Source organism: Ruditapes philippinarum, unplaced genomic scaffold (assembly GCF_026571515.1).
Source record: "Ruditapes philippinarum isolate M1 unplaced genomic scaffold, ASM2657151v2 ctg5173_1_1_1_1, whole genome shotgun sequence".
Taxonomy (NCBI): Eukaryota; Metazoa; Mollusca; class Bivalvia; order Venerida; family Veneridae; genus Ruditapes; species Ruditapes philippinarum.
The window spans coordinates 49,146-121,234 of NW_026859258.1; the positions used below are offsets into that span (position 1 = coordinate 49,146).

Below are 72,089 nucleotides of genomic sequence, written 5' to 3' on the forward strand. Positions count from 1 at the left end.
GTTACCGTCCACGCCCCCTAGCACCGGCTTAAGCAGAATTCAACATTTAAACATGAAATAGTAAAATTTTGAATTTAGAAACATCCATCCCACATCGTAATAATATGACAAGGTTGTATAAACATAATTTCCTTACTAAGCATGGAAACTTAACACATTACTGTGATATAGACAAACTTATTTTATTATGTTTTGTGGTTGATATTTTCAAATACAGACTTCATCCTCAAATTCATTATAAATGGCAATACACAGGAGTGTATGACAATTAAAGAACTTTTTGAGGGACCGGTAGGGGACTACTGTATTGCCCGCAATACTATCAAATGCTTGTTAAATTTGTCTTTTGACGTCTTATCTGTGATACGCAGGCTTCATAACCTCTGATCCCCTTTCAAAATTCCATTTTATTTAGTTTCGCCCATTGTTTTCTCGTTTAGGGCACACGCATTTTTTTAATTGGGGACCATACGCCGCTTTTCATGGAATGGCACTACTGTGTCACATTGAAGGTTCCATGATAACCGCCGTATGAACACAACTGCGGATGTTTCTAAATTCCAAATTTTACTATTTCATGTTTAAATGTTGAATTCTGCTTAAGCCGGTGCTAGGGGGCGTGGACGGTAACTTGCACTTTCCAGTACCGTCCATGAATAGGCTCAATCAAACCGAGCCTGCAACATTTTCAATTTTGTCGTGTTGGGCTTTCTTTAGGGATTCTGTATTTATCTATTTTAAAATGTTATGTAAAACTTTGTAAATGACAATAAAAATGAGTCAATTTAGATCCTAGATTGAACGCCGCCTTTCCTTGTTGATCTTGTTTATCATATTCTAGAATACACGTTTATCTCTTTCAAATAATCAATGATGTTTTTTGATGGAATTGTATTAAAGAGTTCTTTGAGTGAATTTACACAATAAAATCTATTACGGGCCTGTGAAAAATCATGACATTCAAGAAGAAAATGCTTGACAGTAAAATTTTCATTACAAGCTACACAGAAAGGGGCATTGTCATTCGTGAGGAGATAAGAGTGGGGACTGGACATAAGGACGACGAAAGGAGGAAAGGGACAACCATTTTGTTTCATCAACATCAAGTCTTTTGTCAAAAATATATCAAACATCAATAAATACATCATTTGATTTATGAATACCTTAAATATTCCAAAATGTCAACGTTTTCTTTTAAGTCAAGTCCAAACGTTAAGTGTAATATATTGCTCTAGACATAACAAAGCGTACAAGGTAAAATTTCAGAGCATGCAGACTTGTATTTATTTCATGTGTAAAATACGAAATCCTAAAAAGGTATCTTTTTGTTTGTTTTATATTTCAGTTAATCGAAGTTTCGTATTTGTGCGTATACTTTGTAAATGTATAACCTTTATATTTATTGCTTATTGGATGGATTCCTATTGATTACATATGATTTACCATTGGCATGTTAATTGATGATCATGTCTGCTTGTAAGAAACCGATGCAGATTTATGTCGCCCTTAGATCATCTAGTCGTATATAAGTTTTAGACATATGCAGATACAAGCAATTTGTGTTTTGTCTTAATGCAATGAATGCAACATAGCGATTTTTTGCGTACTGTATATTAAGCAATTAAACAAAGATTTACTTTGATAGCCAACAGCATGTTGCAGCTACTGTGTATTAGGAGAAGCAAGTCATTTACAGGGCAAAACGCGTTTATTCAACGGCCATAACTCAGCCAAAATTATTTAACCGAAAAACACGTGCAATATATGCAAGTACTTGAGCTACCGATTAATCCTGTAAAATTCATTGAAATTGTTTTGATGGTATAAGAGTAGTCCGGACAAACTTAAAAAAATATTATTAAAGGGTCATTACTCTGACAAATATGCCGATAATATGCACAACTAGACTTGGTACTGACCATTCCTGAAATTAAATCAGTAGTTTTTTAGTAGATGTCCGGACAAGTTTTGTGACGAATGGACAGACAGACGGAGTGACCCCTAGTAGTGGCGATACAATAAAATGTTCTGGAATAAATTTATTTCAAGTAGGGTTTTATCCGTTCAGTAATGACCTTGCATGCGCCCTTCGCTTTAAAGACGTTTTACTACCATGTTAATTTCATGTAAGCATTTGGAAGAATTATTGTTAAAAAATTCAAAAACTTTTTTTTGCGTAATACACTGTAAAAAGGGATATTAAAATAAGGTATCAACAGTTTTGTATATTAAATGTTTCTGTAAATGTTCAGTACAGAAATTGTTTTGAGTATGTACAAATGCGTTTTCTTTATCCTGTTACTGTAACACTAAATACTTGTCTATTTTTGTTTAAGAGTGTAAACTCGTAATGTTAAGTTGAAGAGCCATACGCAAGTGCTGGCGATACACATAACTTACAAAATATCAAAATACCACAACTTTATGTTTCCATCAAGGTCTATTCAGCTAATTGGTAAAATACCTTACTTTCAACATTAACTTAAAAGCGTGTGTTGCATGCATCAGTTTATTTACATCAATCTTGTGTGTATTTATCCTTGAAACAAACTATCACATGTATTCAATGTGACACGTTTGAGTTTGTGTTCTTGTATCTTGTTATCTTAACTACCAATCAACTTGATGTTTTGCAATTTTTTTTGAAACCACCATGGGAAATTTCTGATAATGGAACGGTCTGTTATTTGCCCTATTAAGTAGCTAGTATTATCTCTTTCTTGAAAAGCACAGAAGAAGATTAAGTAATATTTCATCGATTAAATATACACATAAAATGAAAGAGTACATACAATGAAAATGTCAAATGTACAATGTTTTGAGAACAGAGCTAATAAAAAAATATTCTTGGAAATGTCCATATATACCTAAATTTATTGAATTGTTTATTTATTGTTATCATCACAAAATGAAAATGTTAAAAGAAAATTATCAATATTTATCTGTAAAATTTATTGATTTGTTTATTTATTGTTATTATCGCAAAATGAAAATGTTAAAAGAAAATATTATCAATATTTATCTGTAAACAGTTTGAATTAAGAACAAATGTTGAATAATTGTAAATTATATTTGGTAGGTAAATGTAATAATCATTATGTGAAACTTGTGCTTCATTTACAAATGTTTTAATATAGTTATTCTGTTCATATTTAACCAAACTTCAGTCTCAATTACATGTTGATTATTTGTTTTGTATGTATAATGACCTTGATATAATTAATGTGTATGTATGTGTCTGTCTCAGTTTGTGTCTATTTATATGTCTGTATGTATGTAAACTGTGTACTCATGGGTATATTTCTCACATGAATTTGGTAATAAAAAAAACAAACAACAACAACATTATAAAATAACTTATGTCACTTGTGGAGGACATTCAAAATTATTTAGGAGAACTCTAGACATGAAAAAGGGTACACCAATTCCCGTGTGATGTTTGTGGTTATATTTATGCCAATAAGACCAGAGTTTAGTGTCATATCAGCTGTCAACGAAAAACTTTGTATATATCGTTGGCCGATATACTATCATCTCTACAATATCACATGGCACGAATGCATACACGCAAAAAAGGAACTTTGTGTAGTAATGTAACATTTTAATCTACAAAAAAGACATGACTGTTCCGATAAGAAACATAAGCCGGTAGAACCTGGTGATGCTCCCCGAATAGGTTTTTGACACAGGAAGGTGTGCCTCTTGTATTGTCAGAGTTATTTCACAGACAAAGTTCAAAGTGTAAAAAACAACCAAAATGTTGCGCGCTACATGTCATCTCAATATGGTGATCATTTTTGTGAAATAAAAGTAAATTCCGACTTCAAATAACGAAGTTATGCGCCGGAAACGATTTTACTGCAAGGTCATGCTGTGACATTGACCTTCAAGGTAGCGACCCAAATGTTGCGCGCGACACGTCGTCTCAATATGGTGATCATTTCTGTGAAATAGTTGTAAAATCCGACCTCAAATAACGAAGTTATGGGCCTGAGCCGCCTGACACGAATTCAGGACGTACGTACGTACGGATGGACAACCCGGCGGCTATATGCTCCCCCGAAATTGTTCGGGGAGCATAATAAATACTGTGTAAATCTGTTGCAATATGAGAAATGTTAAAAGGAGTTAGCTTGAAACAGTATTTCAAAAGATGTAACAACACTGTTAAATAGACCTACTTCAAAAGTGCAACTATGTTCTCCATATAATTACATATTAGAGAGGGTCCTTTATGATGATGGAAATAACTTGCCTGTTACAATAGTTTACTGCAATTCTATCCAATGACTGAGCATATAAAGGTTGTCATGCTCCATTTATCAATGGATGACAGCAGTGGCAAGGCAAGTATGGGGTAAAATGTACATCATCAGAACACCAATATTATTTTGTTGAGTAGAGAGTTGTCGGGTATATGTGAACCATCGGCTATTTTGGACCACATCTCATGATAACGCATATAAAGCTTATTCGATTAAGTTCTTTACTTTAAAATGTCAATCAAGTCGTCCTTTTCCTGCAAGCGTCTACTCAGCGTCTGCACGTTCAAGTAAGTGTTGTTATTTTTACACGTTGTGAAATTTTCAAGGATCACGCCACTATTTTATGATAACCTTAAGAAATTTTAGTAACTATTTAATTTAATAAAATCTAATGTGATATTTTTTTGTACAAGCAAACTTACATTTTAGGGTAAAAAAAAATCTCCCGATCAATGTGTGAGCGTCTGTTAGATGTTTTGACAACTTGATTCATTATATAATGTGGTTCCAATTCTCCCGACAACATTTTATAGATGTCGGGTGTTTTGGGACACTGATATATTAAAAAGTATAGTGTGTAACTTGGTAGAAAAAACGTATTATTAACTCAGTTAAGTTATGTATAGTTAAGGTAAAACATTTAAAATAATAGTAGATATACTATGATTTGCTTTCATCGTTTTCTATTTCAGAATGAGTCGCCAGTTACAGACTAAGCAGTATCGGAATTATACTAACGAAACTTTAAGTTATGCTGTTAGTTTGATCAGGAGCAAAGGAATTTCACTTCGTCATGCAACAAAAGTATATGGCATACCTAAAACTACACTGTCTAATAAAGTAAATGGAAAATCTGATATCGGCTCTCGCAGTGGCCCTGGAACAGTGTTGACAAAAGCAGAGGAGGATATGATAGCAGACTGGGCGATTAAAATGGCCAAAATGGGTTTTGGTAGAACGAGAGCAGAGATTTTAGACACTGTACAATGCATAATTAAACAAGATGGGAGAGTTTGCCCATTTGTGAACTGTAGACCCGGGAAAGACTGGTATTATGCTTTCTTAAAAAGACACCCTGAACTGTCTGCTAGATCACCACAACAACTAGCAAAGGAGCGCACAATAATTACACCTAAGAGAGCTGATCAGTGGTTCTCTGATTTTTTAAAATTTATGTCTGAAGAGGTGAACGACCCCCTTTTATGGAAAGATCCCACAAGATGGTTTAATGCAGACGAATCGGGCTTCCCTTTATGTCCTCAAAGCGGCAATGTATTAGCTCCAAGAGGTGTTCCTAACATATATAATTTCACGTCATCCGACAAAACACAAATTACTGTGTTGGCCTGTATGAATGCTGCTGGTTTATATCTACGGCCTCTTATTGTATATGCAGGACAGAGACTTACATATAACCCACCTGAGGAGTTTCCTGAGGCCATTCTAGGGCGTACAGACACAGGTTGGATGGATTCTGACTTGTTCTATACTTGGCTTAAAGATGTGTTTGCCCCGGCACTCGAAGAAAACAGTATAAGACGACCAGTTGTATTGTTTGTTGATGGTCATTCAACTCATGCTACACTTAAGGCATCAAAATTTTGCAGAGAAAATGATATCATTTTGTATTGTTTGCTAGAACACGGCAGTCATTTAATGCAGTTCTGTGATATTGCACTGCTTAGTGCGCTAAAGGGAACATGGAAGCAGGCTGTTCGAGATTATCAAATCAGTAATGTCGGTGAGTTTGTTACAAGGGTAAAATTTGCAAAAGTCTTTAAGTCAGCTTGGGAATCTGCTTGTCCTGTGGACATTTCTGTTAAAGGTTTTCGCGACAGCGGGCTGTTTCCTTCTGATCCGACCAAAGTCCTCGATACGTAAAAGATGGAACCGAGTAGAGTTTTCAGGACGGAGCAGAGTGAGACTGTCAAAGATATTAACATGTCCACTCTAGTATTGTCAAGTGCTGGCTTATCTACCGACACTGTCACCATTTCATCCTCAACGTCCACATCTCAGTCTGACTTAACACCTGCAGACATCTCTGAATCAAATGCAAAATCTTCAATCCCGGCTTCCTCCTCAGCAATGAATTTGCTGAACACTGACGCACCCAACATTCAGACTCTGACTGTTAATTCTACAATCCAAGAATCTACTATAGTCACTACTCCATCATCTGAGCCTGTAACAAATTCGCCGAAAGAAACCCCAGTACTTACTCCGGCAACAAAAGCTACCTACAAGTAATATGTCTTTTATATCGACAGTTCCCCCAACAAACTATCAGATGTTTCTCGTGGTGACACACATCCAAACGTTTGCCTTAATGTCCGTAGGTCTGAAACCACTATATCTCCAGCCGTTCATGAAATATTGAAACTTCCTGTCGCTAAAGCATCATCACGTAAACCAGAAAGGAAAAGATTGGTACTTCCAAAAGCAATATCAGGCAAAACATTTCATGATTTGTTACAAAAGAGACAAAAAGAAAAGGAAGAAGAAATTGAAAGGAAAGAAATGAGAAAGAAAGAAAGAGAACAAACTAGAAAACGTAAAGAAGAAGAAAAACAAAGGAAAGAAAAGGAAAGAACAGAAAAAAAGATTCGACGAGAACAAATGCTTAAAGAAATGGCAGAAAAAAAGAGGATTAAACAGATTGAGAGACAAGAGCGTGAAAAACAGAAGCGCAAAAGAGAATCTGACTCCTCAGATTCAGATGTATCAGTATATTGCGATGACGATGATTTGGCAGACATGGATACAAGCATTAAACAGGCATGCTACGCTTGCGACATTCCTTATGATAATAAAACCGATGAGTGGATTATGCGCCACTCCTGTGGTCGTTGGCTACATAGGCTGTGTGTAAAAACCATTGATCTGTTTTCCATGACTGAAGGTGAAATAGCTGATTTGGAATTTGAATGCGACTATTGTTAGATGTGTTTGTTGGAAGATTTGTTGGTCGACAGCCCATTGTTAACAGTTTTTTAAGTTATGCAAATTTGAATGAACTATTATAAAAATCGAAATGAACAAAAATAAATTGATTTACGGTTAAACCATTTGACATTATATACACTATATGAAATTACAGTTAAACCATTTGACCTTATATACTCTCTATGAAACAGAGAATTACCTTTATTAGACTCTAAGTCTTTAAATAAATTTAATAGTTTTGCATGCAATGCAATAAAAATGAATTTTGCAAAATTAAATTTAGTATTCTACTGTGGCGGCTGTAAAAAGTCTCCCCGTACATTTAATCAATGATGTTATATTTTCGATCCTTGAAGATCGTTCAGCACGACATTACTGTTGTGCTTGTAGTATTTTTAGTTTCAACTTTTCGGCATTTTCTAGTTGGGTGGTTCCAATATTCCTATTTGAATAATGTTGAATCACCCTTAGGATATGTTGCCGGCTTTTTAAATTTGTCTTTTGACGTCTTATCTGTGATACGCAGGCTCATTGAACGCCGCCTTTCCTTGTTGATCTTGTTTATCATATTTCATAACCTCTGATCCCCTTTCAAAATTCCATTTTATTTAGTTCCGCCCATTGTTTTCTCGTTTAGGGCACACGCTTTTTATTACTTGGGGACCATACGCCGCTTTTCATGGAATGGCACGGAAGTGTCACATTGAAGGTTCCATGATAACCGCCGTATGAACACATCTGCGGATGTTTTTAAATTCAAAATTTTACTATTTCATGTTTAAATGTTGAATTCTGCTTAAGCCGGTGCTAGGGGGCGTGGACGGTAACTTGCACTTTCCAGTACCGTCCATGAACAGGCTCAATCAAACCGAGCCTGCAACATTTTCAATTTTGCCGTGTTGGGCTTTCTTTAGGGATTCTGTTTTTATCTATTGTACTTTTCAGTACCGTCCATGAACAGGCTCAATCAAATTAAGCCTGCAACATTTTCAATTTTGTCCTGTTGAGCTTTATTCTCTATTTTGTTATTCATACTATGGTCTAAGACATGAATTTTACAATTTTAAATATACAACCATGCACTCAAAAAATAACATAATGTGATAATATTCATATATCCTTCAATCTTAAATGTAAGGTAATCAATGATTAATGACAGACCAACAATATGTTAAAGTAGAACAATGCAGTCTGAGGACGGCTATATCGCCTGTCGAAGTACATGTCTTTAACCTTTGACCGACCTTACAAATACAATGAACGCAACCCCTATATGACCCAGCAACAAGAACCAGTGGCAAGGAGCCCAGGCGGACCCCAAACAAAAACAGGACAGGGCCTGAATGCAATGACCAGGATAATGGATATACTTCGTTCGCTCAAACTCGCTCGAATACCCCCTTCACTCGAACTCATCGCCAAGTTCTGACAAAGTTCCTATATGATATATGTTGTTCTACCACGTATTGCTCGAACCCTCGGACATGGGCGGAACTAAATAAAATAAGAATTTTGATAGGGGATCAGAGGCTATAAAAATCTGGAAACAAAGTGATCCCTCGGAAGCATTAATCACAACAAAATTACAAGAGAATTGCTCGGTTTGATTGAGTCTGTACACGAGGGATAATGAAAAAAAGAAAATAAGAATCCCTAAAGAAAGTCCAACACAGCATAATTGAAAATGTTGCAGGCTCGGTTTGATTGAGCCTGTTCATGGACGGTACTGGAAAGTGCAAGTTACCGTCCACGCCCCGTAGCACCGGCTTAAGCAGAATTCAACATTTAAACATGAAATGGTAAAATTTTGAATTTAGAAACATCCGCAGATGTGTTCATACGGCGGTTATCATGGAACCTTCAACGTGACACTTCCGTGCCATTCCATGAAAAGCGGCGTATCGTGCAACATCCCCCACGCCCCCTAACACCGGCTTGAGCGGTAATCAATTCTCAACACTTAATAGTGCTGGCATCAATGATCCCGAAGGACCAGAAAAATATAACAACACTGAAGTGAACAACGGGGCAATTTTTTACAGCTTCCATACAGCACTAGACACCTGCTGTTGTGATGTATACAAATCTGGAATCAAAGTGATTACTCCTAAGCATTACTCACAGCAAAATTGTTCCAAGGCGATGCCCCTCTGTGTTCCTTAGATATCCTTCCTAGTTTTTATTTCTCTAATTAACTCCCTACCCTTCCCCGGGTCGCCTGTCCCCCCTTTTGACTTTAACAATCATGTCACTAATATTTCCAGTTTAAAAGTCCAAATCGATGAAAAAGAACTAAAACTTTCTATTGGATTCCTAAATTACTTAAAAAAACCTTACAATGCCAGATTCATTGCTAATTTTACATCTAGCACAAAAAAGTAAACTTTTTATTTTATTGACGTCTTGTTTGACTGCCATTAAAACACATGTAATTAGATACAGTGATAAAGTGTACGAAAATACAAGCAAACATCTATTTTGGTCCATTAAGAATTCCGGTGAAATTCTGGATAGATTGAAAATTAAGAACTATCGAGCTTCAACTGTCAGTACATACGAATTGTCCACCCTTTAAACTACACTACACTGCCACATAATTAATTAATGATAAACTAATTTCCCTTATTTAGAAAACGTTTGCACGTGAAAAAGTTATATTTCTTGCATGTAACTCTCAAAAAGCCTTCTTTACAAACTGTAGGCCTATTGTAAAACAGTATACTAGACGAAGTTTGTAGAGCACTATCTTTTCTTTCAGAAAATATTTATGTCAGGTTTGTATTTTCCACCTCGGGTAAAATCATTTCAGCAGAAGGAGTCTGCACGGACAAAAAGGCTTCAGATGCTTTGATTTTCCTAAAGAAAAATGCGACTAAATCCTCATCATTATCTGTATAATGCAAGTCGATATGAATAAATGTGTTTAACAGTAAATGAATAAATGTGTTTAACAGTTTGTATTTCTTTTTTATAACGTGAACAAAATATATGATATATCGAATATCGATCATTTTGTTTCGATATTCATATTCCGGCCCTCCACATCTCCAAGCACCGGTTTAAACAGCAGAGATAAGCAGTGTTTCCAATTCTGATGACTCAACTTAAAATCAACTCCTCTGCCACAAGGGGTTACACTTAATGTCAATTTGCACGAAGAGATTTTGCTTAAAATAGATAAAAACAGAATCCCTAAAGAAAGCCCAACACGGCAAAATTGAAAATGTTGCAGGCTCGGTTTGATTGAGCCTGTTCATGGACGGTACTGGAAAGTGCAAGTTACCGTCCACGCCCCCTAGCACCGGCTTAAGCAGAATTCAACATTTAAATGTGAAATAGTAAAATTTTGAATTTAGAAACATCCGTAGATGTGTTCATACGGCGGTTATCATGGAACCTTCAATGTGACACAGTAGTGCCATTCAAAGAAAAGCGGCGTATGGGTCCCCAAGTAATAAAAAGCGTGTGCCCCGCTAAACGAGAAAACAATGGGCGGGGAACTAAAATAAAATGAATTTTGAAAGGGGATCAGAGTTATGAAGCCTGCGTATCACAGATAAAAGACGTTCAAAAAAAAAATTTAAAAAAAAGCAGGCAACATATCCTAAGGGTGATTCAACAATATTCAAGTAGGAATATTGGAACCACCCAACTAGAAATGCCGAAAAGTTGAAACTAATAATACCACAAGCACAACAATAATGTCGTGCTGAACGATCCTCAAGGATCGAAAATATAACATCATTGATTAAATGTACGGGGAGACCTTTTACAGCCGCCACCGATCGAACCAGCTATGCATTGATTGCAGATAATTTATACTGAGCTTAACAGGCGGCAAAATATACATGTATAACCGACAGCATGAGTAATAATGATAAATCTGAATCTATTACAATAGAATTTGGGAAAAATATTGGCAAGCGGACAAGCAATTTTATCCAAGCAGACACATTGTTGTAAAACTTGCACATAAAAAAATTCCGCAGAGAGTTGTATCATCGACGCTAATGTTGAAGATTGTTTAGCAAACGGATACTGTTTCAAAATATATATAGGGATTCTCATGCTCATATATACGACTGCCATTTATTTAAAACTGTTTTTTTTAAATGTTTTGTTATGAAAAAAGAAGAAATTTAAGGTACTTGAATAATCTGAATGCAAAAGAGTGGCATTACATTGAATGCCGCCCTTGTTGATTTATAATATTTTACAGCAAAACTGAATACAAAACTGGAAAAAGGGTGAGAATAAAATCAGTTTGTGAAAAAGTCCAACCAATCTCATTTGCCAGTTCTGAACTTTTGCAAATAATACTATTGTGTCATCTCTTAGACCGGAACTCTTGTAACAAAATCTCCCTTCTTTTCAACTAAAACGGAAAACAGACATTATAAAATAGAACACATTTGCAGCATTCAGGCTGTGTAACTTCTCTTCGCATTTTTTTTGCCTCCGATTTTGGCTTTTCTCGAGTGTAGCAAAAAAAAAGCAAATAAAATAGGTTAAAACGGGTTTGATTGAGCCTGTTCATAGACGATGGCTGCAACTCTGATGAATAAACCCTATAAGCAACCCCAGCGAGATCATGGGGTTAAAGGTCAAGCTAAAAGATCCTAGTCCTGTCAACAACTGAAGAAGGGATAAGCATATTTTTCTTACAATTGGTACGAACATTTATTAAGGCCATTCGATAACCCAATTTATTATGAGGTCATTATGTCAAATTTTATATGGTCACAGTGGCACGTAAAAGCCTCGTTCTATCAAGAACACTATATTTTAAAGTAGTTCAAGTTAATTTAATTAGCCAAATCAACTTACTATGATATGTTTATTTCTTTCAAGAATTCGGTCAGGGTATTGGATGGAACTGATGCGTAAAGTTTTGCTAGTGAATAAACTTATATAAAGAAGCCTCTGCTAAAACTTAAACGTACATTTTAAAATGGAAAAAGAAATCGAATTCAAAGTGAATTTTGGAACATATGGAAGACAAAAATACACATCTGTAAATATCTTGTTGTTAAAATTATTTCGTCTGGTTAAGTTATTTCATCAGTCAATATTCAGAAAGGTTGACAATATGTGTGACCAATCGAGTACCAGCCGATGGCATGCTCCCATCACCAGTTTCGACTGTTGGTTATGCCTCCAAACAAAACATCTATATACACAAGCGTCATAAACAGTAACCTGGCCGACGGCCTGATTAATCTGTCAATGCCACTGTTTGATGCATTAAGATGCAATAATATCACACTTGTGATTAATGAGAACGTCAAAATTGAGGACAAAAAGTGTATATATGTCATTGCTTGTAAAACTGTATCAAAGCATAGTTTGAAGTTCTTTGTTGTCTGATTGTAAACAGCAATGTAATCGAAATTGTCTATCAACAAAATGATGTATGAGAGCAAAGTAATGTCTGAGGCTTTTGATATTTGCACTATACTTTTGGTTGAAAGTAATGCTACAATTGTATATCATGATAAACGAGATAATATCGTGACTTTAACAATAAAGAAAATAATATAAAAGGTCAAGATATATCATCCTGTACATTAGTGTATCAAAAAGTATCAAAGTTAGACCTCTTCTTTTTATTTTTTAGACAAAGGCATGTAGTTTAGAACTTTAGAGCAACCAAAAGAACGTTTAAGTTCAAAATCTGAAAACTTTTAGCCGTTCTACAAACAAATTGATTATAAATATAAAACAAATAAGCGACAATTAGGGAATTACACACATTGACACGGTAGAGCGCTAAGACTATTAAGAACGCAAAAAGCATCAAAATTAAAAGTACATGTGAGTAAGCATGACAACTTATCTTAGGCATGTATTGAAACATTTTTCATTCGACGATATGGTCGGTAATCAAAACTGAGCTGCTGTAGTGTCATTGAATGAATAGGTACATGTACATCATTCAAATATATAGAAATCATCGAAAGATTTATTTAAAACAGAGCTGATTGATTTCATCATAGGTTTGTTATAATAAATATAAATAATTATATACTTAATGTATACATTTCGAATCAATTTGAAGACTACTGATTATTTCGTTAAAATTTAATTTGCAAAGCGGAAATTCTGAGAAACATTTTTAATGTTACAGGATTGATTGAGCCTTTTTCATTGACGGTACTAGAAAGTGCAATCTACCGTCCAAGTCCCCTAGCATGGGAACTTTCAAACAAATACAATGAGATAAAAATAAAGGTTTAAATAATTTCTTCATAATAGGTATGCTACATTCAAGACACATTATGTCTCAGAAATTCATACTTTTTTTAAATTCTTTAATTGTCAAACCTGTGTTTAATAATTAAAGAATTTAAAAAGTATGAATGAGTTTAATAATTGATTTAGAGCATATCAGATGTTTAGTTTCACAACTGCAGAAAGTTGCACTTTATGTGCAATCATGTGTTGTAAAGATAGCAATATGTAAACAAATAAGTAATTATTCTTCCATACTAAATAGACAAGATAAATATCTGACAAAAGTGATCCCCTTGTAGCATTACAAACACCAAAATTACATGAAAATTGCAGACTCGGTTTGATTGAATCTGTACATGAAGGATAATGAAAAAATGCAACATCTCTCACGAACCCTATCACCGGCTTGAGCGGTACTCTATTCTCAACTCTTAAAAGTGCTGGACTAGATGATCCCGAAGGACCAGAAAAATATGACAACACTGAAGTGAAGTACGGGGCAACTTTTTACGGCTGCCACACAATACTTATAGTATCAAGACGATTAAATTAGTCTGTTTCAGAGGCATGATGCAAATAATAGCGTGAACGGAATGTAAAAGTAAGCTTCCATGGATATTATATGTGCCTGATATAGACAAATAATTTATCTAATTTCCGGGATAGGAGGACATAACATAGTCAGCTTAGATATTTGATATTATATAATATATTTGTATCCTATTGATGAAGAGATCAGTAATATACTAGAATAACTATACAAAGTCAATACCATAGAACGATCACTGATATACAAAATAAATATTTAACTTAGGGAAAAGAATATACAAAAATCTTTAGAATAATTCTAGAACGTGAATATTGATTACTATAGATTGAGAAAATACAGTGCTAAAGTATAAAATACCAAATACTTTCGGCGTATACTAGTGATACGTTATTCATAGATGTTTTCAATTTACATAATTTAATTATACAAATGTGGTATCAAAACTTGAAGCAAAACACAGTCGTTAGAAAGGTGATGAAACTATATCGATTATGGATATAACTTTAAATAATGGTCATTGTTATGTTTTTACAAAAGCATGTTATAGCCCGCGGTCATACGATGTTAAATCTTATATCTGAATGTTCGTAAAAGTGATAGAAAAATAGAATTGAAAGAAAATATTGTTCATGTACTTGTTGATGAATTATAAACATTGTTGAACTAAGATGTCGTAAATAAGCTAGGGCAGAATAGGCCTTTTATCGTCGGAATTGGTAAATTATGTTTACCACCAGACATCCCAACACAATTGATTGGAAGAATATCCAGAACTTTCGGTTAAGTATGCTATTGTTATAGGTTCAAAATGTATACATATACAAACACTCAAACACAAAATGCTTTACGTGTATCTTTTGTACTTTTGGGATTAAACTGAACATCATTTTGGCGCGGTATGGCAAGTAATGTTAAATCAGCGTAACCGTTAACCCAAAACAAATTAACAACCGGAAGAAAAATGTGGAAATTATGATAATAATATTTATAATTATGTACAAAAATAACACAGTAAATGACAGTGACTCTTTATATTATCTTTACCTGTCGATGAAACAAATAAAATCACCTTCCTCTTGCTAAGTTTTCTATTATACAATTATACAAAAAACATATCAGAGAACACAGCCATTTTGTAAACTCTAATATTCTGCTAAAAGCGCTTAAAGTTTAAATTAGCATTTAAAATTTTACTTTTCCCTAAAGATTTTTGGTGGAATACCAGAATTAATTTTACTTAACGTCAAACATTTATTTCTTGACACATCTTGTCAATGTAGATCTTAATATTGAGGAGGGACATTAATAATAAGCACTCTACATTTTGAGGGTAGAATCATATTTTGTTATTCTTGAACGCATTTATGACTGGAAAATGGCATAACTGATGCATAGTCTTCTGTGTCCATGTCACGAATATGTAATATTGTAATGAAACTCATTTTTAAAAAGCTTTCTTGAATATATAATTGCAAATAGTTTTGTGATCCCCGATACGAACATATAACGGTGTATGTTGGTTTTGTCGTGACGCGGCTGATATAACATCGCTTACACATGCGTGTGAAATGCTCACTACAAATGTTAAAGTAACGATATTCCATGCTCTAAATATATATCCAATATGACAAATTAGATGTATTCGTGGCCTGACCATATTTATTTGTACCACTGTTTTAAATGGCAGTTCTGTTACGTGACATGGAAACATTCAATGTGTGAGTTATTATTCTATTTTGCGCCCGAAGGTATCTGTGTCTATGAATGAGCATCTGAATCATAGGAATTATGAGAACGACCTTTGGTATCAGAAAAACAAGATCTTGTAAACAACAAATCATTTTTCTACTGAAACATGCATTAAATATTAAATACTTACAAAGTCTTTATTATATTTTAAAACTTAGTCGTAAGATTTAGAATACACATCTAACTGTCATTCTTTGTACATTAAAAAGCTATTTTAAATACAAATATGATACATATTGTGTTTAATTTGTAATTGATGATGTAGTAATGAGCTTTATTGTTGTAAAAGTGCTGTTGAATGACTAAAGTATTTTCAAACATTTATATGAAAATAAATATTTTTACAAAGTGTAGAATTATACAAGATTTAAATCTGACAATGATATCATTTGTTGATATGCTATCATAATTCATTATTTTGATTCGATAAGTTTTGCTGGAAAGTAACTTACATAATCAAAAGAATAAACTTTGGTAAGCAAATACTGAACTGTTTTTGTTTTCTAAATAAAAAAGAAGGAAGTAAACTATTTATAAACTGTTTTGCAATTACAAATAAATTGTGTTTCTGATAAACACCACATTTAGTAAATTTTTTCCGTTCATTTATTTTTAAATAGCATTAAATAAATCTTTGAACCGTTAAAACCGAATGCGAATGAAATGTACTTTATCTTTTGTCAATTTAGGAATCACTGTCTTTAAATTAAAATTGATTCATAATAAAATAAATATAAAATATGTTTTAAACTTAATATATATTCAACAAATTGCTATTCCCTTGAGAGGAATGCAAGCAAACATATTGTCTGGAAGGATCTTAAGTAGATTGACCTTTTTCTCTTAAGTTAACGTAAATTGTTTTCGTCTGAAACCTTGACGTATAAATGAGATGAAATGATAAATTATGCAATAATTGGTAGCACAAATCGGTTATAAATAAACATGGAGAAGAGGAGTTGTTAGTTTTCAATCTCAGTTATGCAACTTAACGTTTTTTTAAGTGCAAGTATATATACCTTTCCTTATGGCTTATCGATAGTTCAAGAAAGTATTGCAATGTATAATAAAATTATGTTGTGTCTGGGATATTTTCTTCTATCACTGTATTGGCGTTACTCCTTATAATATACTTGTCATTTAATTTTCATGAATTTAACAGACATTTAGCTTGTTTTATCCATTTAGGTTCTATTTTTAATGAAAAGCTTACATATAATAAATGATTTTTTGTTTTAAATAATAGCTGTCCTCATAAACAGTCCTAACAAATCTATAAAATATGCGATTTCATCACCAAATATATGTATTCTATCTTAAATGCATTTTATTACTGGGAATATCCAATTCTTTTCAATAGCTTTACGTTTTAAGTAGCTATTAACTATATCTACTAAACATTATGTTTCAGAGTTTGATTCTTAGCTCACTGAGGCTTATAAATTGTTCTTTTTCTGTTGTAAAACTGCAAATTGAATGTGTTATTTTTTATGATAAATGTTTGTTACAGTAATGCCTCAATTGACAATGTCTTACATAGCCCATAAACACGTTTCTTCTTTATCTGCAATTTTCCTGTAATGTTGCTGTGCTTTATACCGAGGGATCACTTTTTCAAGATATTTTTTACCTATTCTTTTATTTACGAGCACAACAACCCAGCAAAGTCAACGAAAAATAAAGATACTGGTTATTTAAATAATAAAAAAACAACACCAAATTCATTGGAATTTAACCATCACAACAAAATACATTTTGTATTATATGATCTCATAAGATGTAAAAGTGTAATCAGTTCTCATATAAATTGACAACAAGATTTGCATATTTATGAAACTATTTCTATATGGTTTAGAATTGGTAGGAGCAGTGTGACGGAAGGTTTAATATTTAACAGCCGTTCAGAGACAAATTAAACTAAAACTTCATTTGAATAAGACAACCTTAAAACCAATCTATATGAGATGTGTTCGGCAGTTACTGATATGGATACAAAATAAGATAATAAAACATTTAAGTTAAACCCGATTAAGTAACACAATTCAAACGAACTATAGAAAACGAGATTGCAATAGTCGAAAATTCATTATTACACTTCTGTGGAATATAAATGCAGCTTGCATTAAGATAAAATTCGTAAGTTATTCTGAGGCGATGTTGGTGTGATAAATGTAAATGAAGTATATTATCATAAAAACTGCAATTTCATTGACTCTTTAAACATGTACGACCTTACCTTTAAAAAACTGTTTAAAATTACCCGATCTCTAAATATAAAACATTCTAATAAACACTTTGTAACCGACACAGAATCAACATGATACAATGATTTATACATTTGATACAACGTTCTCTACAATACTACTTCAATTAAAGACGAATTATCCTTTTTTTCTACCATCGGCAGTAAAATTTTACTCATTACCCGATATAAGACACTAAAGCAGGTTTTACATTATCAATATGCAAAATGAGCGGACAATTGACCAAAACATTTTTAATGGAATAGAAACGGGACTCAAAGGCGCATTTTGAAGCTAATACAGGATACAATTGATAGACTAGATAGAGACTGAAGTAGTACCAGTACTTGGACAAAATAAAAGTAGACTAGACAGCTACTAAGTTAATAATGACACTAATATGAGACATAATAACGATTGAAAATCGTTGTAGACGAACATTAGAAATGTTATGGAGACTGTGACATTGACAGTGAATACCCAGAAAGATATAAATGCTAAGACAAAAGATAAATTAAATCTTATTCAAAAGAACTGCTTTTTAAATTTGTATTTTAACGTGATATTTATGATATGTAGGGATCATAACCTCCGATCCCCTCCCTTTCAACATTCCTTTTTGTGTATTTCCGTAGTTTGTTGTTTTTTTCGTTTAGAGCAAACACAAATTTCTGAAACCAAATAAAGATGTTAAATAAAATCTTACTGTGACCTTTTTGGTGTAAATCAATAGAATATCGACTTATCTTCTAGAAACATCTATATGTGACAATTTAATATAACTAGAACTCCGCGGGTCGGATGTGTCGCCTTCTGAACAGTATAGTTTAGGAGAAATGGCCAGGACAAAAATGAAATATGAAAACTAACAAAGGGCAATAACTCAAAATATAATAAGTGCAGAGAAGCAGTTTCTGTGCACTGCACTTCTTATCAATAAGATCTATTATCATATGAAGTTTCATGTCCATAGCTTTCATACTTGAGGAGAAATAACCAGGACAAAATTAAAGTATGAAAATTAACAAAGGGCAATAACTCAAAAATAAAGAACTGCAGAGTACCAGTTCTTGTGCACTGCACTTTTTCTTAATGAGATCTATCATCCTATGAAGTTTCAAGTCCATAGCTTTTATACTTTCGGAGAAATGGCCTGGACAATAATTAAGTATGAAAATTAACAAAGGGCAATAACTCAAAAAATAAGAAATGCAGAGTACCAGTTTGTGTGCACTGCACTTCTTCTTAATGAGATCTATCACCCTATGAAGTTTCAAGTCCATAGCTTTTATACTTTAGGAGAAATGGCCATGACAAAAATAAAGTATGAAAATTAACAAAGGGCAATAACTCAAAAAATAAAAAATGCAGAGTACCGGTTCTTGTGCACTGCACTTCTTCTTAATGAGATCTATCACCCTATGAAGTTTTAAGTCCATGGCTTTTATACATTGGGAGAAATGGCCCGGACAAAAATAAAGTATGAAAATTAACAAAGGGCAATAACTCAAAAATTAAGAACTGCAGAGTACTGGTCCTTGTGCACTGCACTTCGGGTTATTGAAAGAAGCATGCATACCAAGTTTGAAGTCAATCAGACTTATAGTGACTGAGTTATGCTCCGGACAAGCTTTAAGGGACGCCGACAACGACGCCGACAACGACACGGACGCCGCCGACAAAAGTAACCCCTATATGTCGCCTTAAAAGGCGACACAAAAATCATCATTTTATAAAATCGAAAGTAAATTTGGTGTCCTGTCCAAGCAGTACGAGAAGAGTTCCCGGCTCTGTGTAGGGCGCTTATTTAACCGGTATAAAAACGGTATAATCGCCATCGACAACTCGTCTATTATATCGTCATTTCCCGCGTATTAGCTGTTTGCAATCTCTCGCTGGAAATTTTCTTGTAATTTTTAAAAATGTTCCTCCTGTAATTTTTGACTATAAGTATTCAAATTTAACTTTACGATCATGTTAAGTGGAAGCCAAGCAAGTTTGTATGCTGCTACTTCAAGTGGCCATAGTATCATTTTTACTGATCAAGGTGGCACTGGAAAATCTTACGGTATCAGTAAATTTTATAAGATATGACAAAAAAGGGAATGTCGTACTATTACATGCAGTACGGGAATAGCTGCAACACAATATCGCTCTGCACAAACACTATATACGAGGGTGAATCAAAAAGTTCGTGGAATATTTTATAATTTCTTTATTTGACGTCCGATATTCACGAAACGTCAGATGCTTATATATAAATACATTTTGAATTGGTTTTGATAACTTCAGTTAAATATTTAAAAAAATAAGCATTTTATATAATTTTACATGACGCGAGTTTCTATACCCCGGAGCACGGGAAATGAAATCAGCAAACTTGTCAAATAAATTGTAAAATGTCCATTACTAGTGGTTCAAAATCCGCAAAATTTTGACGTTCGTTCAAGCGACATCATTTCTTATCAACAATGTAGTTTTTGACGTCATTTCCGGTACTAACGTTTCACGGTAGCGAAAACAGAAACGTTTCTGTTAGCATCAACGTCATAATGGGGATACCGCCATAATCCGAAACAAGAGCAGCAATTAAGTTTTGTGTCTTACGCGGATATTCAGCAGCCGAAACCATTGAGGAACTGAAAAAAGCAGGAACAACACCTCCTATGCAGAAATCTGCTGTTTACAAATGGCACAAACTGTTTAAGAGTGGCTGCGAGAGCATAGAAGATGACACCCGGAGAGGAAGACCGTCCTAAATCACGTCGACGTTGGTGACGTCAGTGAGGCCTTTTATTGAAGATCAAAAAGAACCGCATAAATTTCATTTGTTGCTGTTTCAAGAAACTGTAGCATTTTAACGTAAATCTTTTATTCAGTTGATTATTTATTCATTATAAAATTGCAGGTGCTGAGACTGATCTACATCAGGCTGTTAAGAAGAAGAGACCCGAAGTTGAGCGACTATCTGTTGCACTAGGATAATGCCCCATGTCACGTGCCAAAAGTCACGAGTTTGGAGATGTTAGTGCTCACACGGTTGCTCTTCCCCCGTATAGTCCCGACTTGGCGCCGATGGATTTCGCCATCTTTCCCGATGTAATATTTCTCTTTAAAATAGAAATTTATGGGTTGACTCTTTATGCTTCACGCTTGTTATTCTTTTCTAATGTGCGCCTCATGATATGAAAATTAACTATAATTTAATTTCTCACGATACTGGAGTTAATTATTCGTTATGATTGTTTTGAATTATTTAAAATATGTGCGAAAATGGTATCTTATGCACTTCATGTCCAGTCATTCCGAAAGACCGTCGGCCCTGTCCGGTACAAAATCAGTAGTTCCGATGAATATTTCCATTGTCGAATTCAGGATGATTAAGGAAAAAGGTTTATTTTATTTATTTATTTAAAAGATAAAAAAATCATTAAATGGTGAAAAAAAATTTAAAGTCCCCTTTCTGAGAAATCTGCTTTTCGAACCTGATTAATAATCTGAAAAATTTTCATTTTGAAATCAAATAAGCGCATTTTAGTTTTTTTGAAATCTACTTTTCATTTACTGACACCATTTAATCATAAGGTAATATATGTTCTTTCAATGTATCAAAATTGATTCAAGTTAATACTTTTAAAATAATTTAAATGATAAATTGGAATAATTTGATGCAATAATATATTTGCAGACTTTGGTGTTAGTGAGTTCAAAGTTGTGTCTTAACATTTCAACAGCACAATAAGTAAAGCTGTTTGACTTTGATGTACATGAAGCCATAAATGAATGGAGGATGTTGAAGCGTATTCTCATAAAAAGGTACAATGGAATAATATATGTAGTCATTTCTACATTTAAACCTGTGAAGTATTTTTTAAAGTCACAGTTCAAGTCTTGGTTTGCAGTAATATTTGTTTGAAATGGTATGAGCTAAATAAAATGATAATATATTTCATGAATTATTTTATCTCAAATTCTTCCTTTCATAATTAGTTTATCAAAGCCAATATAAAAACATTCAACAATTAATACTGTGCTAGAAGGTTAGTACCTTTAAGAAGAGAACAAAGAAAGTTAAATTCTTGTCTAGCATCACCTTGACCAATCCCTCTGCTTTTGAATTTGTGTGACTAAGAGAAGATAGGTGTGATTATATCAGGTATGGAAACAAGCTAAAAGAGATGAGATGCAATGAAATTTATGATGATGAGTTTAAGAAATGTTTGCTTCTTATAGACTTGTTACAATCAATACCTTCCACAAGTGTATCTTGTGAGACAACTTTCTCCCAAATGAAGTTAGTTAAAACTACCCGTAGAACCAAACTTCAAAACTCTACACTAAATGATCTCTTCACTGTAAAGCTACAGTTACGATATTAATTCCTTCCAGCCAGACAAGTCCATAGATATTTGGCTGGTAAGTTGCATAGTTCTTAATCAGTTAAGTAAACATTTTTGGCAATTAATTTTTACATGAACATATTGATTATTTAACATCATGCCTAATAATTCTTCTAGTTATGTTTTCAGTCAGATTTAAAATCATTTAATCCCTTTTCTTATATTTGCTTGTATATTTTTTTCTAATTTTCTTTTATAAAACAGTCTTCTGCTCTAAAACCCCGCAAGGTGAATTATAAAAGAAAGAAAGCTGATGAGAAAGTAATGGTAGAGACTCCTGGCATCATCATCCAAGAGGAGGAAGAAACATTTGATGAAATTACCGATTCAGACTATGAGGATTTAAATGACATGTTGATATCTGAGGAGAAATACTTTGTTGACTATATGTCTGAGGAGGATGTATTTGATAAATTGATCTTGTTCACTAGGGACTAAATAACATACATGTATATGTATACATAAACATTTGAAACATTGCATATGTTTTATTTTTATTTAAGTTTTCATTTTCTTCTAAAAATGCTACAAATCTTTGGTCCAGTAAAAATATGTTTGGTCTAGTAAAAAATTAAGTTTGAAGGACCTACTGTCCAGTAACACTTTCTGGTCTTACGCGTAGATTGCATGTCAGTAAAATTTAACAACATATCTAAAGGTAAATACATAAATTTATAATGTTATTTATATCTCAGGTGAAGACGCAGTTGCGCGGATACAGATTCGGCGATTTACCAGAACTTCGGATAGCCGTTAACCGTATTATCAGCAACGACGACGAGGCATGGTACAGGTACACATATACAGCCGTTGGGTAGACCGACATCGGTAATGGAGTGTACTTTGAGAAGTTGTGAGGATATTTTCACAGAGACGTGATTTTAGATACTTGACGTCATTAAAATGGCGTTACGATCTGTGAGTAAATGACGTTGGCGCGTTCCGGGGTTTCCGTATCGTGATTTGTATACTTGTTGCCATGTCAACAGTTTTTATTGTATATTGCTAATATTTGGCAAGTTTGTTAATTGTATATATTAATTTATTGTCATATCATAAGATCATGAAGCTGAAACAATGCGTTTTATTTTATGACAAAATTCCACGAATTTTCTGATTCGCCCTCGTAAGTGATGCGGGTTGGGTGATGGGGGCATTCATACAAAGAACTTGCTAATTTAGTTTGTACAGAGGAGAGGTAGCATGAAACAAGACATCGTATTATACGCTGTGATATCTCCATTGTTGAGGTATGCTCCATGAATAGCAAAAAGGTGTTTGAAACAGCCGATTTATTGTGTAGGTCGGTAAGAAAAAGTGAGAGGTATTTCGGAGGTATTCAAGTAAGATTTTCCGGTGATTTTTTTCAGCTTCCTCCCGCACCAGATGAACTGCACTTACAGGTGAAGCAGGTAAATATTGTTTTGAGTCGGATTACTTACCACAACATATTTAGAATATGAATTTAGAAACCATTTTTCGACAAAAAGAAAACGACTTGATTTCTTGTAAACGGAAACATTAGTTTAGATACCTTACATAAAAAGTCTAGAAAGAAATATTCAGGTGCACGTTAGAAAAAACACAACCACTTTAGTTAAGACAAATTGCCAGGAACTGTAAAATTACTTGAATCTGAAGATGAGGGTGATTCCTATTACCTACAGCAATTTCAAGCACCTTAAAGATAGGGTTTGAAAGTTAGATGCCCCTTGTAAAAGGATCGATTGGTGAGGTAAAAGATTTCTCAGAAGTCAAAATTGTTGTGCATTTTCCTAAACGAAACAGAACTGTAACATTGAGTCAATACGCTTTTACACTAATAGACAGTCTCAAGAAAAAATAACTAAAACAAGAGGGCCCTCATCAGAAACAACTGCTTTTCAGTGTTGGAATGTTAATATATTCTGAATATGTTTAAACAATAATTTGAAGAAATCCCATGACCTGGCGCATTTAAGCTTCAGTTTAAACGGGGCTAATCAAATAAATATGAGCAAACTTGATAAAAGACTACCTAAGAATGCTACAAAGTTTGGTGATCATCTATCAATTATTTCAGTAGGAAATGATGTTCGAAGGTTTTTTCTATTTTTAGATTTAGTGGCCCCTAAAAGGGGCTAATCAAATTAATATAAGCAAACTTGATAAAAGAGTACCCAAGAATGCTACAGACAAAGTTTGGTGATCATCCATCAATTGGTTCTGAAGTAGAAGATGTTAAAAGGTTTTTCTATTTTTAGCTTTAGCGGCCCCTAAAAGGGGCCAATCAAATTAATATGAGCAAACTTGATAAAAGACTACCCAAGAATGCTACAGACAAAGTTTGGTGATCATCCATCAATTAGTTCTGTAGAAGAAGATGTTTAAATGTTTTTCTATTTTTAGCCCTAGAGACCCCTTAAAGGGGCCAATCAAATTAATATGAGCAAACTTGATAAAAGACTAACCAATAATGCTACAGACAGAGCTTGGTGATCATCAATTTGTTCTGAAGTAGAAGATGTTTCAAGGTTTTTCTATTTTTAGCTTTAGAGGCCCCTAAAAGGGGCCAATCAAATTAATATGAGCAAACTTGATAAAAGATTAACTAAAAATGCTACAAACAAAGTTTGGTGATCATCCATCCATTAGTTCTGTAGAAATAGACATTTAAAGGTTTTTCTTTTTTTAGCTTAAGCGGTCCCTAAAAGGGGTCAATCAAATTCATATGAGCAAAATACCCAAGAATGCTACATACAAAGTTTGGTGATCATCCATTAATTAGTTCTCTAGAAATAGACATTTAACGGTATTTCTATTTTTAGCTTTAGTGGCCCCTACAAGGGGTTAATCAAATTAATATTAGCAAACTTGATAAAAGACTACCAAAGAATGCTACAGACAAAGTTTGGTGATCATCCATCAATTAGTTGTGTAGAAATATACATTTAAAGGTATTTTTATTTTTAGCTTTTGCAGCCCCTCAAAGGGGCCAATCAAAATAATATGAGCAAACTTGATAAAAGACTACACAAGAATGCTACAGACAAAGTTTGGTGATCATCCATCCATTAGTTCTGTAGAAGAAGATGTTTAAATGTTTTTCTATTTTTAGCCCTAGAGACCCCTTAAAGGGGCCAATCAAATTAATATGAGCAAACTTGATAAAAGACTACCCAAGAATGCTACAGACAAAGTTTGGTGATCATCCATCAATTAGTTCTGTAGAAGAAGATGTTTAAATGTTTTTCTATTTTTAGCCCTAGAGACCCCTTAAAGGGGCCAATCAAATTAATATGAGCAAACTTGCTAAAAGACTACCCATGAATGCTACAAAGTTTTGTGATCATCCATTAATTAGTTCTGTAGATGTTTAAATGTATTTCTATTTTTAATTTTAGCGGCCACTTAAAGGGGCGAATCAAATTAATATGAGCAAACTTGATAAAAGACTACCCAATAAAGCTACAGACAAAGCTTGGTGATCATCAGTTTGTTCTGAAGTAGAAGATGTTTAAAGGTTTTTCTATTTTTAGCTTTAGAGGCCCCTAAAAGGGGCCAATCAAATTAATATGAGCAAACTTGATAAAAGATTAACTAAAAATGCTACAAACAAAGTTTGGTGATCATCCATCCCATTAGTTCTGTAGAAATAGACATTTAAAGGTTTTTCTTTTTTTTTAGCTTAAGCGGTCCCTAAAAGGGGTCAATCAAATTCATATGAGCAAAATACCCAAGAATGCTACATACAAAAATTTGGTGATCATCCATTAATTAGTTCTCTAGAAATAGACATTTAAACGGTATTTTTATTTTTAGCTTTAGTGGCCCCTACAAGGGGTTAATCAAATTATTATTAGCAAACTTGATAAAAGACTACCAAAGAATGCTACAGACAAAGTTTGGTGATCATCCATCAATTAGTTGTGTAGAAATAGACATTTAAAGGTATTTTTATTTTTAGCTTTTTGCAGCCCCTCAAAAGGGGCCAATCAAAATAATATGAGCAAACTTGATAAAAGACTACACAAGAATGCTTACAGAAAAGTTTGGTGATCATCCATCCATTAGTTCTGTAGAAGAAGATGTTTAAATGTTTTTCTATTTTTAGCCCTAGAGACCCCTTAAAGGGGCCAATCAAATTAATATGAGCAAACTTGATAAAAGACTACCTAAGAATGCTACAGACAAAGTTTGGTGATCATCCATCAATTAGTTCTGTAGAAGAGATGTTTAAAGGTTTTTCTATTTTTAGCTCTGCTGACCTCTAAAAGGGGCCAATTGGAATGACATAAGCAATTTCCATTGTGACTCACAAGGATGCTACAGACCTAATTTGAAGTAAATCTGCTTAGTAGTTTCAGAGGAGAAGACGATTGTTGACGCATGACGACGGAGCACCCCCCTTTGATACTAATAGCTCACCCTAAGCCTTCGACTCTGGTGAGCTAAAAAATATTTTTGTTTGTTATTACAATTCAATTCATAAATCACAAGGCATATCCCTTGAATCAGTGGTTGTAGATAGCGAAAATGCAAACATTCAAAGACACCTTGGTGTTGCATTAGAACGTGCAATTACTGCAGAAAATTTGCAAGTTAAAAATTTCAGTTACATTTGCACATTTAGTTAAAAAACACCCTAAACAAGTTTATAATTTCTATAAATTATCATAAAAAGACCTTTGACCTGATTGCAGTAGTTGCAAAAATGAATTGAGTTCACTGATCTTTTTATTCTAATTGATTGAAATCTGACAAGCAATTGTTTTGATGCGGAAACAATTATTGATAATGATAACGCGTACGCTGCCGATTATAAAGATCATCTTAGTTTTTGTATTGATGATAATGACATCCACCATGATAGCACTTTCTGAAGAAAAAAATCCTACTGCCTCACCTATTCCTAACATTTTCCCTGTTGAATTTTTGGAATGAAGTAAATGAAGAATACAATTCAACTCCCCTTGTTAAAACTTACATGAATTTATCTCTGGTTTTTATATTTAAAAAAAATATGTGCAGACACTTTTCCAGAAAATGATTTGTCGCAAAATAAACATGCTCTGTGCTTTGGCGCAAAGGTTAATACTTATTTAATGAGCGAAACGTATTTTGTTTTGAATCATGTTAAAAGGTCATTCGAGAAATTAAGTCATACGCCGAACCTAGGTTTCAGTTTACTTTCGGCAACAGCATTAAAAATTAAAAAAAGAAAATGTTTCTACTTCAGAAATTCAGAAACGAACTATACCAACTGAAAGATTTAAAGAAGGAAAGGATGTAACACGTGAAATCGGTGGTTATTGTATTGCCAAAATTAAATGAGTACAAAAAATGGTCCAACATTCTTTATTTAAACCATCAGGAGAAAATTTCTAAAAAATAGCCGCGAAAAATGAAAGCGATTTGTCCGCATGAACTACAACTTAATAAAACGAACTCTTGAAATTTTAGTACATCATTTTTGGATCTTCATATTACTATCAACGACAATTCTATTCACACGTAAATCTATGATAAAAGAGATGACTTTGACTTTTGTATAGTTAATTATCCACATTTAGATGGAGACGTACCCCATGCAACATCTTATGTTTCTCAGTTAATTAGATTCGCAAGAGCTCGTAGCAACGTAAAGGATTTCAACGAGCGGAATATTTTTATTACCAGCAAGCTTCTAAAACAGGGATACCGCTATCATAAATTACGGAAATATTTTACTAAAATTTAACAATCGTAACTTCGATTTAATTTCTAAATTCAATACTGATTTAAAAACTTATCTGCGACAAGGGATTAGCCAGCCTGGTTTTTATGGCGATGTGATTTACAAACTTCGTAAGATTTTGGGTCATGGTAATTTTTCTGCTGTTTTTACTAAAATCATTAAACGTTTTTATTAAAAGAGGTTATGACGGCCCTACTATTTTTAAGACATACTGCATGTTTAAGTGTTCAACCCTTTTACAGTTGGACACTACGCTTTCCTCCTTTGATTGCATCTGACGGACCAAGTGGGAGACTATGATGGATAGTTCGTAAAGCCCTTTGGGACTGAATTGTCTTAATGTTCGTCTTCTGCCTTGCTTCATCGGGCCCTTGTAGGTGATTTTCTTGTTGCTCTGTCTTCCTTTAGGACATTGAGTACTTTTGTTATGGTCATTGGGTTTACTTTTATATGTTTTTACATGATCATTTTAGTTTTTTTTCTTATTTAACCTTTTGTAACCATGACAACTGTTAGAATTTCACTTGGCGGGGATTCATTTTATTTACAGTCTCGTTTATAGGAACATGGTGGGGCTAAGAGCGAGGTTTGGTGCACCATTAACCGGTTTAAACTCCCCATCAGTCATTCTAATGCTGCTGACCGTTCCAAGGCGGCGCCCCACTGTGTTCCTCAGATGTATGTCTATGTTGTTTCATACTGTTTTGGTGACACTTTTGCTTGTGTCCCTTGTTGTTTTCTCGTATACGGTAAGTATCTTCCCCATTTGATTACCCCCCCCCCTTCCCCCGGTCTCCTGTCCCCTTCCCCTTTGTGGGCCTATTATTATTTTCTTTGAATTCCTAATCAGTTACAAATTATTTATCATTTAATGATTAACCTGTCCGTGCTCTGTCTTTGCCCTGTCCTTGCCCTGTCCTGTTTTTGTTTGGGGTCCGCCTGGGCTCCTTGCCGTTGGTACTTGTTGCTGGGTCATATGGGGGTTGCGTTCATTGAACGCCGCCTTTCCTTGTTGATCTTGGTTATCATATTTTGTTGCATAAGTGGATAGATTTGTTTAAAACTACCACGGAAAATATGTTTTTGAACTTCTTACGGAAGTTGTGTCAAAATGTCTCGGCGTTTTTTTTAAAAAGGTTTTTTACTCTTCACGAAATAGAGAAAATAAAAACAGAAAAATCAAAAGCACACAGAAAAGGATATGGAAAAGAAAGAAAAAAGTGTAACAAAGTGTCATTCAGTGGACGGTAGTTTGGACTTGACAGTACCGTTCATGAACAGGCTCAATCAAACCGAGCCTGCAACATTTTCAATCTTGCCGTGTTGGGCTTTCTTTAGGGATTCTTATTTTCACTATTTTACTAGTGATAAGTCACAAAGGAAAAACACTTACAAACATTATGCTCGGCTGATGTCAAAGCAATATATGATCACCTAATCCTTATTATCCAGAATTGTGAAACAATGCTTACACCATCCGTATTTCATTGATATACAATCAGGAGAAAGTAATGAATCTGAAACAACTGAAATTATTGACCAATTTAACAAAGCGAAAAGGCAAAAGGTCATCACCATCGAAGAAATGAAAGGAAAAGAAGAAGAAAATAGAGGAAAAAGGAGACGAGAACGTTTGTCCATTTTGTTCTGGTAAGTAAGATAGCCCGACTGGATTAATTGCGACTCCTGCAATTAATAAGTTTATGGTCGATGTGTTGGAATAACTTCCTCCGAACAATGGAAAACATACAAAGATGTTGATTTTTCATCCTTCCTGTAAATAAGAGATGGAATTCAAAGAAATAATTAATTCGTCGCACACGCACAGTTCTTTTATAATGTGTATGTTTGTCATACAGTTTTGCGCGTGTGGATTACAATGACAACTGTATTATTTTGCGAAGTTTGAACAACTATTTTCGTACTGATCACATCATCGTCAAAATATGATAAACAAGATCAACAAGGAAAGGTTGCGTTCACAACCCCCATACGACCCAGCAACAAGACACTTTTATACCCAAAAATACCCCAAATTCTTATTTATGATACTATATATTAACCAACCTAATGTGTTTTGTTTATACCGCATTTTAAGTGGCATTTGTGATGCTTCCGAGGGATCACTTTGTTACTTCATAACAGACCCATTCTTATATAGAATTGCCAAATAGGGTATAAATATCACAATTTTCCAAGTACAACAAGTGATGTTTTAGTTTTCATCACCAATTTATATTGCTTGTATCTGACCTTAATCCGTAATATATTTTATGTTACGTTACTGTTATTTTTACATTTATGTATTTGAATGTACAATGGTACATGCCAAATAATGATGTATTTAGAGGGGCCTATACCTTTCTTTAGACACTAACTATTGCTCAGCATTGTCGCGTTTATATGTAAAATTCATGTTAAACATTTGTTATGATATTAGGTTTCATGAATCAATCACTTTTACAAATATATAATACCATTTGCATTGGAAATAGTAAAAACAAAATGAAAAACGTTTCAGAAAAAAGTTTAAGTATCTGCTTCTTAACAATTAAATGATAGAACAAATATGCGGGATATGCGCTCAAATAAAGGGTTAAACTCATTGCTTACGCTCATGTCAAACACATAATTATGTATTGTCCTGTAAGTATATATCGAGAAATGATTTAATTTTAAAAATACATATTTGTCCCGTAAATTAGGAAATAATGTCTCGTAAATTACATTCTTGTATTATAATGTTTTAAGTTCACACTAAACATAGAGAATCTGTTTCTTCTTTAAAACCAGTTCCTACATGAAAACACTCATTAAAATATTTCTTGTCTATGATTAGGAGACCGCCTCCGTGGTCGAGGGTTTAGAGTCATGACTTCAAATTTTCCCCCTTGGGGGGGTTCGACCCCCGGGGAGATGTTTTGGTATTTACCCGGGGAAAAAGGTATCTAGACTGGTTAAACTCTCCAAACAGGGGTTGGGAAAACTCCCCCCATATGACTAAAACTTTGGAAAAAAAGGCGAAAATGAAACAAAAAAAAACAAAAAAAATTTTTTATGTTTAAAACTAGTAAATTTTTTTATTTCAGACTAAAATTTAAATAACACACTTTTTAATTTTATTTTAAAATCCCAATAAACTTTTACCCATATAAATAGCATTATGAGAACCATGACCGTTTGAATTTGCAATATATAAAAACTCAACCGTTACTTTTTTAAATTTCTCTTTTTCAAAATTTTTAAGTAAAAAGTTTTTTAATTCGTTCCGAAATTAAAAAATTTACGCATGAGCAAATTTCATCAATTCGTTTTTTTCCTCCATGAACTGAAGAATATCATCAGGCACAACAAAGATTCTTCCACCTTTTCCAGTAGCCTTTGGAGCCTTTATCTTACGCAGAACATTATTATTTTCAACCCAAATTCGATCCATCTTTGTAGGCCACTTAAACCTTTGTATAGCTGTACCACTCTTTGTCATGAAATTTATGTACATTGAATCATCATTTTTATCAACTTCTAGAACTTGGCCAATATAACAGTTACCATCATATTCTGCAACAACAAAGTCAGACACTTCAACATTATCTTTACCTTCACCATCACTATCTTTAGCATTAGACTCGCTGTCACCACTACTTCCTTTTGCCTTATCATCAACTGATGCTTGTTTGGAAGTATCAGATAAATTACTCGTATCATTCCTTTGTTTTACTTCCCTTAATGTTACAATGTCCCATTTACAACTGGACTCTGAATTAAATCCTTGTTCACTAAAGCATTTTTGACATGCATAGGTTGTGTTTCTCATCAACAATAGGTTAGGCCTACCTTCTGATGTAATTGCATGCACTGACATTGTACCTTTGATAGGTTTCATCTCATTCTTTCTTTTCTCAGTTTCTTTACTTTTGTCATTATATTCTTCTTGTGTAATAAGCTGATAACTTATCTCGCTCTGGTTAGCATTCGCCCATGCATAAAAATCGTGGGCATCTTGTATTACAGCTTTGGACTGTTTAACAGCCATATCAGCATTTCGTTTTGCGGTGCCCCCAACACCGTCACACGCGCTTTTTCCATGTCCACTCTCGAAATAGTGCCAGCTTGCCTTACAGCCATGTATACGTTCGAAATTACACACCAAATCAAAAATTGACCGATTCCTATACTGTGAAGACGGTGAATCTGTCCAAAAATGAACATACTTTAGTTCAGGTACAAGTTCTTTGACAGTTTGTATGGTTTTTGTTATAATGGTAGATACCATTGAGGCGTTGTGGCTGAGCACTTCCGATACAAATACCATGCTTTTGTGACAAAGGGTGCCATCACCGCCATTGAAATATATAATTGTAGGATGTAGGGTTACCATAGAAGAATTCCAATATGCAGACTGTATCTCTTCAACTGTTTGACAAGTGTAATTTTCGCTAAAGTCCATCTGAATCAATACATGATTATTTGGTAGGTTTTCTTTCATTAACTTAACTGACTTGTACTGTTTCTTTACCCTATCTACGTGTGACACAAAGTCTATAAACTCTTTCTTCATTGTATTTACAAATTCTGCACTTGTCATCTCCACATCTACAATTCGCATTCTTTCTTTACCACATGACAGTTTAACTCTCTTCCATTGTTGAAACTTCACCTTGCATTGTGAAATCTTAGCCAGAGTATTATCAAGTTGTTGAGGTTCATCTCGGTATATATCTACAAAGGCATCTGGACTCGTGCACGAGCATATGTTCATGTTCTTTAATGACCTAAGCTTAAAACTCATATTTTGATGTCTAGCACATAAGCAAACACTTCTGGAGGCACAATTGACTAAAGTCAGCTCCTTAGGTCTAAGTCTGTAGAACGATGCCTTTGAAATCTTGTAGTCTGTTTCTGAAATGAATTTAAGATGGAGGTTATGCATGTAATCATTGAGAATTCTCTTTTGTTTCTTCTCACCGCCAACTTTAACGCTGTCACCTTTGCCAGGCATTTCACGTGAATTATCATCTCTGATAAGAAAATCATGAACATCGCCTTTTATTTTCTCTGCTTTTGACCTCATGTTCTTTCTACTCTCTCTTTTATTTCTCAATACCTTACGCCTACCTAAATCAGTCATTTCCTGTAAATACTTTCTCTATCTATATTTCTTAATCACCTTTCCGCTAATAATTGTTTGCAAGTGGTCAATGTCCCTAGGGTTTTCAGCCATAGTTGTTTTAATTTCTTGAGTCATACACTCTGCATAAATAAGTTGTTTTCTAACTTCTGGAACCTCTCGCGGTTGGAGTCCAGCCTTCTTCAATAAAGAATCTGTTTTGCTTCTAGGACAACAGGTTGCTTCTTTTGAGCAGATTCAAAACGCTCAATTTGTTTCTGTGCAGTTTTAAGCTTTCTTCTTAGCGTTTCATTTTGGTCTTCTAAAGTTTCAATGCGCTGATATGACCTTTTCAATGCGTGTGACTGTCTCTTCTTCGGAGCTTTCTTACCATTTGATCCAGACTCTCGTGTGTGAAATGGCATTTTCCCTGTAAGTATATCTTCGTTTACAGTACTACTTACTCCATTAGCATCTTCATTGCACGTGGCTCTTATTTTTTCACCTTAAAAATTACTTTCAGCAGCTGTTGTCTCATTATGTTGAGCGTCATTATGTTTTTTGTGAATGTTATAAAACTTTTTCCCGTTCTTTCTATTATTTGCCCGCCTGTACTCTTTTTCTTCATCAGTAAGTAGCTCTGTTGGTTTATAATAGCCTTTGACCTTTCCCGCTCTTTTTTTTAACCACTTTTCACCTAGTTGCTCTTTTTTCTGGCACGGTACTCTTTCATGCGTTCTGATTTTGATTTAGCCATCCTGGAATAGGAAGATAATTATATCTATCAGGGTACTTTAAACTGAGTTTAAACTTAATATTCCTATTTTTTTTATGGAAATAATACAAATTCCCTTTGAATTAAATGTGTATTGTGATCGTTACAATTACTTTCACACTGTTTCTTCAAAATACTTATAGGAACTATAGAAACATATTTCTAATTTACGGGACAAAAAAAATCTAATTTACGGGACAGAAACATAAAATGATATATCAGAACATGTTCATTCTTTTGTGTAATTATACTAGAAATTAATCAAAGTTGGGAGATATTACATTGTGCATAAATCGAATCTAAACACATCTAACGAACAGTTAGCTTAATAGTGACGTGTGAAATGTACATACACAATGAAAATGTGAAGATGTAAAAATCCGTTCCCTTTTAAACGCACTTATTACGAAAAGGACAATATTCAGAATTGATATTGTTTTACTAAATCACGTAAATACACACAACATTATTATTGTATAAGTCTTACACTTGCTATTTTTGTACTTTTTTAATAATTATCCCGTCAGGCCGGGGATTCATTATTTCTATTTTATGGGACTTTTTTTTCTAATTTACGGGACGAAATGTTTTTAAGCAGAATAAATGCCGGTGTTTATTACTGACACTTAATCTTGACATATATTTATCAATAATGATTTAGCTAATGATTTTGTACTTATATATAATAACACAATCGCTAAATGAAAATGAACATATGTTTCAAATATCTACCTAGTTTAAGTTTTTCCGCAAGTCAACTTCTTTTCAAAAATAAGGAGGCGAACATGTGACGTTCACTTCCGATTGTCTATTAAAGGACGAATAGGGCATAAAATAGCGAAACGTGTATAAAATACACGATTAAAAACGGGTTTATGGCGTGTTTTGTCCCGTAAATTAGGACTCGTAAATTACAAATTCTACGAATAAGTGCTTATCAAATCACCAACATAACTATATTTTTAAAATGAATATAATAAACTTACCTTCTAAGGCTTATGCAGCATTGCAGTTACAACTTGTGAAGACAATATCTCGTCTGTCATATTAAATGAAAAGACAATCAGCTTGAACTCAAATGTCCCGTAGATTATAAAGCTTATTTTCCGTTTTGATCAACTCAAAAGCAACCCTTTTCATATATTTACAGAAAGAGACATTGAATTATACTTACTTTATTTATTTTAGATGACATATAAGACATTTAAAAAATGTTAATTGTAGTAAATACAAATATATTTCCAAAGTCTGATATGGTTTTTGAGTTTGGACTCGTAAATTATATCCAATTTAGCGACAGAAATAATGTGGAGATGAAAAACACAAATCTAGAAAAAACAAATATTTCTATTAAGTACTGTAGTTGAATAAGGTAATTGAATATTGTAAATTAATACATTATTTGATTCAAAATACTCGTCAATCTATATTTAAACAAACTAAAAGTATAAAATAAATGTTTGGCGACATAGGAAAATGCGGATCCTAGGGTATTCAGAATATGAAAATGATAAAAAAATCAACAAAGGGAAAAGGGGGCGTTCAAGAAAGCAACCCCCCTATGACCAAGAACAAACCCCAAAGGCGGAGCCCAGGCGGACCCCAAACATAAAAAGGACAGGGCAAAGACACGTTAATCATTAAATGATAAATAATTCCAGAAGTCGCATTTTTCTTGAAAGTTTTCATAATCACTATAAAAAATGATTTTTTCTATTTGAAATTGACCTTTCTATCGGAAAGGAAATGTTTTTTTACAGACAAACGTATTTCAACTTGTGTTATGGACCTTTAAAGGCTGGCGACACATATTGGCAATTCTATATGAGAATGAGTCAACAGCAGGGGTCAAGTGCTGTGTGGCAGCTGTAAAAAGTTGCCCCGCACTTCAGTGTTGTTATATTTTTCTGGTCCTTCGGGATCATTGATGCCAGCACTATTGAGTGTTGAGAATTGAGTACCGCTCAAGCCGGTGCTAGGGGACGTGAGGGATGTTGCACGTATTCATTATCCCTCATGTACAGACTCAATCAAACAGAGTCTGCAATTCTCTTGTAATTTTGTTGTGATTAATGCTTCCGAGGATCACCTTGTTTCCAGATTTTTGTTATATTTTTCTGGTCCTTTGGGATCATTAATAATTTAATGCCAGCACTAGTAAGTGTTGAGAATTGAGTACCCCTGTAGCCGGTGCTAGGGGACGTGAGTGATGTTGCACGTATTCATTATCCCACATGTACAGACTCAATCAAACAGAGTCTGCAATTCTCTTGTAATTTTGTTGTGATTAATGCTTCCGAGGGATCACCTTGTTTCCAGATTTTTGTTATATTTTTTTTCTGGTCCTTTGGGATCATTGATGCCAGCACTAGTAAGTGTTGTGAATTGAGTACCCCTGTAGCCGGTGCTAGGGGGCGTGAGGGATATTGCACATATTCCTTATCCCACATGTACAGACTCAATCAAACCGAGTCTGCAATTTTCTTGTAATTTTGTTGTGATTAATGCTTCCGAGGGATCACTTTGTTTCCAGATTTTAATGAACACGTCTGCTAGCACCGGCTTAAAAAATATAGTGAAATAAGAATCCCTAAAGAAAGCCCAACGCGGCAAATATGAAAATGTTGCAGGCTCGGTCTGAGCCTGTTCATGGACGGTACTGTCAAGTGCAAACTACCGTCCACGCCCCCTAGCACCGGCTTAAACAGAATTCAACATTTAACATAAACTGGTACAATTTTGAAACATCCGCAGATGTGTTTATATGGCAGTTATCATGGAACCTTCAATGTGACACGTAAGTGCCATTCCATGAAAAGCGGCATTTTAAATTTGTCTTTGACGTCTTATCTGTGATATGCACTGGTTCTTGTTGCTTGGTCATATGAGGGTTGCGTTCATTGAACGCCGCCTTTCCTTGTTGATCTTGTTTATCTTATTTCATGACCTCAGATCCCCTTTCAAAACCTTTCAAAACTATTTAGTTCCGCCCATTTTTTCTCGTTTAGGTCCTTCCAGGCATAATAGGATGTGTAGAACCAAATAAAAAAACTGAATAATATTAAGTGTTTGCATAATAATACCTGCCATGTGTTTTCGTATCAAATAGTTCTAAATATCCGATCCGTGGGCGCTTTCGCATTGGGCTGTTACGAGGCTTGCTAACTTCCAGCCTTGTGGAGGTGCCCGAGGGATGGATATTTAAATCCGATACGTTATCTCGACTGATATCCCACTTTTGGTGATTTGAACATTATTTTACATAAAGTTAGTGTCCAACTTTATTTGTCATCAAATGGAAACGCTGTATTTTTTCAAAATTATGTAGGTTGATTTTCATAGAAGAACAAATGTCGAAACTATATCAAATTCAGTTCATATTCGTCTTTTTTTATAGTGCTTCTTAGAACCGCTTTGGTCAAAATAGTCATTTGCATAAATTTGCACATGCGCTTTCGTGGGCCGCTTTTGAATATTAATCGAGTAAAAATGACGTCAAAAGGCCAACCTACATTAATTTTGTATTATACATGTACTTCAGATTTAAATCCACGTCTTGGCGAAAAAGATACTGCAAGTGTAACAGTAGAAACCATTACAAATTGTCAATTAATAGATTATTATCTTACTAATGTAGGAAAAAAAAGTCTTAATTAATCTGTCGCTATCGTTCCCGTAGACCAGCACGGATGAACACTTACATATACTTCAAAAAATAATATTTTCATAGTGGCGTAGTAAATTTGACAAGGTTCTTTAATAAAGATAATGACGCCCATCTGAACGCATTCAGGAGCTGTCTGGCATTAAATGTTTCAGACGGGTTTTTTTCGGCATGGAAAAAACATTGAAATCCAAATCCGATTTGAAATTTTATATTTCATAGTCGGTAATATGTTTACCACTAGAAATTAATGAGCAAATTTCATTGTCAGTCTTTTATTGCTACAATACTGTTTATCCCCCGCCGATGGAATCGGGAGGGGGATATTGTTTTGGCGTTGTCCGTCCGTCCATCCGAATTTCGTTTCCGCGCTAGTTCTCTGCAACTACTAGCTGGAATTCAACGAAACTTTATGGGAATCATCAATATCAAAAGGAGATGCGCATATCGTCAGCTTGTTCCAGTCAGACTCTTCAACTGAGAGAAATGGCCCTTGATATGCATTATGCGTATAGAGCAAAAATCGTTTCCGTGCTACTTCTCTGCAACTACTGGCTGGAATTCAACGAAACTTTATGGGAACCTTCAATACCAAGAGGAGATGCGCATATCATCGGCTTGTTTCGGTCAGACACTTTAACTCAGAGTTATGGCCCTTGATAAGTTATGCAGTATACATATAAAACAATAATCGTTTACGCGCTTCTTTTCTGCAACTACTGGCTGGAATTCAACAAAAAATGGGAACCTTCAATACCAAGAGCAGATGCGCATATCGTCGATTTGTTCCGGTCAGACACTTTTACTTAGAGTTATAGACCTTGATTACTTATGCATTATACATATAGAACAATCATTGTTTCTGCTCTACTTCTCTGCAACTACTGGCTGGAATTCAACGAACCTTAATTGGAACCTTCAATACCAAGAAGAGATGCGCATATCCTGGGTTTGTTCTGGTCAGACACTTTAAATCAGAGTTATGGCCCTTGATAAGTTATGCAGTATGCATATTGGGCAATAATCGTTTCCGCACTACTTCCCTGCAACTTCTGGCTGGAATTCAACAAAGCTTTATGGGAATCATCAATAATAAGAGGAGATGCGCATATCGTCGGCTTGTTTAACTCAGAGTTATGACCCTTAATGAGTTATGTTTTGTGCTAATGGAGCAAAAATAATTTCCGCGCTACTTCTTTGCAACTATTTGCTGGAATTTAACGAAACTTTATGGGAACCTTCAATACCAAGAGGAGATGAGCATATCTTCTTGCTGTTCCGATCAGACACTTTAACTCAGAGTTATGGCCCTTGATTAGTTATGCAGTATGCATATAGAGCAATAATTGTTTCCCTGCTACTTCTCTGAAACTACTGGCTGGAATTCATTTAAACTTTATGGGAAACATTAAAACCAGGAGGAGATGTGCATAATTTGTTGCCTTGATTATGCAGACCAGACCCTTCATTACAGAGTTATGACCCTTGATTAGTTATGTAGTATGCATATAAAGCAATATTGCTATTTCTTTGCAACTGCTGTATTGATTTCAACTAAACTGTATGGGAACCATCGATACAAAAAGGCAATTTACATCTCACTGGCATGTCCAGATATAACTATTTAACAAAGAGTTATTGTTATTGCCCTGAATATTTTTCATGTACACAGAAAATAATACTGTTTACACCATGATAGATATATATAAATAAAGCCTTATGTCTTCAGTTGTTGTGTTAGTAATAACCAATACTCGGCGGGGATATAAATTCAACGAATCTGCTTGTTTTTTAACCCATTACTTCATATACACGCCTTTTAACGCCTTTTTCACCCCCCCTTTTTGTTGTCTCAAATGATGAAAAAATGCCTAATTTAGGCCCCAAACACTTGTTTTTGTTTGAGAAATGTTGTTAAAAAAATTGACCTCTTTTTCGGCGCGGCCCCCCAACCAAAAGATACATCAGGGGGTTGCCAGAAGGGGGATGTGCCCCCTTCTGTTTTGGGGGGTTTGAAGGGGGGCGGAGTCCCCCTCATCGCCAAGAAAATTTTGGACTTGTGAGAGGCTGTAAATGACCCCAGATTGATCATAAGGTAACGTGTAACCAACGCTGAAAAGCATTTGACTCTATCTCAATCCATTGATAAGTTGCAGCACTTTGAAATCAATTTTGATGGAAAAAATCAACGCAAAATAGTGATTTTTGGCAATTTTGAGATGTCCCCTCGTTGCCATGGTAACAGAAAATTTAAGTCTGAGCATGTTGTTGCAAGGACAATGGTCCAGTCAACATTTGTGCCAAGTTTGATTAGTGTTGAAGCAGTTTTTATAGTATTATAGCAATTTGAACTTGTAACGGGAGACTTTTCAATGAAAACAGCCATTTTTCACAAAATGCTCATGAAGCAATGGGTTAAGAAATTGATTGTTTTTGTTGGGGCTTTTTGGGAAAAAACCCCGACAGAATATGATAGGCAATTCATGAATTTCATGTAATTAATTTGATCAAATAATGATGTTCCTTTCATTTAAAGTAAAATTACAAAAACTGTATTGCCAGGTCGAGCAAAATCTTACGTCAAAGTGGTGCAAGGTCATACTAAAAGATAGCTTTTCAATATCAACCGCCCGTCAAATAAATAGGAAATTTCCTTATCTAGTAAATTTATTGAACCTTTTCGCATAACTTTATCTTTAAACTCATTCAATAAATTCAATATAGAATCTAAACTCATTCATCATTCTCTGTTATGTATTTTTCTTTCAATGAGCGACCAGCAGCCAATTGTATAAACAATTTAACCGCGCGGTTACCACACGGTTACGGTAACCAGCCCGGTAACCTCGCGGTAAGCGATTGTATAAAAAACATCAAAAGCAGTTACCACGCTATAACCGCGGTTAAATTTAACCCAGGTAAAGTAGCTCGGTAACTGCACGGTAACCAAAACCAACATGGCGGACATTTTACGCGTTTCACACCGACGACCCCGACAATTTCGACGAGTTGATCGACAATTGACTGACTTTACGGACGAGGAATTGCGGAAACGGTATAGGTTTTCTGCTGACAATATTGACAGACTAGTCTTATTGGACCACTTTTGGAGCGACAGACCCGTCGGAATCAAGCCCTTACACCCCGACAACAGATTTTGATTACCTTGAGTAGGAGGTTCTAGTCACGTGACCTTATCGTGGCGTCGTCGCCATTTTTTGAGAAATTATACCCAAGTTTAAACAGTAATATTTACCAGAATTTTTGTTTATACATGAAATAAAACACATCTTTGCGAAGATAAATCAATATTTTATTGATTTATGTCATTATTTATACAAAATTACGGAAAAAATGTAACTTAAACTTTGTAAACTTCAACCCATGTCGCGGTAGTTAACACGCGTTGATATACGACCGGGCAAGATTTTAGTCGATTTAAAACGGTATGGTGTTTGTTTTTACAGTTTGCTAGAGCGCGTAATTGATTCAGATTGTTGATTATCCAATGAAATTTGAGCTTACAAAATTTTCATTACTATGGTGCATGAACGCTGGAAATCGGCCGGAAAATTTGACATGTAAATAAAGAAAAAAAAATGTTTTTTGGGTAAAATAGATGAATACAGAATCCCTAAAGAAAGTCCAACACGGCAAAATTGAAAATGTTGCAGGCTCGGTTTGATTGAGCCTGTTCATGGACGGTACTGGAAAGTGCAAGTTACCGTCCATGCCCCCTAGCACCGGCTTAAGCAGAATTCAACATTTAAACATGAAATAGTAAAATTTGGAATTTAGAAACATCCGCAGATGTGTTCATACGGCGGTTATCATGGAACCTTTAATGTGACACTTACGTGCCATTCCATGAAAAGCGGCGTATGGTCCCCAAGTAATAAAAAGCATGTGCCCTAAACGAGAAAACAATGGGCGGAACTAATTAAAATGGAATTTTGAAAGGAGATCAGAGGTTATGAAGCCTGCATATCACAGATAAGACGTCAAAAGACAAATTTAAAAAGCAGGCAACATATCCTAAGGGTGATTCAACATTATTCAAGTAGGAATATTGGAACCACCCAACTAAGTTTCGGTTTATTTAAAGATAACTTTCATAAATATTCATGTTTATCATACATTTTACTATTGAAAATGACCACTTACTAATAAAAGTAAGCCAATTTAACTCTAGCAAACGTGTATTTCCAGACCCACCCGCGAGGCTATTTTGGCAGCATACGCCGGTAGTAAAGTACCCCACGACCTTTAACGTTATGGTGTAATGACTAATGTTGTTACCTATCTTCATTATCATGGCAGAGGCATTATTAGGTAAGAACTTTCAATTTATTTTTGATTAAATTATATCAATGTTTTATTTACATTGTTTGAACAATAATATTCAGAATCTGTAAGATTTAAAAAGCTAAATAGTTGAAGTTGAAGACATATAAATTTTACATGTTGATTATAATGATGTATAAATTGTAAATAATAAATAATGATGATAGATTCTAGTATTTTTATTTTATTAAAGAATCATAGAATGTTTAAAAGTAAATTAATCATATAATTGTGATAAAATACTGCAAATGTTGAAATTTTGTGGCATGATGCTTTGTGGTCCTTTCTCTTCTCTTTTTCAGGAACTTACTTGCTGCTGTGCGGCAAGTTCCCTTTTACCATGCTGCTGTGCGGCAAACAGTCAAAACTGCTGGTCAGTAAATATGTTTTATTTCTTAACAATTCTACATATGCTGCTGTGCAGCATTGTGGCCACAAATAACAAAAACATTTTTAAGATACTGTAGCACTTTTTACTTTTATCCATATACGTAGGTTGTTCCAGTTCGATGCCTCCAAGTAATGGTGACGTAATAAAAGTATGGGCAGATTCAGACACAGCAAGTAGCTTAATACAGACTTTAAGTACAAAGTTCCCAAAGTTCAAGTGGGAGAGTTGTGACAAATATGTTCTGAACACTAAAATCAATAGACTTAAGAAAAAGCAGACTTTGCTCAAACAAAACCACAAAATGAAGCAACTTGATGCTTTTTTTTAAATACAACTTTTGAATTGCCCCTAAAATCAAACATTAATGAAGATGAAGACAGGGAAAATGTATCGTCACATAACATTGTTAAAATAAAAAGTAAATTTTCAGAAATTCAAAAAAAACTGTAGAAATTGTTTCAGAAAATAGATCACTTAAACGTGACATTGGTAGCATTGAAATTGAAAATGAAATTTTGGTTAATCAGGTTCAGCATTCTGAAAGGAAAATAGAAATTTTGCAAAACCTACTTGAAATAGCCAATGATAAATATAAAGATGTATGCACATTTAAACAAGAAAGTTATAAATTGAAAGAGGAACTACAGGAGTGGGAAGACAAGTATGATTCTTTGTCATCAGAATTTGAAAAAACAGTAGAAGAATTATATGATAAAAAACAAAAATTACAAAAACAATCAACCAGAAATTTGAATAAAAAACTGAAAAGAAGAGATAACACAATAGAAGAAAAGGGCAAAATAATAGCAGAGAAAGAGAGAGAGTTGGGGAGAAAGAAAGGGAGATTGAAAGTGTGAGAGAAAAGAATACAATGATAGCATGTAAGGTTACAGATTTGCAGAGAGAGAGAAAAAATTTGTTACAAAAAGTTTGTAGGTTAAAAAAGAAACCAAATTGTTACACTGATGTTTTTGAAAGTAATCTTTTACAGATAGAAACATTAAAATTACAAGTATCAGAAAAAGACCAACAAATCCGTGACCTTGAGCAAATAAATACATTGCTCACTGAGCCATTTATAGACACATTTTATGATGGTAAATTTTCAAATGAGTTGCGGGAAACCGTAATGACCTTAGTCACTGAATGTGGGGTAAGTCAAAAAAAGGTAAATGAGGTTATGTCAGTTGTTGTTCAAAAACTAACAGGTAAGACACTTTCCAGATTACCAAGCACTGGGGTGAAAAGTAGACTTTTATTGGAAGCGAAAAGGGTAGCTAACCAACAGGTTGCAAAAGAATTGCTTAGTACAGGTAAAACTTTTACTTTACATCAAGATGGTACCTCAAAGTTTCATAGGCATTTTCAATCATTTCAATTTACAAGTAATACTGGTTTACAATTTTCAGCAGGACTTATTGAGGTTGGGTCTGCTGATGCAACATCTTTATTTGAAACCTTTAAAGATTTGATTTCAGATTTAGCTGAATCAATTAAGTGTGAAGACAAAAGAAAAAATATTGCTAAGATTGCTGCTTCAATTATAAGCACTATGTCGGACCAAGGTTCTGTTAACCCTGTATTTAATGAGAAATTTAAAGTATTTAGGGAAGACCTATTGCCACTTGTATTTTCAGGTTGGGATCAATTTAGCCTTGAGGAAAAACATGAACTAGGTAAACTCTTTTCATTCTTTTGTAAAATGCACATTTTTGTAAATATGGCCACTGAGACAGATAAATGCCTTACACAGTTTGAAAGAACAATAGTGTCTGAGGGTAGAAATCCCTATGCTTTTTCTTACAATGAAAGTGGTATTTCCCGATTAATTCGGACAGTAAGCAAGGCTTTTTCAGGTCATGGTTGTGAAAAATCTGGTGTGGGAGGACATTTTGCTACATACTTAGCTGATAAAGATGTAAAGAACCAATTAATTACCTTTAGAGGTCACCGCTTTAACCACTTGTACCATGCTGCTGCCGTAACTTATCACCATTTAAATGATATACAGCACTTTCTCTCATTGTGGTCAGAACCAAATGAGTTGCTCAAAAGCATATCTTTTGATGTACATGAGCCAGTTTATAAAGCAGGTATCAGAGCCTTAGGACTTATAGATAAAGTTGTAACTGGTCCATTCTGGAGACTTATAGAGACTGTCCCAAATGTTCTGGCACTGAACACACATCTTCACCAGCTTAAAATTCATTTAGAAGCCTGGTCAAAGGATGCCTCTCCAGTTCTTGCAGGTGAATATGTGTTCAGTGAAGAGCATGTTCAAATTAAAAAAGACAGTGTCTATGAGTCTCTAGTAGCACCATCTGAGGATCCAGTGTTTGAAAGCTACACACAGATGGCATTAGAGCTATGTTTTGCAGGTATGTTGTTAATTTTAGAACGCCAGGCAAAAGACCAGCTACCTGGTAGAAGATATTGGAATTTAAATGAACAAGTTTGTTCAAGGTTGTCTGCGGTACCTACCACAAATACTGTGTCTGAGCGTGACTTTGCCCAACTTGACATGTTAATGAGGTCCAAACCTTCAGCTGCTGTGACAACATTTGAAGCCATTATAATGTGGTCAAACAATAAAACATCAGACTGGTTAAATTCTTTGTCACCAGAAGAACATGCACAGGTAATAAACGAAGCTAGGGTAAGTACACCAGAATTTCAAAAATCAATTAAAGAAAAGCAACAGTTATTATATCAGAAAAAGTTAGAAGTTTTAAAGAAAAAGCAGGAGAAAAAGGCAAAACAAGAGGAGAAACAACATTCAAACAAAGTAAGGTTGACACAAAAAATAACTGAAATTGGTGGTCTATTGACTAGTTTAGAAGACTTAGAAAAGTTCAAAACTGGCAAAGATAAAGGTAAATTTAAAGAGGCAATTCTTTAACCCAGTTGTAATTTAGAAGAGTAGTTTTAAACAGCCAAGGCCAAAAAAATCTCTTTCTGCAACAACACAAAGGGGAGCAATACACATTAGAACAACTAGAAGACAACCTTAAACAGGTAATCATTCTAAATTTGGATGAAGAAGCTGTAAGTCAGCCGGACTTAAAACTAATATATAGGGCAGTTGATGATGTACAACATGAATTGAGCACAGTGAAATTAAGCCTGCACAAAAAAATAGAGGAAAACCGTCAAAAAATTATTATTTATCAACAAAAAGAGTTTTTGCCCATGTTCCATGAACAGCCACATACACTTATAGGTAAGAAATTTAAACACAAATGTAGAGACCCAGAATCTGGCGTAGTGGAATGGTATCAGGGTATTGTAAAAGATATAAAAAAGCAAAATGTGGATATTTCAAAAACTGAGTATTTTGTAAAATATGATGATGACGATGATTTATGGTTTTTCCCTTTACTCAAAGACATGGAAAAAGGAGATTTAATTCTAATGTAATCAATTTAATCAAGTTTTTCCAATCTGAATGAAAGACATAGTGATCTTGGTTAATATGTAGAGTACTTATTCATATAAAATGTGAAGCAGGAGTGTTACTGTAATAGAGCCATTTAATAAAAACGATATTACACTAGTGTGATAACACTTTGATGTGACATCATTTGCGCTATATATATAAATATAGTGGTAAAGTGCGCTAATGTTTGTGTTACACTAACTAGGTGCATCAATGAAAAATGACACTTTTTAACAGTTAACCTTCCTTACTTTTTATATATGATAAATAGAATATCATATTTGTGAAGTATTCAACACTAAATTTATTAAACTCATTGAATAAAACAGCCAGATGCTTGCATAATATGATTGTATTCAACTCGTTCAATGAATTTAGTAATGTATTAAACCTACACTCATTCAATATCCTCTATGTATATAATTTTTTTTCCTTTAATATTTTTGTTGACATCGTCAAGTCATAAATAAATATTTAAAATGTGTTAAATGGCTCAGTGAGTACATGTACTTGATATAGGTATACATGTCTATAATGCAACAAAAGTTATTTAAATAGATTTTCTTTATTCAAAATAATGGTCTGATACATTTTCAGATTTGTTTATATTTATATGCATATATGATTTTACCAATCTGTTGCCTTAGTAATTCAATAAAAGTTAAATTACACAATCATTAAGAAAAAGTACTTGTAGAAACATCAGTTGTTGTTGCAATCAATTCCATTGTTGACCCATGTTTTTGTTTTTTTTTTTTAAACTAAAAAATTGTGATTTTGACAGCAATGACATCATAAACTTTTAATAGAAATTTCAATAACAAAAACATATGCAGTCAGTTTTCAATGTTATTGTCATTTGTTTTGCCTATTTCTATTAGAGAATATGTGTAGTTGCTATAGTGACAAAAAACAACAACAAATGTTATTCATACAAATACCATTGTTGAATCAATAAAGATATTGATAATATCTATCAAAGTAGAATATTCTATCAACAAAATGCATTTTTTTCTATTTTGTATTCATTGTTTTTTCACTTATTTGCCTTTGTGTATTTAAATATATATGGTTGCTATGGTAACAAAATATATGTTATTTACACAACTAACATTGTTGAATTGATTAAGATATTTATAAATGTCTATCAAAAATAGATTATTTGATCAAGAAAAGGCAGATTTTCAAGTATTTATTCACTATTTTTCACTTATTACCAATGTGTATTAAGATATATGGTTGCCATGGTAACAAAAAAAATTATTTGTTATTTACAAAATCATCATTGTTGAATGAATATATAAATATTTATCAAAAGTAATGGCATATTTGATAATGAAAGGCAAATTTTAGTTTGTATTCACAATTTTTCACTTATTTGTATTAAAACTATTTGGTTGCTATGGTAACCAATGACACATTTTTATTGAAATATTGAGAGTTATATTGCTAGATATGTTGAGAATCTGAAAAACAAAACAAATAAACATAATTGTTCACTAATAAAAAAACAACAGAATATCAATTTTCACTTTTTTGTTAGTTTTTATTTTTATATTTTCTTGCTTGTATATTCAATAATTCACCGATGTCGGCCATTTTGAATTCAATATGGCCGCCAGACAAATAAATGATGAGTCGACATAATTCAGAAAATTGCCAATACATAAAAGTTTTATAAAATGTATACTTATAGGGGGTTTACATCACTCTTTTTAAAGATCCATACAAATTACAGGTTATAAATCTTTATGGAGTGCTGATTTTGGTGCCTTTTCTGTATATACAATGTTATATAACAGTGAACCTCAAAAAGTGACAAAATCGCAAACATAAAAATTTCCATAACTTTAGAACCCCATGTGGTATCTTAAAGATCTATACCTTATTTTAAAGCTTATGGCATCACCTTTAAATTATGAACTGTTTTGGAACCATTTAAACATTTATAAAACTGTGCTTGAACCTCCTACCTTGAGGTTTCTTGCCACGGGTAATTTCATGCAGGTTATTGGTGACACCTGGAACTCACGTAAAACTGATATCCCCAGGACAACCAGATGAAGCAGCATATGTTAAAAGGAAACATCAGCATAGTATAAATGTACAGGCAACTTGTGAGCATAAAGGTACATACACATATACAGTAAACAGCTTGATTTCAATTTCAGATTTTGTTGACTTATAATATCTACTGCAGTAAATAGATCTAGTACTGTATATAATCGACTAAGATAGTTCAAGATCTTTGTTTCTATATAAATAAATCTTACCTGTACTTTTCTGTGTTCTTCAAGATAAAGGGCGTAGATTTAACGCTGGTATAGATCTATTACCCTGTACCCTTCTCCTAAACGCATTCACATGCATTGGCGTGCTTGTATGCATGATTTTGAGGGGATGCATATCAAGATATAAAAAATGAACAGTTTTTTTAGAAATAAAAATGCTAGCATTTCTGAGGCATAATGGGCCTTTAGATATAGTAATAAAGATCAAAACAGGTTTTCCTACTTATCTGTACACAGGTAGTTTAATACAAAGTCATGCAAAACCCTGTAAGTATTTTTTGCACATGCGCGCAAGGACGGAATCACCCAAAGTTAACACGGTCACGTTTTGAAAAGTGATTTAAAATGAAACTTTTTATACGTACTGCCGCATACGATTTTGTCTCGTTTATGCATCTGCTTATTTTGATATCAATTATGAAGAATGCAAGAAAAAATCAAGCATTTAGACGAAAAATACGGGTACAGCTTTTGTACGGGAACTGCTCGCATGCCAGTAAATAATGTTTAAATACTAAATACTGAATTAAATTCACTTTCTTGTCAATATCGCTGTCCAAACTGAATAGTAGTGTAAGGATCTGACATTCTAGCATAATTCTGATAATAAATCCAAGTGACATGGTGAAATCCTATAGCTTCATATATTGTTGACTCCCACAAGAAAAAGATTCACTTACCTGATTGATCTGAAGGAACACTGTATTGACACTTATTGACTTTGCAATTTAAGCTGATAGAAATGTTAAACTTACCTTATTGTATAGCAGAAAACTGATTTTCTCTTTACATTTTCTGTGTAGCAGAAGTCCAATGGCAGACATCTTTGAAATCTGTCACTTCATATTTTATATTGAAGATTTCTTATTGTTGATATCAATTTCAGTCAACTTCAATTCAAGAACGTAATTTATGTAAAGTTTATGATTGATTAAGGTCAGAAATCCTTAAGTATTCACTACATGTTTTTTTTGTATTTTAACGATTTTCGAATGTAGATTTTATATGAGATTTCAATATGGCGGCCATTGAAATCCAAACTATCAGATTCCGAAATCTGGCCGTCTGTCCATTGGAAGATTTCCGGATTTCTGGTGTTTCATTGGTGGATTTCAAACATCGAACCTTATAAAAGTCAGAATCCAACCAAAGTTGTCACTTCGGTCTTGACCTCCAAGTAATGTAAATAAAGTTTTAAAACCGCCACAGTTCAAATTTAATAAACATCTTACAAACGACATTGTTATCCAAACTTGAAAGTTGGTATGATAATGTATTTATGTCCAGTATTATTAACTCACTAGACACTGTTGTTGCCGAAATACTTAATACAAACTTAGAAAACTGCGTATGAATTGTATTTATTTTCTCCATCCTGACATACGTTTACAGTAGTCTACTAGATTTAAATCTGACCAGAATAGAAAGGATATATCGTGTACTAACCAGTTAACTTTAACATGGTGTATTTACAGGACTTACAAAGGTAATAGCAATGAGTAAGAAATTACGCTAAGTAATAAAATATCTAATGTAAATATATGTTCATATGCATTGTTTTCATTTGACAACTGACGTGTCTGTAATAAACTAAGCTTTTATACCCACGAGAAGATGACATCAGTGTTACTTCAAGTAGAAAAAGTAATAAACAGCTCGTGAGTGAAAGGTTTGAGAAAAGGCTGGTACATGTATTATCTATTCAATTATTATATTTAAAGAAAATACATCATATTGAAATTTGATAATGATACTAAAGTTATTTTCATAATAATTGATTGATTTGAAATTTATTAAATCATTTAACAGGGAAGTTTTCAAGCCTAAATGCGTGCTGGCCAGGAAGTTGCCATGACAGCCACGTCTTCAGAATGTCAAGTATTGGCAGACACTTACAAAGTCACAACCAAGGTACTTTTTATAATGTTTATAAATAATGAGTTATATGTTTATCAATGTATTTATTAATTAGAATGAAGCGATTTGGTAACGTTATATATGTATTATATCTAAGGCAATAAAAATTATATTTCTAAAAATAAATTATTAAATCGATTTACTACCAAATCATCGTTTTTCTCTATTCTGTAGTATAAACATCAACAGGGAGTATAGGATAACTTACAATTTATTAATTTCAGACCCACAAAATGGATACCTTTTAGGAGACAGTGGATACCCGTGCCGACCATTTCTTATCACACCCTTTTTACAGCCAAGTACGTACATATAACACATTTAAATATAAACTTAGTGGTAGCATATTGTTTTAAAAATTCGATCTTTTCATAATTTCTGTTGACATTTTGAGACTGGTGATCAAGAACAAACCGTTCATTTTGTAGGAAACGAGAATGAAGAGCGATTTAACAAGGCACACATTTCGACACGCAATGTAGTAGAGAGAGTGTTCGGAGTTTGGAAGAGAACCTTTCTTATCTTACATGGTGAAGTATGTCATATTTAATACACTTGTTCCAGTTGTATTTCAAAAAGTTCATGTCCTTTATAATTCTCTTATTGAGAAAATTGTCAATGACAATTACATTTGTAATGACATGTACATGTCCTTCTGTTTTACATTACATAATGAACATTCAAACCGCGCGATAAATTTTATTTTTATTTGCCGTGTTTGATACGTTCTTAAGATTTTACGCTACATTTAAAATTAAATTGACACCTTCTTTTGATTATAGATACGCTCTTGAAACCACATAAAGAGTCACTGCGAAGTTATTGTAGCCTGCGACCTCGCTTCTGCAACATTTAAGCTTTGAGACCTCACATTGAGAGAAGCAGTGACCCTCAGGCGGTGACCAGGCATCGCTAGATTGGAGAGTGTGACCAGGACCAACCCCAACAGAGATATTTCAGGGGCCTATGGATGGCAAAGGAGTTAGGCAGCACATTGTTCAGACATATTTCTAGGATAAAATATAGTTAGTAAGAACATTTTTTTAGGCAAATACAATCTATATTTCGAATTTCAAGTTTAACAAATTTTATAGTCCAAATACAATATTTCATTTAAAACATCAAAATTTAAACAAGTTCTGTCCTCAGAACAAAGCACCAAAGCATACATTAAATAGTTTCGTTTATATTAATCAATTTTATATTTCTCTATCAAAACATCAGCCAGCTGTGCAAATTTATTGTAACATTTCATTTGTGTCTCGGAGAGCTGGATCTGCCTCTCATAAAATGTCATCTGTAGATCCTTCAGTGTTCTGTAATATATAACAGAAATTTTGGCGTACATAACATATTTATATTAATGTTAAGTATTGTTCTTTTGCGACTAAAATAGATAAATACAGAATCCCTAAAGAAAGCCCAATAAATCTGCACGTTCGATATCTTATTTTATCCTGCCAAACCGGTATTCTACCATATCATGCCAAATCTTATCAAAACAATTACTGTCATATTCCAGCATATCAAATTTTGTCATTCTATTATGTTACATCATATCATATCCTATCACAAAGCCATATAACGATTTGACAAATTATCTATCATTACATTTTGATCTTTCTAGTTTAAAAAGTTCTTAAAAAAGATCAAAAACATATTTCTTCCAGGCTTACAGATGATGAGAACAGGAGCTGGGTGTGACGGACGTATTTTTAAATTTTGTGAAATGAATTTTAAATATATTAAAAATATCTTTTAACCTTTTCTGGTGAGTTTTGTTTTTATGCTGCCTCTTTTCATCCGACGTAACTGCAAATAAATTTTACACTTTATTAGATTAATAAAATTATTGTGAAATATCGTCATATATATCCCACTTTGAATGTAGGAGAGATAAATTTGATTAACTGACTAGATTGGGATTTTTTCTTCCTTTTTTTAACCCGTTATAAAATCTCACAAAACTGAAAATTAGGACAAAAGTTATGACGTTCCAGCTTTACTGGTGAAGGAAGACGACAAGTGTTCCTTCAATCATTATTTCACGCACGGGTGACTACTTGAGTATTACAACCGACCTTTCCATGAATCTCAAAAATTTATAAAATCAAACTAAGATCCACAAGCTTTAGTATGGTAGCAGATAGATGTTATTGTATAATGATATACTGCTACATCTAAGCTTTATTGAATTTGTAGATGTGATAATAAAAGATTTATAAGGAAAAACAAAATTTAGAAAATAATCGGCTTTGGAGCATTTGTTTGCAGACCCCTCTGGATAACTTGCTCTTTTGCTGTGTGAAAGTTTCGTCTGCTGTCACCGACATGGATACCATGTTCATGTTATCTTGAACATCTGGCAATATTTCATTTTGTAAAAGTCATGCAAAAAAGAAACATTTTTTGAATATGAATATTTTTTATAAAACAGGTCAACGGGCTGAGTTATTTGTGAATAGAGTTAGGTAAGGCAGGAATGTGATTAAATCGTTTAAAATGGTTGGTGCACACGTTTACTGTGTTTAATAATTGAATAATATCTATAAAGCCATTGTGTTTTATTTAATTCTTATAGCATATAACAAGTTTCAAAAAATGTTGAAAATGAAATACCTTAAATTACTTTAATCTGTATTACACATTTGTAAAAACCGCCCACTAAGATAAAGTGTTCTTATTCTGTGAATAGTGTGTAAACCGGTTTAAAATTTAAACCAAGTACTTGTATGCATGTGTTAACCATTTTGGAATGTAATATTAAAAATTATTTATTTTTATCATTTATCGGAACGTTATTGAGGATAATAAGTGCATAATCTAGGAAATGGATTTAGTTGAAATTTATTTTCGGAGCTTATTAAATTATGAAAAGGAAAATCAGAAAGATCCAGACACACCTTTTGTTAACGTCCCCTGCGGGCACAAGCTTAGAAGGTCACTCTTAGAAAGATTGTCATCAACAATGTCATAAGTTTGAATCATCAAAGTCTGAAAAAAAAACAATAAACACACATTTCATAAGATGGAAACGCTATACATGCATATGACTAACTTTGGGTGTTTTAATAAATTTATAGACCTTAGGTCAGGACAATGAAATTTGGAAATACAACATGTAAAACGAATAGTCAGTAGATTTACTTGTAAATAAATTAGACCCGACAGTGTACGTACTTGTTTGTCAAAAATATGTCAGTCAGGATTGATGAAGTAATTCAGGTTATGTACTCTTTGATATTTACTGTTGATACTAAAAGTTTTTTTTATAATTATTTTACACATATTCGATTAGATATTTACCTTGGTTTGTGATGACGGTGTCAGGCATCAGAACATACACCAATGGAATTGATGATGAGGTCTGGAACATTGCCCTTGCCACAGACTGAGATTGCTGCGACATCTCAGGTCTTGCCGGGTCCACCTCCCGCTTTCCTCATACTGCAAACTTCTCTGCAGATACTTCACTCTTAGCGGTCTTTAACTGATTGTGAACAAACATATTTTTTATATGTGACGTGAAATACATATTGTTTTGTATATATTACCTTTAATATTTTTAGAACAAATAGTTTAAGAAATACATCACAAACCAGTTTGCTTATATTGATAAAGGGAAAACTTTTGAAAACAAACCATATTCCTCCACTTTTCTTTAACTTGTTTGCTCGTTCGGGGGCCGTTCCCGCAAGCATTCACCTCCTCCGTAAGCCTCTCCCAGACCTTAGATACCTTTTGAGAAGCCCCAGGCCCTCCCTGTGCATGACTCGCTTTCAATGTAGGTAATTTAATCTTCATAAACTCTGTTATCACATCCGTTTCACGGAGATTGGACATTCTTGCTCTATTTACTTTTGTGGTGGATGCCATTTTTTTTGTAAATATTACCGTCTGACATTTGTTCGGGAAAATTACGTCACGTCGCAGTGCATCATCATTGTATACACACCGGTCTCTCAAATATCGACCTGTGTCTTACGACGCATTACTCACCCCAAATGAGGGTAAAAATGACTCCGACATAAAGAAGTCCGCGTAGGGATGACAATTTTATTTTATAAAACACTATATATCGTTTCAAGTGATTAAAATCGTTTATTGCTTCCAAGGGATCACTGTTTTCCAGATTTTAATATTGCAAGTGCTATTGATAGTTCGACTGTTACTATTTATTCAAATATTCAAAACTTCTTTCACTTTCGCTTTTAAACATACTATCACGCGTGCTGAACGAAACTGGGTTTGTAAAACCACTAATGGATTGTCAGATTGTTTGATGCATGTTTTGAGTAAAAATGATGCAATAGCTTTTTTGCCAACAGGGTATGGAAACCGTTTAATTTTTCAACTGGCCCCGTTTGCGTTTTGTTCTATCACTTCCATGTTCAAGCCGCCATGTAAAAAGTAGTGCGTTCCCATCATGCTTAGAGTGGTTTCACACAGGTCAGTAAGACCGGTGTACACAATGGGTGCATCATAGGTAAAATTACCACGGTTAAACTTTCGGTTTTGCGTGGTTAGGTAACTGCGTGGTTAATTTGTTTATACAATTCGAAAAACCTTGTGGTAACCTAACCACGATATATACCACGGTAATTAACTTACCGCGGTATATTTTAACCATCGTTTATACAATTGGCTGCAGATTGAATACACACAGGCTCATCTCATCTGGATGTAAGCTAGCCGCAATCACTTTTTTATGTTTGACGCGATTCAAACAAGATTTCCATTTTATCCGAAATTTCTAAGAAGTGATTTTCGGCACTCATACTGCGCTGAAATCGTGCTATATATACTAGCGACTCACGTCTGAATAGCCGTGTACCTGCTGCACCTGCATGCAAGCAAGCAATATTTAAGCTTGCTTCCGTTCATCATTCATGGTTTATAGGACATTTACTTGCAAACACGTTTTGTATATACAGTAGAATCCCTACTTAAGACCACCCCGGAATTAAGACCAACACTCTAAGACTATTATTTTTCAAAAGAACGGAATTTTCCGTTCTTTATGTTAATTGTAACATGTTCCAAGAATAAGACCATCTTAATTATCAATCACCTCAATTATGCATAATAATTAAAAAAGAGTGGTCATGAAATCCTCTATTAAGACCACCAAAAAATTGACTTAAGTGGTCTTAATTAAGGGTTGATTTAATTGGTAATATAATTTTCAAGGCAAATATATTTCATGACCACTCTTTTTGAATTATTATGAAAATACATGTTTAAACAATTATATTATAATATTCAAATATTACTATAAACTGATGTTATAATATTTAATCCTAATTAGTACATAAGACTGAAGATATTTAACATAAAAGATTAAATTTTCATAGTCTTGATTCATGTACGTATACGTAATTCACCTTTTAATTAAGAAAATCATTCTTTGCAACATAGAGAAAGTAACATTAAACCACTTCTCACTTTTATATAATTTTCCAATCATAACAGTTTAAAATTTAACACCTTGTTTCAGTCCGCTTTAAAGAATTGAAGCAGATATATGGATCTGAATAGGTATTGACTGGAATCACAGTTGTCTCACTAGTGGGGTAAGATGAATTAAACAATAAACTGGGACTGAAACTGATGATCTTAAAAGTGGAAAAGTGGGGCGGTCTGAATAGTGGATCATGTAAGCATTAGCATAAAGAACAAAAGATTCCATTCTTTAAAAATTAATCTTATTTAATAATTAATCTTCCGAGGGATCACTTTGTTCTCAGATTTTTAAAGAGGGATGGTCTTAGTTCCGGGATGGTTTGTAGTGGGGATTGTATTGTTTTGTATTCTGCAATTTCATATGAACGCAGTAGAATCGCCTTGAGAGCGCAATGGTCGCCGTGACAGTGTCGTGAAGTCGCGGTAAGAGCGTTTCAGAAAAATAAAGCTCCGTTAATGCACCGTAAACACGCAGTATAAGCGCGGTAGAGACGCCGTAAATCTGCGAACAAGCGCCGTGGATAACCACGGCGTTCATTTGGCGATCCTTCTGCGCTTTCACGCTGCTCCTATTGCGTTGTAGGTGATGCTACTGCGTCCTTACTGCGATCCCACAGCACTTGTATCAGAACGCCGAGTGCACACCGTACAATCAAATGGGCATTAGATATTCCAAGCCATACCTTCAAAATACTTTTCTGCTAAAGTTATAGGGTATAAAAAGAGGCGAACGGCTGATGACGTTACTAAAATTTTGATGACACTCAAACTTAAATACACAATAACTTTAACAGAAAAGCATTTTTGAAGGTATGGTTTTAAATATTTAATGACGAAATGTTGACGTTTACGAATCGTATGATAAAAGGATTTATTATCATGAGAAAATATAAGTTTTTGTGACTTAAACATAAAAATGCCGCATCTCATCGGATAGTGTGGTTATTTTCAGTCAAAATTCACGTGAAGTAAACCTTGGACAGGGCCAGAATTTTGTTAGTATGCTCCTTAGGATGTTGACTATGAATCCATAACATTGATTTACTCGAACACAGTTGGGATATGTTAAAAATAGAAGAATACTTACCGTCCGTCAATTTTGTTTCGTACGCCGACATGTATATACCGGTACAGCTGTCGACGTTTGAACTGCTGTCTGCCCATTTGATTGTACGGTGTGGAGTGACGGCGTTTGTTTTGAGCATGCTCAAAATGCGCGCCGTCGGTCGGCGTTCTATGCGATGCCACTACTGCTACTGCGGCGATGCTGTGCTTACTGCGCTCACCTCGGCGATCTAAATTTTCTTTGGACGCCGTAAGAACGCCGCCCTTGTGTGACAGGGGTATCAACAACGAATATTGTTTATGCCACCAGCTAGAAAGATATTTATACCCGATGGGACAGCATTGTTCAATTATTTATTTCTGAATTGACAAACATTTTTTTCCAGACATCTATCAATCACTACATACAAATTTCATTTCATTTGCAGCTAACTGAACAAATGGAAAACCACAAAGTGGAAAAATGCGCCGTACGTTAACATTGATAATTTGTAGGCCATACGTTATCATTTCCGGAGAATGCCCCAATAATAATATTTACAGCGGTAAATATAGTAAGAATGGGCCTGAATGCTTAGATGACGACATACTTCAACTTTACAAAGTGGTTTCAGTTAATATACATATGTGTAAAAGAAACTGTAAATTTGAAAAAAGAAGCCGTACGTTCTCACGATCAAACCGGTGGAAAATTCTCTCGCTTCGATTCTAGTGACGCACATTTCAAAAGAAGTACGCTACAAACTGTTCTTACATTTATGCGTGATCAGTCTGAATACATACTCACGTGACAGGAACAATATTTCGTGTGTATTCGAAAAAAAAATACATGGGATTTTTTAAATATGGTAAAAAAGATCAACAAAAAAGGCGACGCTCAAAAGAAGGGGTTACCGTTCTGAATCGGCAGGAACTATTAATGATTTTTATGTTTTTTATTTTTATTGGCGTAAAAAATTCAACTCCGTGACGATCTTTTAAAAAGGGTTTTGATATTTAATTTATCTAATTTGAAAAGTTCAGCCTAAAATATTTCTTGAGTATCGGGCTTTATTGTTTTTCCCCTACCGACTTAGAATTTTTGGGGACTGAAAATGCTAAAATTTTTATATTAAAAATAAAACGCAAATTTTTTAATATGTATTGTATTAGTTAAATTTGGTATTTAAAATATAATTATAAATTAATAATATAAATTTGGGAAAAACAAGGTTCTTTTCCTCAATATAAAGATCAGCAGACAGATTTTAAGTAGGAATATGCTTTCCATTATCTTATGATAGACATACGCAGTAATTGTTGATACGTCTGAATATCTTTTTATCTAAAATAAACAGACTGCAATGTGTCAAGATATTTTGTAGTCATGGTAAATACAGACATTTCGGATATATTGATCATTGTATGTCTACGACTGTTGCATATTTTTGTTTGTTTCATTTTACGCCTTTTCCCAACAGTATTTCAGTCATAAAGGCGGGTAATTTCATAACCATCGTTCCTGAAGAGTTACATTAGTACTCAAAATACACTTCCTCCGCGCTAAAACTACCAAAAGCATCTATCGGGGATAGAACCCACGCCAGAGAGGTAATCCTGGATTACGAAGTCATCGACTCTAACCTCCTCGACCATGGAGGCGCTTACCTGTTTGCATTTGAAATTTCAATTGTCTTCTTAATATTTGTTTTCTTTGTCTGCAAGAACTTTTCGTTTGAATCTGTTGTAAAATTATTATCCTATCTAAGTTATTAAATTTATCTCTAATTTGTAAAAGATCGACAGTATGATTATTTACAAAAACGAGAATAAAAGATCAACAATGCAAAAGGCAACCTTCACAGGACGCAAGCCCCCACACACCTCAGCAGGGCACCCAGAAGGTACAAAACCGGAAATGGACATAAGGGCGAAAGGAGGACACGTAATGCTGTGAAATAACAACTCCATTTTTCCATCAGGGTTTGGGAAAAAATTTTAAAAAATTTTTTTATTTCTAAAATTTAAATTTCCCCATTTCCTACATTCCATTCCAATCCTTCCCCTTTTAAACTAATATTTTGTAAACACTCTTCCAAATTTTTATGGGAATTTTAATTTTTAAAAAAAATAAAAAACCAAAAAATTTTAAAACTTTTGAAAAATTTGAAAAAATGAAATTTTAAAAAAAGACCCGTAATTTTTTGAACGGTTTTGTTTGCAAAACTCATTTTGGGAAATTTTGAAAAAAAAAAATTTACCCGTGTTTTTTTCCATGTTTTTCTGTTAATTTTATTTTAACTTTTTGAAAAAGAAAAAAAAATGTATTTTATTACCGAATTAAAATTTTCAATTGGGGATAATATATTTCAAATTTTTATAATTACCTATTTCCTTTCATAACATATAATCATTATATAAATTTTTTTTTTTAAAACCAAAAAACTGGTCATCTGACAATTTTTACTGTTATTACAATTTGGGGGGTTTGGATTTTAAAAAACGCCACAAAATGTTTTTAATTTATTTCATGTTTCCCGAATCTACACCCCTAAAACAGGCAAAATTTCGTGGGGTTTTAAATTTCGAAATAAAAAAACCATTGGGAAAATTTTTAAATTAAAATTTATAACGGGATCAACAAGAAATTTTCCGAGCTTAAAAAAGGGAAAATTTTCCTTTTTGAATCGTGCCCGGAAACATAATTTATTCGAATTTTATTTTGAAATTTTTGGCGTTAAAAAGTGTTAAAATTTGTGACAGACCTTTTTTAATAGGCGGGGGAGGGGAATTTTTATTTTTTGAATTTTTGGGTAATTTAAAAATTTTCAGCAAAAAAATTTGCTTTATATCGGCCTTTTTCAGTTTTTTTTTTTTTCAGGGTTTTCAATGAATTTCGGTTTTTTATTTAAAATTTTTTTAGAAAAAATCCTTTATTTTAAAAACATTTAGGAATTTAAAAAGTTCAAAAAATAATATTTTTGGTTTTCAGAAATTTTGTAAACAACCTGTGAAAATTTAAATTTTCAGGGCAATAAACACTTTTTCGACTTTTTATAAAGCGGGAAAACAGGAAATACAGAATTTCCCTAAAAAAACCCAACACCCACCCAAAACTCGCTTTTTTAACCATTTAAAAATGGTTAAAATAAAAAGATCAAAAAGGTAAGGCGACCCTTTCAAAAGCAACCCCCAAAAGACCAACAAGGACTGGGAAGGGCTCAGGAGGACCCCGAACAAAAAAAGGACAAAGGCACACTCGGGCCCGGGCATGACTGAAGTTTTCCCTATCAAACAAACCAAATTTTTAAAAAAATCATAGAAGACAAAGGTGTAAAAAAATCATTTTAAAATTTTTTTAAAAATTTTTTGCTGTCAGGGTTCTTTTTCTATAAATCCAATTTATATTTGTCTCAATACTCTGTGAAGTTTGTTTCCATTTAGTGCTTATTGATTTTTTCCACAAGGGTTGAAGCAACGATTTTTTTTGTAAATGTAATATATTCTACATATAATTATATTTACAAATTTGGGCAATCATTTTTTCCTGCGTAATGATAGTGCGTTAACAAAGAAACATTTAAGAGTTGTTTTTTTTCTATTCTCCCAAACATGTCGTTACTTTGAATGAGTATCCGATTGTTTGATTGTCTAGTGAGTTACAAGAATACTCATATAATTCTTGAAGATTTGTGAACAATTTTACACAAAAGAAAGTCAGCACGACGAAAAGCCAGATTAAAGGCAATTCTATTCTTGAATATGAATTGTCTGTCATTAAAATAAAGCAATTTCTTTAATTTTAGGTAACTCGAAATAAGAAATATGTTACATATTTTAAAATTAACAATTTCGCATTTCTTAAATATTTATTTTTTCAAAGGAAAAATGAAAAATAAATTTAAAAAAAATTTTTATCTTTTCATTTTTGTTTCATTACATAATTATGTAGAAATAAGTATTTTTATAATAAGGGGTATTTATCTAAAAAATTGTAATTTGTTATAAATTTAAAACCGGTGTTAGGAGCGTGAGAGATGATGCATTTTCTGTAACTTTTATTTAATCTCAAACAAACCGTTTTTCTGCAATTTTCAGTAATTTGTTAATATAAATTTTTCACCTTTTTTCCAGTTTTTTATACAGTTGCTGACAAGTAGAACTTTTAAATGTATCATAGAACTTTTTTTGCTGTTCGCAAGTAAGATTATTTAATAATCTCGGATTTTTCCCAAAATTGTCCCTTCAAGTAAATTTTGAATTTGTTAAGCCGGTGCTAGGGGCGTGCGGACGGTAGTTTGCACTTAACAGTACCGTCCATGAACAGGCTGCAAATCAAATATGAAAAAACCAAGATCAAACAAGAAAGGCGGCGTTCAAGAACGCAAAACCCCCATATGACCCAGCAACAAGAACCACAATGGAAATCTGGGGACCCAGGTGGACCCCAAACATAAAAAGGAAGCAGGCAACGACGACACGTTAATCAATTTAAATGATTAATAAATAAATTAAACGAGCCTGCCAAACATTTTCATTTTTTATTTTTCCCTTTTTTCCTATTTTTTTAATTTCTTTGGGGGGGAAACTGTCTTGAAGATATACGGAATGAAATTGTGCTTTTGCACTTTTTGTTTTTAGTTACATGCATTTTAAATGGAAATATGTTTGTCAACAACTTGGTATACTTATCGTTTGGTTTTAAAGATCCGGTATGTTTTGTGATTGTTATTGTTACTGTGCGTATACCACACTTGCAAAAAGTTATATATATATATATATAATTATGCAAATAAAACAATTTTCAAACTTCAAAGAATATGTAAAATGTGTACTGCAAATATTTGTGCACATTATATTTAATTAATAAATAAATGACATGCATTCATTTCTTATTGGAAAATTCGACTTAGAATTTATAGAAAATAAATTTCTAATTACCTCCCTTTATTTACATGAAATGTTAAAAAATGGGTTATATCTTTATAAATAAGTTTTTTGAACTTTCAATATTTACAAATTTTTAATTTGACACTATTTATGAAAAAATCCATAAAAAAAAGTGTTACGAACTTTAAACGATTTGTTTTAAATAACAAATTGGGGAAAATCAACAGACAAAAGTCTAGTGTGTATTTTTGCTTTCCATTATCTTATGACAGGCATAACCAGTAGTTTCTGATTCGCATATACATCTACAAATCAACCATAAACAACACTACATTAAATATAGCTTTTTTAACCCTCCAGTAAACCAGGGCTGCCAACAGCAAATTGCAAAATCAGAGGAAAATACGCCGGGGGTCAAGGGGGCTGCGCAAGCTCCTGGATTCTGATGATTTGGTATGCCCTAAAATCAATTTCCTGGACTCTAAATTTGACTTCCTTGGTTGCCTTTAAAGCTATTCAGAGACACTTTAGTTGAACTTCAGGTTTTCATCAGCCCTCAAAACAAAGCTTACTCTGAACCTAATCACCTACAGACCATTCAGCATGATATTTGGAACATGAACCCAAGATAATCCTCTACAATCAATTGCTAAAGATCAGTCTGGGGAGACAAACAAACAGCATATTTTAGAAAGTACAGTACTCCACAAATAGAGATTAATCCATGTAGTTGGATTCTTTGATAATGGCACAGACACTCTGACAAACCTGAATTAAAAGCCTTATGTTCAATCTAGCGTTTCCCATAATCTACCTTCAATCAACCAATAACAGGTGTGAAAAATAAGTTTGCACTATGAGTTTTCATTTTTTATTTAAGTCAATTGAATAATGGCATAAAATGTCAACAAAATAAAAAATAAAACAAAAAAATAAATAAAACTGGGACTAGTTTATAGCAATGTCATGTGAAGTGTTATGACTAGGCGATGGCTAAGAAATCTCAACATTTAGTACTATTCACATTGTGCATATTAAAATATATAGTATCTCGTACTATAAATGCATACATGTATGTAGTAAGCACTATTATAGTATCTGGTACAATTACATGATAAATGATATTACAGCTTTAAACTGTGACAAATGCCAATGAAAGAACCTGGCAATATTTTCAAACATGCATGGCTTGGTATAAATTAATACTGAATATCAGAAAGAACAGTCTTCTCACATATATATAAGTGAACTAAAGCAATTTTATCAAAATGTCAGAATAGCTACACTTGATTTCTCAATGTAAACAAAGAGTCTTTAGACTGTGGTTCATACATACATATAGTTAAATATCATATACATGTAACAGCAAAACATACACATGTGATCAGAGTTAATGGCATTCAATATTAAAATGATGTCTTCAAGTTATCAATATTAAAATATGTAGTACTGATCGCTAATTTCATCAATCACTAAATGGCAATCACAATTTGAATATAACAGCAAATCATTATTGATATGCATCGATCTATCAAACAATGTACATATCAATGGCTTAGTCAGCAAAACAGCAAAAGGACATCATATATGTACATGTATAATGTTCTACATGTCAACAATTTGTATTCAGATATTCTTGTCATGAACATAAGATCTATCCAGATATCTTCCTCTTCTTAGCAAGTGCCAGCAGTTTTTCCTTCATCACACGTTTCTTTGCTCTGGCCATTTCTGCCTCAACATGATTGTCATAGTCCATTTTGCTCACATTTTGTATTTGCTCTTTCACAGATTTCACTGATTTCAGTTTTTTACCCTTCTTCTCCCTCTTCTCAGCTTGCACTTTTTTGTAACGCTGAGCAGCCATTCGCATTTGTACACACATGTGTTTGTCAATTTGAGCATTCTGGTTCACATCCTTCTTACTGAAGTATGCCATGGCTGTTGTGTGCCTGGCCTTAAGGGCATAGCGCACAGTCTGATAGGCGCTGTATGTCTCCACCTCCATACTTGCAGCTTTACTGTCAACAATATCTCCTAGACAATTGAAAGATGATTCCACTGCAGGCCCATGGAATATCGACAGACATGCTGTTGCTACTTTACACAGAAGGGGGTAGCTTCCCTTGGCTTGGACTCTAGCCCACCACTCTACCACATTATTGTTCACATCCGAGATGGTGTTATCTGTGCTGTACTGCAAGAGTTCCTTTCTCACTCCCTCCTCCTCCCCTTCATTCAACAAGTGTTGAAAGTCCTCTAAGGCAAGGCGCTTTAGCATTTTGGTTCCTTGGGAATGGTTGGCCAGAGCAGGGTCAATAGCCGCTAGTGACTTTAATGTCCTATTGTTTAGTGGCAGTGTTTTCTGCATTTGTGCAGCACATTGAATGAACGCATCCTGGGCCTGCGACAAGAATGTTCTGACATTGGAGTCTTTTTTATTGAGCTTCATGATTATCTCTTCTGCGGCTGACCCAATGTACATGGACATTGGGTGCAGCACTTCTTCAGGGTTGCCAAAGGTCATTGTCTTTGCTGTCTTTGGTGTGAGGGTGACCAAGTGTTCAGCTTTCATAAAGCAGGCCAGGAACTCTTTGAAGGTCTTGAACTGCTGCTCATGGAGTTGGTGCACTAAGGTGTCTGCACTCTGGAAGAGCAGAACATACTGCTTCAGGATTTGCATCTTTGAGGTGTAGAACGACAGTTGGAGTTTTGTTGTTATATCTGTCATCAGAATCTTGAGGCACATCCGTTTCTTCCTCTGCTTTCCATCATCAGTCATCTTCTTTGCGGAGATTTTGGCCTGCAACTTCTTCACCCCATCGGCACTGACACCTCGATCTGCAAAGATTTTTTCTGTAACTTCCTTGTACGTCTTCTTATCTTCATTGCTTAGGAACGGGTAGTAGAAAATGACGTAGGCGTCATACAGCATTGTGGTTTGCAGTGAAATATCATAAGCTGATAGCCATCTATGGGGGATAAACCTGGCTGGCTTGCTGTACTTGATGCTGATCATCCCACAGATTTCTTCCAAAAACTGAGCATATTCCGAGCAATATTGGAAATCAGCATGCAAGTCATTGAAGAGACTTTCCAGGTACCGGGCAAATGGTTCACACAATTTTTTGGAGCTGTTGTGAATGTGGTGGCATGAATCTCCATCTACATCAAGAAGGTGAGGAGCTTTTTCTCTGCGTAGTCTTGTTTCCACACCATTTTTGTTCCCTCTCATTACACCACAAGAATCCATCAGGACATTAGATTTTTCCACGGAATGTCATTACCTTCAATAGCTTTCACAATTTCCTGGAATATAGACTCAGAATCAGTCTTTCTAATTTCAACAGAGTCCAGGTGTTCAATCTTAACATCATTTGTTTCAGAGTCATAGAAAGAAACCAGCATTGTCAGTACCTTCTTCTTGTTTGAGCTGGTGGCTTCATCCAGGTTCAGTGAAAATGAACATTTTCTTAGTTTGCTAATGAGTTTCTGTCGGAATCCTTCAGCCAACCCATATTTTGTTTTGTAGGCAGCTGCTGTCCTATCCAGTTTCACCTCAGACAGAGCTTTTTGGTCTTTAGCAAGTGTTTTGGCCAGGTTGGTGATGGTTGGAACATATGACAGTGGCATACCATGTTCTGTGACAACTGCAAGTGTTGTTGCCTGAAGTTATAAAAAATGTTAAATTTCATAAAATCATAATTGTTCTTACAAAATCATGAAACTGTTATTATGTGTTATTATGTGTTTAAGAAACAGATTTAACAGCCTTTCATAGTGATAAATTACTTGCATTTATAAATTCTCGTAAACCTGTCAAAGAAATTGGGTTTCTTTGCCGCCATTTCAGGGTTTACTTAATTGCAGTGAAAATATTGATGTATTCTTTGCATAAAAGTCTAAAATATGAAAGCCAGACATCTAGCCAATTTTTTGGTTCTTAAGATTTATAATGTAACAATTGCCCATATTGTTTTATTTTAAATTCTGTTAGATCTTGCAATTCATCATGATCATGATGCTGGCAGATAAATTACTGATAGTCTGTGAGTTAATTTTTAATTTTATGAATGGGATATTACCTCTGCATTTGAAATTCTGTCTCACATAGGATTGTGTACTGGAAAATTTCCTGACGGGACACTGGATGTCGATGGGGAATTGCTAGCTTGTGGCTCTCCTGCATATTGTTTGAACATCGAGTCAACCTATAAACAGACAACAAGACAGTATCAGAATTATTCTAAATCAAATTCATAATTTCATTAGACTCTAAACTGTTATCGTAAATCCATTTTGTGAAAGTATTTAACACCCGAGATGATTTACTTTGTTTGTTTTTGGGTTTTACGCCGTTTTTAACTGTAGTTCAGTCATATCAAAACGGTCAGTAAACCTACGCACCGTTCCTTGGCAAACATAGGCCTCCGTACCAGTACACCCGAGATGAAAAGATCATATAATTATTTATTTAGATATTTATTCTCAGTCAGTATCTGTACAAACTGTCACGTTCAAGCCATGAAATGGACAGTGGAATGCAAATAATAATCAATCATTGCCATTGGCTAGAATTATCAATAACACAATTGACCAAACCTCACCTTGTAAGATTGGCGGGACTCAAATTACAGTTTCACATGTTTCGCACTTTTGATGTGTTCAATCAGGCTTATCATGCCACGAGAGCCATAATTTATGACTTTGCTGCAAACCTTGCAGCGAGCCTGTCCAACAGTTTTTATCTTGTCAAAACAGTCACCAATTCGGACGTTTATTTTCGTTTCCCCTTGTTGAATGTCTGTTGTTTTTTCCAACCATCCAAATTTCCATTGGTTCTTCACCCTTGCGTCAACTTCTTTAATGAGCTGGGTGTCCCGATCGGCAATTGTCGTCATTTTTTCAATTGTTCATTCTTAATTTTCATTAATATCCGACATTTTGACGCATTTGAGAACAGACAAGACGACAATGTAAACTGTAATTTGATTGGTTATTCTAAAATAGAATGCCGGAAAAGACTCGACATGACCAATGAGAAAAGCGCTTACAGACGTACCATAGGCGGCTAGCGTAACGATAAAAGCCGAAGCGTGCCGGTTTTTGGGTACTGTATAAAATATGACGAATGAATTTATTGTCTTTGTCATCAGAAATTCGGTCCATACCCCCTCGAAAATTTTCTCCTCAAATTTACATCGATCTCAAAAATGACCCAGGAGCTCACGAAATCCGCGGATTTCCGCGGATCCGCGGAAAATCGGCAGCTCTGTAAACGCAGGATCTTTGATAATTCATTCATTTTATGTCTAACACTGTTGCATGAAATGTCAAACTATATTTTAAATACATTTGTCAGTGACTGCAAGAAATTACGTTTGCTTATTTTGCCAAACCTGTATGCTGCTCCGAATCCGTAAAAAGGTCGGAAAAATATTAACAAGTATTATATGCCTAGTCTCTATTTCCACGTGTCAAAATAAATACAATTAATTCTTACTTCAGAATCTGCAAGCATCTCATTTCATCATCCTAAGTGAGGTAAGATCATCTACAAACACTGTATGTATCAGTTGTATAATAATCAAATACAAATTGAGCACTTATCTTAGGTCAAAGTATGCATTATAATATGCTGTGTTATTATCAATTTAAAATAATTTTACAAGATTTTACTGGTTTTAATTGCATATGATCGTCCTATGCGATAGTTTCTTTTAATTTTGGTTTAGTTTGATTTGTCCTAAGTCATGTTATCTGCTTAAAGAAATATAAAAGACGAATATGTGAATGTTTAGGGATTCTGAATATTTAATTCTAGTGACGTCATAACCTTTTCTGGTATAAAGAGCTTGTGCACGATTATATACATAATATTATTATGTGCATGAATTATATAAAAATGTTTCCGCATGCGTTGGCAATCGTAGAAAGCACAATTCTGACAGCAACACTTTCGTATTATAGCAATTTTCTGTATTCATTGTAAATATATGAATGGCATGACAACGTTAATGTTGCAACACAGTGATGAAAGACCTTTCTGAATCATGTCAGAGAAACATTAATGACATGATGTATTGTTCTATTATTGACGTAAAAGTGTCAACAGTTGATAAGATTTGGTGGCATATTCTGATATAAAGAATGAATCTGAATTGAAATCATCAACATCAAATATAACTGAAAAAGAACGAAAGAATCTTCATCAATTACGGGACGTATTTGAAAATAGTGCTTAAATGTTTTCAGTTTTTAAGTCAAAAGTTTCTTGACTGAAAGTATTTGTAATTTCATTAATTATTGTATGATGCATCATAAATTTGTGTATTTCTTTAGCTCACCAGTTCCGAAGGTTCAGGGTGAGCTATTGGTATCAAAGGGGGATGCTCCGTCGTCATGCGTCAACAATCATCTTCTCTGAAACTGATGTGCAGATTTACCTCAAATTTGGTCTGTAGCAGCCTTGTGACAGCCACACTTAAATTTGCTTATGCCGTTTCAATTGACCCCTTTTAGGGGTCAACAGAGCTAAAAATAGAAACACCTTTAAACATCTTCTACTACTTAATTTATTAATGGATGATCACCAAAATTTGTCTGTAGCATTCTTAGGTAGTCTTTTTATCAAATTTGCTCATTTTCATTTGATTGGCCCCTGTTAGGAGTCTCTAGAGCTACAAATAGAAAAAAAAACCTTTGAACATCATCTTCTACTGAAATGATTGGTGGATGATTACCAAACTTTGTCTGTAGCATTCTTAGGTAGTCTTTTATCAAGTTTACTCATATTAATTTGATTGGCCCCTTGTAGGGGCGGCTAAAGCTAAAAATAGAAATACCTTTAAACGTCTGCTTCTACAGAACTAATTATTTGATGATCACACAATTTTGTCTGTTACAGTAGCATTCTTAGGTAGTCTTTTATCAAGTTGTTTCTGGTGAGCGACGCGGGGCCATCATGGCCCTCTTGCTTGTTGAAAATATTGGTGTTTTTTACTGTTGTTGTTAGCATGACAACTGAGTGTTAGCTGTACATTATTATATGAAAAGTGAATAATGTACTTACATTTTTTATTTTTAAGACAAAGCAAATAAATATAATGGTATATGTCTTTGTACAAGAGCTTTGATATTAAGTTAATATCATCAAAATTTAAACAGTACAGTACGCTGGAGAAGATGCAAACATGAGTTCAGATAAAAGTTTGGGTTCTAGTTCTTTTATATTGTTTGTCATTACGTATATGATGCACATGACCGGCCATTGTTTACCTTTCCTGTCATTTAATTACATCTCTTATGTCTGGACAGGGACTTTGATTCTTTCATGCAAGGAAGTTATCCAGCTAGCTTACGTAACTTCGGTGGTTCTACTTAGGTTCCCGTTTGTACCTACAATGAACGAAAGGGTATCTTCCTCCATCTGTAAAGCCAGAATATTGTAACATATATTGAGTCAGTGTGAAGTACAATCCAATCAAATAAATTCAAAATTCTTACGTCAGTATGTTGATAGATAACTTGATGTTCGAGTTAGCTTTATCTTAACTTTTTTATACGATTGACCTTACGTTAACATTCAGTTTAATATGCTGTTTTACCATACACAATAAACAGAGAAATTTATTCACATGTTATTGAAGCAAAATAGCTTATTGACATTCAAAGCTGTTTGTGTGCCAATGTCTATTTCATCACAAAGTAGTATTTGACTATGTTCTTATTGTTTCACACCGAGCCTATATATTGTAAGCTATAGTATGGGCATAATCACGATGATGAAAAAAGAACATTTTTACAAAATGGCTGCAAAATTATTATTTTTATTCTTCTGAACATCCCTTTGTAGCTACGGCAATGTGCATTTTCATTTTCCGCCCCCAAACAGTTATGCCTACACGTTGCTATCTTTTAAGCTGCGCCCCTGAGTTCATCTGTTATTACACTTCGGTAAAGATGTTTAGATGTTTGTTTGTAATAACTGTCTCAACCCATGTCATATAATGTCTGACGCATTTATAATATTATGGTTATTGTATCTTATTCAACAACATAGTTATACAGGGAAACCGTCCAAAACTAAATTCCTAGACGTTCGGACAGTGTGAAAACATTTTGGGACGGAAGATACAAAGACTGGACACAAATAACCAGAAGGCTATGTAGATTTAACACTTTATTCTCATTCATGGAATATACACGTATATCAATGTTATATACAACAATGCGATTCTCTGAAATTAACATATACACAAACTAAATACTTATTGCAACGCATTTAAAATAAAATACAATAAATTGTCTAAAATAATAATGTTAATACAAATCGTAAATATATGATGGAACCTTTACAATTATAGACTGAAATCTATGAAAATAATATTGTCATTTTATATTCCCGCAAATAATTCCGTTTATAATTAAATTCACGGCGAATAGTTCATCATCATTTAATAATGATTGAATTTACTATTGAAATTCAATCATAATAAATAACTAGCTTACCGATTATAATCTCCTTTCCATTGGAAAACATCATTAAACAAATACATCAACAAATAGCACTTCCACCCAAGGCAAAACAACATATTAAAGTAACGGTTAATGACGTCACCGTAAAACAATTTAATTACGTCTTTTTACGGGAAACAAAATAAGACGTTTCGTTTGGCGGAAATAGTGAAGTTTTCTTAAATTGAAAGAGTGAAACAATGTCTTTATTAGTAAATACTATCGGACAAATCAAATACGAAAATTATGTGATTATAAATTAAATAAATTTACAATTAGGAACTACAATTCTTACAGACTATGTATGGCTGTACATAATCTTTGTGTGATATAAAAAGATCTTTGTTCTGTAGTGCTAATATCTTGTTCCGTACCTTATAAAACATAAACATCAATGATGAGTAATGCTCAAATAGACATTATTTTTAGCATACTCTTCATCTTTTAATAATGATATGCTGGATAAATATCGATACCACCTACGCATGATCGTTCGAGTTATCGCTTACCAAAACTATTTTGGGTATAGTTAATGGTAATCATTTGGCATAAGGTTTCTGTAGCTGTCTAGGGATTAAGGTTATTTAGTGAACGCATTATCTTTATACGGCTGTTTTATAAGATAATGTTTATTTTATTCCGTAAAGGCAGACAAAACTATACCATTGTCTGAACAGTTTGAAAATTTTATGTTCCCCAGTTTGATTGAAATATATCTTGTTATCATGAAAGTAGTTCAAAAAGATGCAATGCAATATATATATATATATATATATTATATATATATATATATATATATATATATATATATATATATTATATATATATATATATATATATTTGTTTTTTTCTGTAGCTTTTACACCATTAGTATATGCACGTATCATTGACAATATTTCAGTTAGAGTACATTTTAATTGTAACAGTTATGAGGTAACAGTTATGAGGTACACATTCTCTAAAACAGTGTTGCAGAATGACTGCAAATATGAAATGACAGCAATATTAAAAAGGTCACAGTCATATTGAATTAGTATTAAGAGGTAATCGTCCATATATTTCCTTTGTAACATAAATAATATTAATTTAAACATAAACTTACATTCTGCTCAATACGCGGATAAATAATACGCCGATAGGAACAAATTTTCTAAAAATTATAATGATATGCCTAGTTTGATATAGAATCATCTAACGATAATGAATTCAAGAATATGAACGTGTATTTTGACCATTTAAAAAGTGTTTAACAATATTGAAATATATGTACAGTTTAACAAACACATAAGAGAAATAACCGGTTGAATAAAGAGACAGCTTTGAAAGTGTTCGGCATTAATTTTAAATGGATAAACACCACTGTTCTACAATATATAAATTTTGACATGCAAGTAATAACTTTAAAATAATATTTGAGAATTTTTACAATTCTAGACATATTTATTACCCTAGCGGCGCTTTGAATGTCAAAACAATGCATTATAAATTCTGAAATGGTAGAATTTAAGGGATAAAGAAATTCCAGACGACGGTTGTATAGTGCAATTCAATTATATTCCATATAAGCTAACGGACAATTTTTTATATGTAGACATTTTATGAAGCAACATAAAGAGGAACATCTTTCGGACTTAATATGATTTGTATAAGAGAGTTGAAATAGTCATCATTTTATCCTCTTCTGATAATGTTACTCTGCAGCTTTTTTTTTCTCCATCAGAAATTGCCTGGAATATAGCAAATTATATAAAATACAGAAAATATGAATCCCTGTATAAAACAAAATGTTCCGAGATAAGTTAGCACAAAAAAAAACCGTCGGAAACAGAATAGATCTGAAGTATAATTAAATACACGTTTATATAAAATAAAGAAAAATAAAATCCCTAAAGAACGCCAAAATGACAGAATTAAAAATGTTGCAAGCACAACGGTTTGATCGAGCCCTTCATGGATGGTCCTGGAAAATGGAAGTTGTATATAAGACTCATATATATCTATACCCTTTTCTATAATGATAATAAATGGTCAAAATAAATTGCAGTTATTACATTTATTAAAGAGGCATACAAATAGTGCTGAATAAATTAGGTATTCTGTAGAACAATGTCATATATATTAGCAAATTGGATTATATTATTCAAACA

General features: G+C 33.7%; 3 protein-coding genes across 4 annotated transcripts; 2 read left to right on the plus strand and 1 right to left on the minus strand.

Moving 5' to 3' along the window:
- Positions 1-4,286: 4,286 nt before the first annotated feature.
- On the plus strand, positions 4,287-6,146 carry LOC132755864 (uncharacterized). The gene is made up of 2 exons (XM_060746796.1): positions 4,287-4,357; positions 4,958-6,146. The coding sequence occupies exons 1-2, from the start codon at positions 4,287-4,289 to the stop codon at positions 6,144-6,146; spliced, it is 1,260 nt and encodes a 419-aa protein (XP_060602779.1).
- Positions 6,147-43,218: 37,072 nt separating this feature from the next.
- Positions 43,219-45,886, plus strand: LOC132755859 (uncharacterized). The gene is made up of 2 exons (XM_060746790.1): positions 43,219-45,174; positions 45,300-45,886. Exons 1-2 carry the CDS (start codon positions 43,256-43,258, stop codon positions 45,799-45,801), a joined length of 2,421 nt encoding a protein of 806 aa, XP_060602773.1. The 5' UTR covers positions 43,219-43,255; the 3' UTR covers positions 45,802-45,886.
- A 16,614-nt stretch (positions 45,887-62,500) lies between these two features.
- On the minus strand, positions 62,501-66,604 carry LOC132755866 (uncharacterized). 2 transcript variants are annotated; one of them, XM_060746801.1, is made up of 3 exons: positions 66,033-66,604; positions 65,511-65,636; positions 62,501-65,091 (listed from the first exon to the last, which is right to left on the minus strand). In XM_060746801.1, exon 3 carries the CDS (start codon positions 64,676-64,678, stop codon positions 63,080-63,082), a length of 1,599 nt encoding a protein of 532 aa, XP_060602784.1. In that variant the 5' UTR covers positions 64,679-65,091; positions 65,511-65,636; positions 66,033-66,604; the 3' UTR covers positions 62,501-63,079. The 2 variants fall into 2 exon arrangements, with proteins under 2 accessions (XP_060602784.1, XP_060602785.1); XM_060746802.1 differs by lacking the exon at positions 66,033-66,604 and having other exon boundaries at positions 65,511-65,805.
- Between the last annotated feature and the right edge of the window lie 5,485 nt (positions 66,605-72,089).

What these genes read in the sequence shown, in the direction of transcription:
- LOC132755864 (XM_060746796.1), top strand. Translation starts at nt 4,287, where the DNA reads ATGACTGAGCATATAAAGGTTGTCATGCTCCATTTATCAATGGATGAC. An exon ending in AGTGGCAAGGCAAGTATGGG is followed by an intron (nt 4,358 to 4,957) that starts GTAAAATGTACA and finishes TTTCTATTTCAG; the next exon opens with AATGAGTCGCCAGTTACAGA.
- LOC132755866 (XM_060746801.1), bottom strand. Translation starts at nt 64,678, where the DNA reads ATGGATTCTTGTGGTGTAATGAGAGGGAACAAAAATGGTGTGGAAACA.
- LOC132755859 (XM_060746790.1), top strand. Translation starts at nt 43,256, where the DNA reads ATGATAGCATGTAAGGTTACAGATTTGCAGAGAGAGAGAAAAAATTTG. An exon ending in CAACATTCAAACAAAGTAAG is followed by an intron (nt 45,175 to 45,299) that starts GTTGACACAAAA and finishes GTTGTAATTTAG; the next exon opens with AAGAGTAGTTTTAAACAGCC.